This window comes from Camellia sinensis, chromosome 5 (assembly GCF_055761805.1).
Source record: "Camellia sinensis isolate YWXY chromosome 5, ASM5576180v1, whole genome shotgun sequence".
Classification (NCBI taxonomy): Eukaryota; Viridiplantae; Streptophyta; class Magnoliopsida; order Ericales; family Theaceae; genus Camellia; species Camellia sinensis.
The window spans coordinates 54,016,368-54,088,456 of record NC_138965.1 but is presented as its reverse complement, the minus strand read 5'-3'; the positions used below and the strand labels follow the sequence as shown (position 1 = coordinate 54,088,456).

General features: G+C 34.9%; 1 protein-coding gene and 2 long non-coding RNA genes across 3 annotated transcripts; 1 reads left to right on the top strand and 2 right to left on the bottom strand.

Moving 5' to 3' along the window:
* The first annotated feature begins 21,169 nt into the window (after positions 1–21,169).
* LOC145790637 (uncharacterized) lies at positions 21,170–24,079 on the top strand. The gene is made up of 2 exons (XR_014329502.1): positions 21,170–21,365; positions 23,748–24,079. It is a non-coding gene; the product is annotated as an uncharacterized LOC145790637 (long non-coding RNA).
* A 2,065-nt stretch (positions 24,080–26,144) lies between these two features.
* Positions 26,145–30,045, bottom strand: LOC145790636 (uncharacterized). The gene is made up of 2 exons (XR_014329501.1): positions 29,924–30,045; positions 26,145–26,446 (listed from the first exon to the last, which is right to left on the bottom strand). It is a non-coding gene; the product is annotated as an uncharacterized LOC145790636 (long non-coding RNA).
* A 1,904-nt stretch (positions 30,046–31,949) lies between these two features.
* Positions 31,950–50,192, bottom strand: LOC114278738 (vacuolar protein sorting-associated protein 9A). Its single transcript, XM_028220849.2, has 6 exons — positions 49,817–50,192; positions 47,486–47,633; positions 43,883–44,050; positions 39,803–39,979; positions 33,394–33,793; positions 31,950–32,360 (listed from the first exon to the last, which is right to left on the bottom strand). Exons 1-6 carry the CDS (start codon positions 49,921–49,923, stop codon positions 32,137–32,139), a joined length of 1,224 nt encoding a protein of 407 aa, XP_028076650.2. The 5' UTR covers positions 49,924–50,192; the 3' UTR covers positions 31,950–32,136.
* Between the last annotated feature and the right edge of the window lie 21,897 nt (positions 50,193–72,089).

Here is a 72,089-nt window from a genome sequence, read left to right as displayed (position 1 = left end):
AATTTTCAATTTAAAGTTTCAATTGCAACAGATTTTTCTATAATCAACAGATATAACTTCAAATCCTAATAATTCACATCCTTAGACATGCAATTCCACAATAACCACATAATTAGCCTAATCATGATTAATCACAAGTCCCACATAATTTAATTAACCTAATTTAACTTCCATTAGAGCCCAATTAATTATATTTAAATTTATCAATCTGAATCAAATTTTTTAATCAAAATCCCAAAAGGCTCCAAATATCAAATTAAGCTTCCATCATCAATTTTGATTTCCTACATCAGTAAGGCCTTCAATTTCAGGTCAAACTTAGGGTCTCCGTCAATAAAGTACATACTCCAATTGAATAGCTCATAAATAAATTTAATTCGCAATAATCCTAATTCCCACTTCTCATAACATAATTAACTCCAATTCAGACCCAATTAATCAAATCTCAATTTCACAATTCTAAATCGAATATTTAATTAAACTCCCATATGGTCTGACACTCGAAATTAAAATAATTCGACCTACTACTTATTTTTGATTGAGCCAATAGGCTTTCAATTTCTAATTCCAAATAAATCTTCAACAGAATCGTATACAAATCACTCACCATAATTTTCATAATTCCCAAATTAAATCAAAATAGTAGGCAATTAAAATTCAAATCTCCGTCATTAATTAAATATAAAGTATTACACGATAGGGTTATTACAGCTCTCTCGGGTGGTTATGGAGCTGCGGGTCAATTTCCTTTATCTATTTTATATGATTTGTTAGATTCCACAGTAACTTGGCTAAATTAATTCATTGGTGTAATAATTTCTTCAATCCCCCTTCTTTTCTTCTATTATTTATTCAAAGTGCTATAATAATCTCTCTCTCTCCCCCTCTTTTCTTATTCGAATTGTTGTAATAATCTTAAAACCCTACATCTTTCTAACATTTTTATTTATGTGCTTTCTATATATATATAGCATCATGTCTTATTTATCATATCCAGGACTTGCATCTATTTTTTTCATGCATTAGGACTCGGTCAATTTGTATCTGTGGGGTTTTATCAATTCTTATGTGCCTTTGTACACTAACCCATGCCTTGAGATGATTTATGTATCAAACGTTAGTAGCCAGATCTTTAGTTGTAATTTGTGTATGTATTGCATTAGGTATTTGCATATAAGATCATGCATATGTATATAGCATATTATTTTTCAGCTTGCCATAGAGGAGTACTAGGTGAGCATTTATAATTTTAGCATCCTGACTATTTTACCATATTTAGCATCTTACCATGCAGCTAAGTGCTTAAATGATATACCTCCTTGAATGCCAATGAATGAAGGTTGTGTTGCTTAGAATGATATTGATTGATATGCATATGAGCTCAGTTTTCAATTTGAGTTGTACATTTATTCAAAATCCTTTCCAAATATGCATGAAATCAAAGCATAACCAAAATGAGCAACATGATCTATAATTTCATGCCTCACATAGTAATGTTAGCATTATAAATAACTAGAATATGAGCATATAATGTTTATAAAACTCATATCATGGCTTAGTAGAGGTCGATCGTTTGATCGGGTGAGTGGCGTGCTTAATTCACGACCTTCCTCTCTCATACCTAAGGTTTTGAATCGAGGCATCTTTGGTTATGACGAACAGTGGCCTTTGGCACGAGTCATGGGTTTTCTAAATTTCTCACAAGATTAGGTAGCGACTCTGAGATCTGATGATGTAGTCAATTTCTAGCATATTTTGCAATAAATGGATTTTCCCTAAAAATTGTCAGATTTGGACTCTAATTTTCTGTTTCACATGACACTAGTGAGACTAGATCAAGAGATCAGGAGTTTGAACTGTTAGGTGCACTTGGTAACTCCAAAAGCATCCCACAGGTATGACTATTTTTTTTTTTAATGCTAAATTGCCTTCTTTTTTTTCCTTCTTATTTTCTCGTGCATTATTCTATACCCAATTCCAATTCTATACTATGGATTTCTTGTTTAAATTTTATAATGATTCTATATATGAAATTATATTTCATTTTTTATAGTATTTTATATAATCACAACTCACATAAGAAGAAACCTGCACAACAATGATACTCTCGAGGGACTTCTAAAGTTTGAATTTATTGCTTCAGTTACTTTTTCCATTGTTGAACATTAAGTTCTTTTATATTTTGACACTATCTTTCAAATGATTAATCACTTCACACACTGAAATGTATCTATCATTTTGATGTTTTTATTATTTTTTCTTTTTGAGTTTAGATTTTATTGTGTGATTCTTTCTTAGTTAGTCGTTGTTGAATTTTTTTTATTTTTTATTTTTATAAAGTTGATATTTTAATATAATTAAGGGTGTTTATTTTAGGGAAAATTAGTGAAACATCCCTCTGCAATTTTGTGTAGTAGGAGAGGTCCAAGATGCTTCTTTTATTTCTTTATTAGCTAAGGTCCCTCAACATTTTCACAGAGAAAATTTGACTCAGAAAAATTTTTCTGAGTCAGGGCCAAATTTCTCTAAATCGAATTTTCTCTTTGAAAATGTTGAGGGACCTTACCTACTATGAAAATATTGTATATCCTTTATCTTATAAAATCTTAATATTATGGACCTTTAAAAAAATTCCCCTTTATTTTACAATCTTAAAATTTAATATATATATATATATATATATTTAAAATCATTATATAATAATCTAACTATAACATTTTTATATTTAATTTTTTTAATAAATTTTATATAATTTCTATTTCTACATATTTTTATTTTTCAAATTTTGATAAAATAAAATTAAATAGCTAGAATTACTTTTAATTTTATGTTACTAATTCTTCTTCTATTTAAATATTATTTTTAATATCAAGAGTATTTATTTTATTATTTATAATTTAATATATATCATACAAAATTATTATATAATAATTACACTTTTATAATACGATAGAACTAAAATTATCAAAATACACAAAATAATTTAACTAAAATTAATAAAACGATAGCGCCAAAATTATCAAAATAAATAATTAAAATCATACTTTAATTTTAGGAAAAATTATTTATGAGTCTTAGTAGGGAGACTTATGCTACATATGGTCCTACGAAAAAACTTATGTTCCCATAAGTCCTGTGTGAAGTTTGTTGACACATTTACCCTCAATATCATAAATAATGGTAAAACCATATATAGGAAATTGAATGTTACCATAGACTAAGTTTGCGAAATGTAAGGTGACACCTACATAAACGTAACGTAACGTAACGTGGTCATATCAGATGGGACATTACATAAACGTAACGTGACACCTACATAAACGTAACATAACGTGTACATAAACGTAACGTAACGTGTCACGTTACGTTTCGCAAACTTACTAGGTTTTTGATTTTTTAAATTGAATGTAAAAATGTTACTTGTTCGTGTTTTTTGAAATTCACATTCATATAGATATGATTTATGGTAACATTCAATTTCAGGAAATTGAATGTTACCATTGATTAAGTTTGCGAAACGTAACGTGACACCTACATAAACGTAACGTAACGTGACGTGATACCTACATAAACGTAACGTAATGTGACACCTACATAAACGTAACGTGACGTGTCACGTTACGTTTCGCAAATAGGATCTTGTGGAATACATTCCTATCTAAATAGGACTTGAAACTCTATAAGAAATTACACAGGGCTTAACATAGTATAAGTGCCCGAAAATAGGACTTATAAATAAGTCTCCCTTAATTTTAATTTTAATTTTGAATTAAAATTAAAATTATTCTTTTATAACACACATTGTACTATTAAATATTAGAAAGAAAAAAAAATAGCACGTGCATTGCATGGATTGCTAGTTAAAGTATTAATTGATAAATTTATCATCAAATTTTAAGTTTGAAAAGCTACTTTTTAAATATTTCATGAAATTTTAGGTTTAGTAATGATGTTTTGATAAATTTTTTTTATTTTTATAAAAGAAAATGTTGAAATAGTGCTTAATTATAATTTTCATAGTTAAAAATAGTTTAGATATTTCTAAATATTTTTTCGTACAAACAAATAAATAAAGTAACTTCCCATGACCGTTTTAATTATTCATAATATATGTTAATCCGAAAAAATAAATTTCAAGGTGAATTTATACTATGCAATTTTTTTAATAATTCTTTTTTTCTTTTTTAAACTTCTCATGCATAGCACGTGTTTATTGGTTGTGAATATAAATACCAAAAAAAACAAAAAAACAAAAAAAACAAAAAAACATCTATCCATATGTCTTTGTCTAACTTGATTTGATTTCTTTTATTTCTCTACTTAATACTTGTTTATTGATTCTCTCTTAAATTATATATATATATATATATTGGTTCAACGATAAGGGATGTTCGGATCAGTTTATGCACAACTCAACTAATTCTCTTTCTAGTCTACTCAAAGATAGGCCATCCATATTAGGGCTAAGGAATTCACAAGAAATTTCTTTCTTATAACCTGACCCCAAGAGTTGAATCCAAAACAATTGTGTGGGGAGTATACTCACCAACCATTGAGGACAACTTAAGATTCTCTTAAACTATATTCTAAATTTTAAAAATTGTAACACCAAGACAAGTTAATTAGACCATTGTTGAAGGAAAGAAAGAGGTCGACAAGAGGCTAAATGTAAGGGCAGAAGGGATGGCCAACGAAGAAAAAAGCTAGAGAGAGGGAGTCAGTGGGAGAAGATAGAGTGAATGGTTGGGTCTATAAAGTAAGTGAGAGTTACATAGAAGAAAAGGCCAAAATAATATAAAAAGTTATTGTTGTTGGTTTTTTTTTCTTTTTTTTCTTTTTTTTTTTCTAGGTTTGGAATCAAGCCCTCAAACAATTAGACACCCCACAAAATGACCTCATATTACATGTAAAACTCCAACATCAATCCAACACCCACTAACCCAAACCCCCTTGTATCCACCCCTTTATGCCCACAAACCCAAACCCCTCTCTCTCTTATTTTTTCCTTTCCTGTTCTCTTTTTCACTCTCCTCGTTGAGTGGCACCTCTGAGAAATTATTGGTTGTCCAAGGGACAAATTTAGGTGGTGTCCCAACTTAAGTGTTATTGGTTGAAACAATAGATCCCACTACTTATTTCTCTCTTTTGAGGAAACAGCTGAACACTTCTCTAAACATAAATGGTGTGAAATAATGTTCCTTGAACAATGAATAATCTCTCGACACCTCTACCTTATATTCTGGTGCAACCTTCATTCACTTCCTTCAGCATCACAAAGTTATCTTGAACCATAGTAGCAAATATGTCCACATAAGCTAGTTCATGTATGTAATGTATTTATGTACATTATATATACAGACAGACAGATAGATAGATATGTATATTCATCAATTTTTTCACAACAATGATTTGGTTATATGTCATATGGATGCAAATTAGCCTATAGGGATGGCTGTATTTCAGTGGTGAGACTTGAAGATCTTGGTTGATTACTAGGTTATTGGTCATGCCCTGATTTCTTGAGGGTCTGATCTAACATAAATAAATTGATTTTTATTTGAAATATGAAAATATAATTCATTTTAAGAAACTTGTTAGATATAATTATATTTATGAAAGGTATAATTGGAACAACAAAAGATAACAAGTCACTCTCTGACAATGTATTCATTCATTTCATGAGGTTACATGAATGACATGCGTTCTACATTCAATCCCAGCATAGCATGATTGTAAAGCATGTAAAACATTACCGAAAAGAATCGGGTAATTCTCTTTACACACGATCAATTCTCTCAGCACACACCATTTAACCATTAAATTTATATAACAATATTATTCTCAAGTAAAATGACTATTAAGGACAATATAAATGTATATATACTAATTTCAACAATTCACATATGAAAACACAAATGCCTTTGTACACACCATCACTTTGAACAAATCTCTGTTCTATTATTTTTCAAACAAAATATTATTGTTTTGGAATATTTAGGGTTTAAAACATTGAAATCAATTGATTTGAAACAAAACAACAATGAAAATGTCAGTTTACTTTGCTATTTATTCGTATTGATTTGGAACAAAAGACCGCCATTCATTTTTACAACAATGGTTTATTCATTCCGTACGCACGCAGAGTTGAACATTTACAAAATGTTTAGTTGTTAATATTTGAACAGAATCATTTTTGTTCATATTATTAAAATTGAACAAGTATTAAACGTTCATACATAAAAAATTTGAACATTTTGATTTAGTTCGAATATATATTTGTGAACATATTAAATTTTTTTAACACTGTATTTATGAACAATACTAAAATTGTTTTCTTGTTTAAATTTTTATAGAATACCACACCGATTGCTTCGTCGCCGTAAAATTTCAGATTGTCGTTTGATTCTCGCCATTTGCTTTCACGTTATTTCCATAGATTTAACACAAATCGAAGAGAGAGAGAGAGAGAGAGAGATAAATATAAAATTACCATAAATTGTATTTTGGACCTTATTATCTTTTCAACTTTGATGGTTATGTACATCACCTTGTGTTAGGGTGTATATTGTGTTGTGTGGGTTAGGCTAAAAGAGTAATATTATGGTGTGTGTTGAATAAAAAATCAGAAGTTTAAAATATTATTGGTGTGAATTTAGTAATGGTGTGTACTAAAATGATTAATAGTGTGTAAATAAAATCACCCAAAAGAATCTTAACCTCTATCTTCAAATAAAATGCCCCACAAGCTTACATACAAAAAGGGCATGGCCTTATTTACGACAAGTTAATTGCTCACAAGTCTTATTATAAGGATCTATACATCATTAAGTCCCACAAGGGCTTGTATAGATCAAAAAGTCTCATAAGTGTTTGTATAAATAAAAAAATCACACAAATGTTAGTGACGTTTTCTAAATATGTCGTTAAAAACTGATAATTAGTGACTTTTTTATGACAATTTTCAATTGTCACTAAAAACCAACAATTAGTGACACCTTTTTTTTATTTATGAAAACACCGTTAAAAAAATAAAAAATAATATGATTTTGTGGTAACAATTAAAAGTTAGCATGACGTTTTGGTACACTTATTGGTGCACCCATCTTCCTAATAGGACTTTTCAGTCAGTTTCCCATTTACAACAAAGGGGCCTCGGCTCAATACAAATAAGGCACTAGGCAATAAAAAACAACAAAAAAAAAAGGAGCTTATTGCTCTCACATCTCCAAATCCATTATCTTGGTGGTGGCATACCATGGACACTAGAAAAATTTTATACAACGAGGGATGAACACTAAATCCAGTAGAGAAATTCTTAACTCTAGAAATATACACTAATGACAGATGTGATCATGAATGCAATTGGTATGCTATTCCATGATAAAGTTGTTTCATTCAATTGAAAATCCGATGTGAGGTTTATAAATGATCCAAACCAATAATTCCATAACTCATTTCATCCAATCCAAAAACATGGTGAATACCTAAGTAACTATTTGTTATTAGTCTATCAAAGAATTACCAAAAATCATCCCAACTTTATCGATTATTAGCCAGAAGGAAATTGATACCTACTCTACGCGGGTTTCCGGTCTTTCACTAAGGACCTCAAATCAACTTAATCACCTTTCAAACATTTTATACACTACCTGGATTCGCCAATAGTTAACCCCCACCATTTTAAACAATCTCAACATTTCACAATGATTGATAAAATCACAATTTATCCGAAATGTGCAATTTTCATAATGAAATGTAGATACACAATGCATGATTTCTAAATAGTTTTAATTTTTCCTTAGTTGTTAACAAAATTCTACAATATTGCAATCCTCCACCAATTGCCACCAACAAATATCTCTACTTATATTCAAATCACAATATAAGTACAAACAATCTTTCCAATTCGCAAGATACAATCATATACTCAACAATTTTATCAATTTCTTATCCTAGGGTTTTGAAATTTTAGTGCTTTCTTGAAAAATTTAGGATTTTCTTTATTTTTGCATAACATTATGAAATTGGCTCACAAATCCTTATCTTTTGGGAAAAAAATTATTAAGGTAGTAAAATTCCTTCAAGCCCTAACTTTTGTATAATATTAATACAAACTCTTCACATTTCTCACAAAATACAAAATTAAAGAAAATACCACACATACATTTCTACCCATATTTAGAAAATGACGAAAATTTCTACCTCAAACAAAAAGAGAAAGAAAAACTCTGAAATCCAAAAATGCTCAAAATGAAAATCGGCTCCGATAAAGTCAAAACTCTCGGCATGTTCTATAAATTTACTACTCAAGTTTTTGTCAAACTCTAACTCTAAATGTCTTCAATCTAAGCTGTTGTGTGTTTGATGTATAATATATATATAGAAAGCGAGAGAGAGAGAGAGAGAGAAGAAAAATGGACTTAAGTGTTTCTCGACCAAACGATCGATCGCGCTTAAAGAGAGATTGATCGCAACACATAAGGGGTTGATTGCACATCAATCACTATGTTCTAACCAAAATTTAAAATGTAACCCAATAAAGTGATCGATTGCTAGCTTTTGCTAAAATGTTCAACCAAAATTTAGAATGAAGCAATCACTACATTCTGCTAAAAACTCAAGTGAAAATTTAGATAAAGAGATTAATCGCTATGAGCTGTGATCATTTGCTAGCCAGAAATTTTCCAAAATTTCACAAGTTCTACCAACCCAACTCCAAAAACCTAAAGTGTTGGAAATGAAAATATAAATAATAAGAAGAACAAAATTAAGTTGCAGTAATATAGTTCGCATGAACATGAGTTGAAAGGACAATTGGATTGGGTTTAGATCCGGACCGTTACATTGCTAGAGGCATCTATGTTCATCTCCTTATTTGATTTGTTATTTGGTGGTCTAGTGTGGATTGTTTCTAGTTGAGAGTTAGACCTTGTATAATGGTTTGTTAAGGCTTGTAGATGACTCTAGGTGCGGAAACCTTGTTTCAAGTCTATTGTGAGTGTATAGCTTCTTATTTATAGAATTGTTAGGTGAGTTTGAATGGAAATGTTACTATAGTAATTAGGCTGGTTGATTTAGGCCATTTATAATTTTTGTTGGATTCATGTTAGGGAAGGTAATACTTCCATCGTTTGAGAAGTTCTTGTTATGTTCGCATCGCTATGTTCAAAAGGTGTAGTTAGTAGACCTTCGATGTTAGTTGCAACATAGTTATAGCGATCCCGGTTATCCCTTTACTATTCTGTTGTTTTTCGGACGCGGTTCCGTGGAGTTGGTAGTTGTACCTATCGTGTTGTCAACCATTAAACTCTTTAGATTGAGTTTTAGAATGTGTTGGGCTCGGTTGTTTCAGGTTGGTAGAGCCTTAGCTCCCATTGTTGTTGTCCAATTTTTGAACAGTCCGCTTGAGCGGGTCTTCTTGCGCTCGAGCGGGGTTTTCACAGTTTCAGTATTTCGTGCCTCTGTAAAACTTCTGCAGATGTGTTTTCTACGCTCGAGCTGGTTTCTTGTGCTCGAGCGGGTCGCGCTCGATCGTACTTGTTAGCGTTCGAGCGGGTGGTACTTTTTGGTGTAAGTTCTGGGAGGGAGAAATCTACGCTCGAGCGGACTAGTTTTCGCGCTCGAGCGGATGTGCTTTATTCTTGTGTCTTGGCGCTCGAGCGGGTCCCTTTGCGCTTGAGCGGACTTAGTTTTTGTTCTTGACGCTCGAGCGTTGTGTTTTCCGCTCGAGCGGGAGAGTCGTATATCAGTTAACAGCTAGGCTATTTTAAATCATTTTTTACATCCACACTCTCTCTCTTACTTTTCTAAAACTCCATTGGAGAGCTTCTCTCACTAGAAGCCTAACTTCTCTCTAGGGTTTGATCTAACTAGGGTGTTCCCCTTACCTTTGGCCTTTGTAAAAGTTGTGTTGATCGTCGAGGGCTTCGTTTTGATCCGTGAATCTTGGAGTTTGGAGCATTTTGGTTTTCTTCATCCTCTTCTCTTGGGCTCCGAATTTGAGGTAGGGATATCCTACTCCTCTTTATGAATTTTGTCTTTAAATTTTAGCATTTTGGTATGTTGGGTGTTGTTGGGTAGATTCAAGAAAGTTTGGGCCTTTGTGTAATTTTACAACAGTTGGGGTTTCGTTTGAAATAAACCTATATGTAAGTTTGGTGAGAAAAAAAATGAGTTGGATGATGGGTTGTGGATGAAAATGGGACCTTAGAGTTGTTTTGTTAATTAAGGTAATTTGCCCTAATTGTTTTAATTAATTAATGCATATAATTAATTAAAGGAAATGAGGAATTGAATTAGAAATGTTGAAATTGGGAATGTATGAGACTAAAGGGTGTAGTTAGATCACTTATTGCTCACCTAATTGAAATGTTGATATATTATCCATTTGTGCATTTATTTCCTGTTTAGAAATAATTGCTTTGGGCTACCGGTGGAGGGTAACATTGATTGTTGTAGACAATGCATGATGATTAGACAAACTAAAACTAATCAATTGGATGTGTCATAGAGTATGACGGTTGGTAGAATACATTAACTTTATGTGTTGGTTAATTGTGCATATGGCCAATGTGTTTATATGCATTATGTGTAGACGGTTGATAGAATATATTAACTTTATGTATTGATTGATTGCGTATGTGATTCTGTGTTTATATGCATTACTTGTGTATGGGAGGAGATGGGGGATGTACTCCACGGTTTAGGGGAAGATGAGGGATGTACCTTTAAACCGGTTAATGGTTAATGGTTAAGGGAAGATGGGGGATGGACCCAGGGTTGTAGCTCATATGCTCTCCCATTGTAGTGTTGATACAGCTCATATGCTTATCTGTTGAAGTGTTGATACAGCTCATATGCTTATCTGTTGTAATATTGATATAGCTCATATGCTTATCTGTTGTAGTAATGATACAGCTCATATGCTTATCTATTGAAAGGTTTGTTTGATTTGATATAGCACTAAAATGTATATCATCATCGTTTGTGAAGTATGGAAGTAGTTTATGTGTTATTGATACAACACCAACATGTGTATCCATCTTGAATTTCGAAGGTGTCCTAGTGATGAACTATAATCTCATCAAATGTTTTCGCCAGAGCACTGAGCCTTGTTTTCAAACTCAAGGTCGTATAAGAAATGGAAATTGAATTGTAACGTAGAGTTGACTGTCATGGAAGTGTAAGTTTTGACCATTTATCAGTTGCTAATCTTTTAGGCGTTGTTCATAGTCGGTTTAGTATATTTCTACTGGGCTGTGGCTCACCCTATATGGGAACATCATTTTCAGGTACAGGTAGCATGCCACCCCTAAGGACATAGCTTGGGAGACTAGAGGCAGACATACTTTTGTTATCTTATTTTCCTTGATTGTATTACATATAGATTCAAGCCAAGGACTTAATGTGTAAATTAAGTTAGCACTCTCTTTTGTAACCAAGTGTTAACTTGGAAAGCAGTAAGCCCGTAGGGCATTTGCTTTTGTCGTAAACATGTAATACTTTTGTAATGAAATACTCTGATGAATAGATGAATGTGGACCTTTTATGTATCAATGCATGTCTCTATATGGATGGGTTTAATGTTATTATTTTGAGGGTGTGACAACTTGGTATCAGAGCATACCGGGTTCGAATACTTTGGGTACGTGGGAAGTGATTAGTATCACAATGGGTTTGTCTCGCTTGTTAGAGACTTAGACGTAATGTTATGTACTTATGTGATAACATGTTTATGTGATTATTTGGGTATGGAATGTAGTTTCTAGGATGTTGATTGGATCCTTGGGTTTCTGTGAGTCTTGTTGGAAAAGCACTTGATCAATGCTGTTTCTGACCGGAACTCTAGTAACGCCTCGGGACTATCATTATCCGGAAATGAAATTCGTAAGTGCTTAGGTGTTTATGTGCTTACGTGGAGTGAATTACAGTTGTCCATGTATTAGGACGTGAGTGTTTAGCTTCGGCACATGTATGAATGTGCTAACGTATCTCTGTTACTTTTACTAGGATGCCTAGGCGAGGAAGTTGTGATTTCCCTGCTTCCGCTCGGGAAGAGTTGCGGAAACAGTTTGTGGAGTTACGCCAAGGTACTACACCTTTGGTGCGGTTTGAAAGATGGTTTGCTAACCTGTCAAGGTTTGCTCTAGAATTGGTGGAGACGGAGGAATTGCGTTGTTTCGAGTTTGAGAGTAAGCTGCGTGATGACATCCGTAAGAGGACTGCGGGGTCTTGGCATAGAAGTTATAGGGTGCTTGTTGAGGCGGCCGCCCATGTAGAGGCTGCGGTGCTAGCAATGGGACAGGGTGGGGAGGAAGCCATCTCGGCGACTCCTGTGACTCAGGGTGTTGGTAGGCCTTTTAAGAGGCAAAGGGGTTTGAACTCGCAGCAAGGAGGTCGGGCTAGAACTACCCTTCCAGTGTTGGATTTGGGTTCGGGAGAAAGTAAACAGAGGGGCGTCATTTGTTTCAGATGTGGTCTGCTGGGCCACAAGGTTTCGGTTTGCCCACAGAGGAAGGGGGCTGGTTTGACAGTTCGACCAGTAGTAGCACCACCAGAATCTTTTGGTCAGCCAAATTTTGGGCCGACCAAACGCACTGTGGGGAGGTAGTTATTGGGATCCCCACCAGCCCAGACTTTGCACCAGTCGCTTATTCGGGATCCACTTGCTTGCTGGGTGTGTAAGCAGCAGGGTCATTTTAAACATTCCTGTACCCAGCCGGGGACTTCTTTGGGAGTTTTGCAACCGAGTCGGGTCCAGCCTTATTCGATTGGGCAGGAACAGTATCGTTTTGGGGGACTAGCAGGCCAGATTGCGAGGGCCTTAGTAGAGTCAAGTTCCCAAGCCCCAGTTGGGAAAGTTTGTAGTTGTTCCAGGTGTGGACAGAGGGGGCACGTTAGTAGTTCTTGTCTGTGGCTTGTAAGCGCGTAGGTTATCTTATGTTCAGGGGTGACCAATTTTTGGCGGTCCAGCGAGGGACGGCAGTGGTGGTAAAACCGAGGGATTGGTTTTGTTTTGACTAATCCATTTTGTAACTGGTGAATTATCGTTTTGTGGCCATTGGGTTCTAGCGTGTAACCAATGTGTCTTGGAAATGTTGAAACATCTAAACTATTTGTTTATCTATATATATATGTTCGGTTTGTTAATTTCCTTGGATTGGGTGGATTGGAGCATTGTGTAGCTTTAAAGCTTTATTGATGTGATAAGTTGCTGTAAGACCATAAAATTTTTGGTAATAATGCATTCTTATGCGTGTGTTTTGGTTTGGGAAAAGTGAGGGCCGTTGAGCCGTGTTTTCAAATTTAGAAGGGTCACTGAGGGATGCGTATCTTAATCAGAAGTACAAAGGGACGAGAACAATTATACTTACCGGTATTCGAAATTTCACTAGTGTTATCTAATTGATTTTACACGTGCGAAAGTGATGTTAGTCTACTGTCGCGGGAACTCCTCGAGAGGATGTGAAGTGTGAGATTAATACTAGATATAGTATGTAATTAACATGGTGTTTTGCAAGGGCATAGCGCATAATCTTGTTAGGATTAGACTTGTATCTTCGTGGTAGGTAACGTTGCCGAATTGGCATATGTTATGATTGGTCGTGCGAGAGAGGGAGTGTTAGTCCCTATATAAGGGTGTGACTGTTAACATCGGGAGTGGTGCGTTATGAGCAGCTGGTGCTATATCTCGGGCAGTAGTATAATGGGTGCTTCCTAAGTTTTTGGACTTCCTTACTTTGATCGAAAGTGATAGGTTTGTACCTTAACACTGGTTAGGTCGGGAGGTGCTGTAGTAAGGATTGATTGGGTGTATAACCCGTAGTTTGGGTGTGACCCGTGAGTCGAGTCACCGTAGTAGGGTCCTTGCGAAGAAAGGTTTGGGGATATTACTGAGAGGGCTGAGGGCTTTTGCTCCTCTAGGAATTTAGAGTAGTGCATCTTTGAAAGCCTTGTCGGCAACATGCGACAGTGTCGGGATTGGTTCATAGTGGTTGTCTAGCGGTAACATTGGCTAGTGATGTGGCACGTAGACTGGGTGTCTTGATGGTACCCTCTAGATGAGTGACAAGTAAGATGTAGAGTAACGAGTGAACCCTATGAGTTATTGGGGGATTCGGTGTGGGAGTGAGAGGGCTTGAAAATTAAGGAGGTTTTGCCTAATACAGTTGAATGTGTTAGATGTGATGGTTTCGAGAGTTGCGCGGTGTTGGCAAGACTATGTGAGATTTGTATCTCAAGTTAGTGAGAATGGTACCTGTATGTTGATTCGTGTTTGGGTCTTGCTAGTTAGTGAGTCCGTGGTGACCCCATCGGTTATATAGGGGTAGTGTTCGTATTGTGATTGGTCATCACTTGTTGGGTTTGGGCTGTGAGTGGATGCTGGCAGCATTCTTTGAAGGAAGAGCAGTTCGTGTTCTAAAGTAATGAGTATACCGTTGGTCAAAGTGGCCTTTCGTGTTTGGGTTGTTGTGATTGAGGTTGACCACGTCAATCTTCGGTCAAGGAAGTGAGCAGGCTTGCTAGATAGCCATGGCGGGAGATGGTGATTCCCTTAGACGCAGTGTTGATGCGGTTCAATTTTAGGAGATCCGGTGAGATTCCAAAGTTTGTGGTTTGTGTAGAGAACTCCGTGGTTGGGGTTAGTGGTTTGAGTGGCACATCAATGTGTGGATTACTGAGTGTGGAGTTTATTGAGTTGATTAGTCAGCTTGTCGGTATCGGGTTTTGGGTTGGCATTGGTCACCTTGAGTTTAGTCTCGTTTGTTGTAGACTTTGTATGTCGATTTGGGAAAACTGAAACTAATCGAACATGTTTTGTCGTTGAATCTGACGGTTGGAATAATACATCTAATATATGTATAGATTGATCATTGTGAATGATTGGCTTTTTATATATTATGTATGTATGATGATTGGTCTGATATTGATACAGCACTAAAATGTGTATCATTTGTGTATTAAGGGGGTATTGCTGAGGCGAGATGTAGTCTCTTAAATGTTGGCCAGGTTCTGAGCCATGTTTATGATTTTAAATTGGTTAAGTTAATGGAGGCGGAATGAAATCGCAAAACCATGAATTTCTTATGCCTTATGTGTTGATAGTGTTGTTGTTATTTCTATTAATTATCATTATAGAAATGTTGTGTTTCATGGTGGTTATGGCATCACTGTGTGAGTGATGGTTGTTGATAGCATTTTTCTTTGGAAGGAAATGGAAAACAAAATTTTTCTAGTGGTTGGGCCATCTAAAGGCGTTGTTGAGAAATTGATCTAATTCAAGGGTTATGAGGAATTTCAAATGAATCTTCTTGGCAAATAAACTGGGGATGGCTATGTGTTTTGGATAACGCCGTATTTGTGAAAAAAAAATGTTTACAAAACTTTGGAGTTTTGCATCGAAAATGCAAGGTTCATTTTGAAATGTCTCATGAGCAAGAAAATGTTTTCCTTTTATTAATGTAGAAGATTTGCCTTGATTATCCTTTAATTGGAAATTATGGTTGTGGAGTAGTGACTTAGCTTGGGGCACTAATCGATTGTTAGTGAATTGTTTCGGGAAGGTTTGGTCTTGTTAAGGCTTTCGTACCTATAGTGTTGTCGTTTAGAACGTGTTCCCTTGGTTAGTCTCTTCCTTGGTAAGAGTGAATCAAAGGTTGTAGGGAGAATAGTTCCTCTCCTAGTACTCGGGTGTTGATGTTGTGCGATCATTTGACCTTGTGTTTTGGCATATCCTTAATTTCGGGGATGAAATTCTTTAAGGGGGAGAGGTTATAGCGATCCCAGTTATCCCTTTACTATTCTGTTGTTTTCCGGACGCGGTTCCGTGGAGTTGGTAGTTGTACCTATCGTGTTGTCAACCATTAAACTCTTTAGATTGAGTTTTAGAATGTGTTGGGCTCGGTTGTTTCAGGTTGGTAAAGCCTTAGCTCCCATTGTTGTTGTCCAGTTTTTAAACGGTCCGCTCGAGCAGGTTTTCTTGCGCTCGAGCGGGGTTTTCACAGTTTCAGTATTTCGTGCCTCTGCAAAACTTCTGCAGATGTGTTTTCTACGCTCGAGCTGGTTTCTTGTGCTCGAGCGGGTCACGCTCGAGCGTACTTGTTAGCGCTCGAGCGGGTGGTACTTTTTGGTGTAAGTTCTGGGAGGGAGAAATCTACGCTCGAGCGGACTGGTTTTCGCGCTCGAGCGAATGTGCTTTATTCTTGTGTCTTGGCGCTCGAGCGGGTTCTTTTGCGCTCAAGCGGACCTAGTTTTTGTTCTTGACGCTCGAGCGTTGTGTTTTCCGCTCGAGCGGGAGAGTCGTATATCAGTTGACAGCTAGGCTATTTTAAATCACTTTTTACATCCACACTCTCTCTCTTACTTTTCTAAAACTCCATTGGAGAGCTTCTCTCACTAGAAACCTAACTTCTCTCTAGGGTTTGATCTAGCTAGGGTGTTCCCCTTACGTTTGGCCTTTGTAAAAGTTGTGTTGATCGTCGAGGGCTTCGTTTTGATCCGTGAATCTTGGAGTTTAGAGCATTTTGGTTTTCTTCATCCTCTTCTCTTGGGCTCCGAATTTGAGGTAGGGATATCCTACTCCTCTTTATAAATTTTGTCTTTAAATTTTAACATTTTGATATGTTAGGTGTTGTTGGGTAGATTCAAGAAAGTTTGGGCCTTTGTGTAATTTTACAACAGTTGGGGTTTCGTTTGAAATAAACCTATATGCAAGTTTGGTGAGAAAAAAAATGAGTTGGATGATGGGTTGTGGATGAAAATGGGACCTTAGAGTTGTTTTGTTAATTAAGGTAATTTGCCCTAATTGTTTTAATTAATTAATGCATATAATTAATTAAAAGAAATGAGGAATTGAATTGGAAATGTTGAAATTGGGAATGTATGAGACTAAATGGTGTAGTTAGATCACTTATTGCTCACCTAATTGAAATGTTGATATATTATCCATTTGTGCATTTATTTCCTGTTTAGAAATAATTGCTTTGGGCTACCGGTGGAGGGTAGCATTGATTGTTGTAGACAATGCATGATGATTAGACAAACTAAAACTAATCAATTGGATGTGTCATAGAGTATGACGGTTGGTAGAATACATTAACTTTATGTGTTGGTTAATTGTGCATATGACCAATGTGTTTATATGCATTATGTGTAGACGGTTGATAGAATACATTAATTTTATGTATTGATTGATTGCGTATGTGATTCTGTGTTTATATGCATTACTTGTATATGGGAGGAGATGGGGGATGTACTCCACGGTTTAGGGGAAGATGGGGGATGTACCTCTAAACCGGTTAATGGTTAATGGTTAAGGGAAGATGGGAGATGGACCCAGGGTTGCAGCTCATATGCTCTCCCATTGTAGTGTTGATACAGCTCATATGCTTATCTGTTGAAGTGTTGATACAGCTCATATGCTTATCTGTTGTAATATTGATATAGCTCATATGCTTATCTGTTGTAGTAATGATACAGCTCATATGCTTATCTATTGAAAGGTTTGTTTGATTTGATATAGCACTAAAATGTATATCATCATCGTTTGTGAAGTATGGAAGTAGTTTATGTGTTATTGATACAACACCAACATGTGTATCCATCTTGAATTTCAAAGGTGTCCTAGTGATGAACTATAATCTCATCAAATGTTTTCGCCAGAGCACTGAGCCTTGTTTTCAAACTCAAGGTTGAATAAGAAATGGAAATTGAATTGTAACGTAGACTTGACTGTCATGGAAGTGTAAGTTTTGACCATCTATCAGTTGCTAATCTTTTAGGCGTTGTTCATAGTCGGTTTAGTATATTTCTACTGGGCTGTGGCTCACCCTATATGGGAACATCATTTTCAGGTACAGGTAGCATGCCACCCCTGAGGACATAGCTTGGGAGACTAGAGGCAGACATACTTTTGTTATCTTATTTTCCTTGATTCTATTACATATAGATTCAAGCCAAGGACTTAATGTGTAAATTAAGTTAGCACTCTCTTTTGTAACCAAGTGTTAACTTGGAAAGATGTAAGCCCGTAGGGCATTTGCTTTTGTCGTAAACATGTAATACTTTTATAATGAAATACTCTGATGAATAGATGAATGTAGACCTTTTATATATCAATGCATGTCTCTATATGGATGGGTTTAATGTTATTATTTTGAGGGTGTGACAATATCTTGTGAGGAATGGTTGGTGAGAGTGTTGGACTCTTAAGAGTGAGTTTTAAAGGATAATTCCTTCTATATATGTGTGGATACCACGCCTTTTTAACAGGTGCACTACACATTATGCCTAACTCAAAACTTTTCATCTTCATCCCACATCGAATGTGAATCATAATAATCTATAATTGTGAGATTATTTATCCCACAAGTTACCAAAATAGATCGATTCACGAAAAAGAGTTACCAGTTAGTGTTTTTTGGAAACTGAGAAATCGATTTGACTCTTAAACCAACATTTAGGCACAATTCCGTCATAACTAAAGATCTTGGCTTGGGAGTTTAGGTACAAAAAAAGGTCATCAATTGAGCATCCCTCTCACCCAATCAAGTGATTGGCCTTTACTAATCCTTTACTTTATGAGATTATATAATTCAATTGACTCTCATAAACTCAATTATTAACACTAAAGTTTACTAAACTATCAACTACGTGATTGAACAAACAACATATCGCCTAATTTGGACTCATGAATAAAACCATATTAGCCTATGATTTTCACACAAAAAAAATATGATTTTCTTGCACAAAAACATAGCTATAAACATGCTTCCAACTCAAACAATATCACAAAACCATCCAAAACACACAATTAATCCCAAATAAAGCATCTAACTTGCATTATTGAAAAACAATACATCAAACAAGCAAATATGCTATGAAGAGAGAGAAGTCACCTAGTACTCCTCACCACCTTGCCAACAAAACATGCCATATTATACAATGATCCTAAACATGATGCAATATGAACCTATAACCCGGTTAGGCGACTAACATGATGAATATGCATCAAAGCAACACTTAACACATAATGAATAAAAAATAAGCTAAACTAAACATAATATGCATGAACTAACCGAGTTAATATGCACGAATTGCAACAACTCTATCAACCTAAAATACAACAATCATGCAATTAAGCTAACCATATCTAAACTACATGATGTTATGCTAACATGTGATCAACTAATCATTACTAAACATGGAAAACATGATTAAAACATATTGAAATTGTCAAAGACTAAGAACAATACCTAGGGTTTGAATATCAAACCGAAAACCACAAGAAAGGCGAGAAAACGCGTTTCGGTGCTTCCCTTAAGCTTCAACCGTGCTTTTATCAACTTGGGGCCTGGGGTGGTGCTTCCTCTAGGCCTCATGTTCAACTCCCAGTAGGTGCTATCAACTCCTTAAGACCACATCCGCGGGCTCTGCCCTAGATTTGCCTGTTCCACGTGGAGAGGGCACTTTGCGTGGGTCCTGGGATTAGTCAAGGTGCGCATAAGATGGCCTAGACACCGGGTCATCCAAAAATTAAAAAAAAAAATTAGTTGCTATAATTAGGGTTCAATTTCAGATTGGTAGGCTAAGGGTTGAATTCTCACTCTTCTAGTTCAACTCACACTCTTCTTAACTCAACTCTTGGAATCCTCGAAAGAAAGGCTAATGGGGGTTGGGGTGGGGGTTGTTCTTTTTAGGCTTGGAGAGACTTGGGGGCTAAATATAGACATTCTAGGATTCTCATGTCTCTTTCTCATGGCGCCTCTCCCCATTATCAAACAACAATCCAAACAAAACATAACGTTGTCCTAGCCGACACACGTGCGGCCATGATAGCAATGTGCGGCTAAACAATGCATGGTGTGGGTTGACTTTCAAAATGCGGTTGTGTGTTGGTCAACCCATAGGCCCACAAGTTCCAAAACCCACCCTTCAATTCCTAGGATAACTTGTTGTCTGAGAAAGCCCAATTAACTCCCAATTGACATTTTGATTGAAAACTAGCTAATACTTCTGGAAAATTGTCAACTTGGACTTAATTGGACCTCTCCCTCTCTCTTCTCTTCGAAAAAGGCCAAAAAGGTTAGGTTTGGATAACAACGATTTTCAAGGGTAAAATGATAATTTTAGAAAAAATGTGGTATTTGGTGTACAAAGGTGATATAGCAACTCACAGCAACCCAAAGCATTTCTAAAGTCAAAGATGAACACTTTTCATCATCGGAAAGTATCCAAATGCTTAAATCTTTATGATTGGACAAAATGGGGTGTCTACAATATGTTTGGTATGCTTGGGGAGTGTGTCGGTGAGGAAGTGATTATTAGGAGCTGAGACTTAGGTTGTAGTTATTGTGGTTGAACTAGTTCTATAACTTAGTCAAATTTTGGAGGCGGTTGGAACGACTCGAGTCTTAAACCAGATATATTTATGTTATTTGGTACCTATTATCGTATACTTATATTTTTTTTTCGAACTCTTGTTAATGATAAGTTTGCATTTGAAATTTTAATTATAATCCAACCCTTATGGCTTGTTGATTAATTACATTTTCTATACATTACTTGGTAATTGAGAACCTTGTCTCAAATTGTTTCAGTTTAAAATTACCAATGAAGTTGTCGATTGCACATGTGTTTAACTTGGGAAATTCTACACATTCCTAGAAATGCGATTGATCGCATTTCCTTGGGGAATCGATTGCTTCGTGAATAATAAATTAGCGATTTGAGCAGTGGCATGCAATCACTGGGTGATCTTGATAACATGTCGATTGCTTTAAATTTTTGAAATTTCAGCAGTACCTTACAATTACTAGGGGATTGATCGCATTGTGGAGCGATCAATCGCCAAACAAGTGCGATCGACTACCTTGTCAAACAAAACTACGGAGCATGTTTTCTCCTTTTTATCTCATCTTTCCCTCTTTTCTCCCACCCAAAATTCTTGACGTAGGACATCAGAGGTGTTTGGTAAAACTTTTTTTCAACTTAAATTAGTTTTAAACTTAAATTAAGTTAAATTGGTGTGTTTGGTAAAACTTATGAGGCACAGATTATGGCTTAATTTAAGCCATTTTCGGCTTAAATGTAAAAGTTGCTCCAAGGGTACTTAAATTTTGAGCTTAAGCACGCAGCTGTTTTTGGAGGGCCAAAATGACTTAAATGCCCCTCCAAAACTTAAGGAGTAACGAAAATGCCACTATATAAACATACTTCTTCGTCTCATACCTCACTCTTCTCTTCTTCTCTCCTCTCAAACGGCGCTCTCCTCTTCTTCTCTCCTCTCGCTGCCGAACGACGAAACTGCTCTACACATCGAAGATCGCCGACGATCGTCCCTGTTTTCTGTTGATCTCCACCAAAAAGTAAGATTTGAAACCCTAAACCATGTTTTGTTATATATAGATATACATATATTAGATATACACCTCGATTTGGGGTTTTTTTGGGTTTTCGTTGCTCTGTGTTCAAATCCATTAAGATTTGTGCTTGTTTTTGGTTTCTGGTTGCTCTCTCGCTCTCTCTGTCTCGTCGATTTTGGTTTCTGGTTCATGTTGGCTTAGGATTTATGGGTTGATGAAGAGAAGTGGATGGGGGGCCTTAACAGATTTAAAACGATTTTTTTCTTTTAAACTGTTTTTAGGTTCATGTTTTTAAAACTGTTTTTGGTTGTATACATTAATCAAAGAAAAATGAAAAAAAAAAACTTACCACTCACCCAACTCCAGATCACATCTAGTGTAACAAAACACATATCACATGTTCCAATTTTATAGCATTGTTCTGTATACCCACTTGGGTTTTTCAACATTTCATTGAAAGCTAATTGGGTAATAATTAACATCTAACATTCAATTTAGAATTTATTTGTAGTGGTTGTGATGTTGCTGCTAGAATGAAAGCTATCAACGAGGAAAAAAATTTTGGTTCAGACTCATTTTATTTTGCACCAAATGAGAATCATGAGCCAGTTGTAAGCTACATCAAGTATTAATTTGGTCTATAAATTTTATTTTTAGATAGTTTTTTGGACTTTTTCTTGAACTAATAGTTCTGCTACAAATGTAAGAATCGATCTAGAAATGAATACAAGATACACATGAATTGATAAAATTTTATCCAATTGAAAAAAATCTTATATGTCTAAATAGAGTATATCTGATCTTGTGACGGATTCATGTTTACTGAACAACTCTCCAAGTCAAGACATGAATAAAAATGATAGATCATGAGAGTTGTGTGTTCAATTTGATTTGATATGGTTGGATGTTTAATTGTAAGTGTTGTTTTCGTGAGAGTGGGTGTTCTATTTCAATTTATGTCCTTTATAGTAATTTTAATTGAGGTTATAATTATCTTTAAAAAAAATATCAATAGGAGGGGATCCTTAGAAAAAAATGTGGGAATTATTAGCGTCACCCAAAATTATATATATATAAGGTAAATTATACTTTTTCCCTTAAAACTTTCATCTAAATTTTCCTTTGGCTTCTCACATTTTAATTGCAACAATAAAATCCTCAAAATTTAATGTAATTCTTCCGTCGCATATAATTGGGGAGAGACAAACCTCTGTCCTCCTTAATTTGGTACAAGGATTTTTGGCCAACAAATTAACAAAGTAACCCCCTGTGAAACCATGTTAGTCAACTAGTAATAAATTATATAGGAGGCTAATCAGATTGTTGAGATTTGTTTTTGGTCCTCTAAATGTACCAAATTACTAGCAATTAAAGCCTTTAATAAGCCCTCATAAGAGTCTGAGGGTCTGTGATGCTAAACAGATATATAAATATAATTAATTAAGCGTTTTGACTTTTTATGCTCAACAAAATTTGGATATGAGTTTATTACCAAGCATGTGAATTATCAGAGACTAGTATTAGGTGTTGGGAGGTTGTCAAGGGGTGTATACGTTAATGGAGGAGATGTTTTGGAGTTGCAACCTTGCTGCTTGTGGGTGAATATCTGGAGAGGGGGAGAGAGCGAGTTTTTGGCAGTCATCATTTTTATTTCTTAGTCATTTTCCTCTTCTTGGAAGGATAATTTCTTGTATGTATGCTTGTTTCCTACTTAGATGCTATGAAATTTTCATTGCCAGAAAGTCTTTATGACAATTATGAATTGCTGATCCAAATTTTAAAATTTCCTCTTCAATGTTGTAGACGCTGCTCATGATTTAATCCTTGGAAAACCAGGTAGGCAGGTGTATGAAGGACAATTATGAATTGCTGATCCAAATTTTAAAATTTCCTCTTCAATGTTGTAGACGCTGCTCATGATTTAATCCTTGGAAAACCAGGTAGGCAGGTGTATGAAGGGTCCTACACATATTGAGGATATGCTTGAGAGGATATAACTAGAATGGCCAGTTGAAATAGTTTTTCACTCTGTTTGCCAAGTTAAACCAGAGTTCCTCCCACTTGTCCTATAATAGGAGTGGGCTGCAGGCTTCACAATGTGCCTGAAAACCTTAGTCAAAAAGGGTTAGGTTTGATTTGGCTTCCAATACTTCTTGAACATTTGTGCTCGTCACCAAAATGTGAATACCTGAATATTTTCGTAGAGCAGAAACATAATTATTAATTAAAAAATGAGGAAACACGGCGTTGCGTCCTTCGCCCATCATGTTTTGGCTACGTGCAGTAATATGTCAATAGGGATTCAGTTCTTAACATATTACTAACTTCTTACGAGTGTTGTATCTGCTTGTTTTTCTTTTGATGTTTATTATGATACTTTTGCAGGATGAGAAAGATCTTAAGATCCGGGAACTATCCACAGAGCTACATCGCGAGAGGAAAAGATCTGCTGCATATCAAGAACAACTACAGATGGTTTTGAAATATGTAGAGGAACACACTCGGTGACTATCATTGAATGTGCAAGTAGTTTCTGATAAAGTGAGAGAACTTGAATCTGAAGGAGAACAAGATGATTTAGACTTAGAATAATATAAGTGTGTCATTTTGAACCACTTGTTTTGCCTTCCTATCAATGAACCAGCTGCAGATCTTGTGCCTTAATGTTGTATAATTGATTGCACTTCTAATGTTTACTTTGGGCTGTTTGTTTGCAACTCCGTTGACAACTACTTGTGAACCAGTCAATTTTTGAGTTTGGAAATAATTCTTCTACACGGCCAAGCGGTTAGCCTGGTGGTCGGGCACCAATTTTCCAGGTGTTCGGTCCTGGTTTAAGCCACACCAGCTGTTTAGAGACCTTTCTCCTCTGGTTCTAGTTATTTAACCAGTGTTCTTGAATGTGTTTTAAAAAAAAAAGAAAAAAGGTTCCATTTAACAATGAACTTCAATGCACAAAGCTCCAGGAGTTGAGTTCCTTTGTCTTTTTTTTTTTTCATTAGTTTGGGTGTTTGGGATTTACCCTTTTTTTTTTAAAAAAAAAATTTGTTGGTTAATTTTCATTTTTAGCAAATTTTTTTTTTAAATTTTGTAAAAAAAAAATGGACTTTTAAATTCTACTTGATATGATGAATCAAATAAATGATTTATTTTTAATTTTGTAAAAAAAAAATTAAACTTTTAAATTTTACTCAATCAAACGAAGAAAAAAAATCTAAAAACGAAGAAAAAATTATGTGCCTAATGAAGAGGAAAGATCTTCGTCTCAATAAGCACGCCATGGAAATAATGTCGCATGTGATGACAACGAGATGAAAGTGAGGAGACATAATAATTGTATGTCAATTTACAGACAAAATTAGAAGTTCTTTAAATATTTAGGAAGTTTTATTTTTATTGCCTTAATAATAATTTATTATATTTTTATTGCATTGACATTTTTTTTGTTTCCTTGTGAACTCAATATTAGTAAAAAAATTTAAAAAAAAAAAAAATTAATTTTGAGGTAATGTAAAAATATACCTAATTAAGTACTAATTAACCAACCTTCATTAATGAAATAACTTTTTCAAAATTTAAAGCAAAGAAAATGACAAAATTACAATTTTTATGTTCATAAGGGCAAAAATGACAATTACACAACAAAAAGCTATTTTATAGCTTATTTACCAAACACTACTCTACTGCTTAAATCTATAATCCCACAGCTACACCAAATAGATTACCAGCTTATGCTCACAGCTGTAAGCTATAATCTGTTAAACTATAATCTATAATCACTTTCTCACAGCTCTACCAAACGGGGCCATCATGTGCTTGGCATGTGATTAGTTAGTGGTGGTTCATATATCAAAGTTGGTCTCCCAAAGCCTCAAAGGTCATGCCTTCAATTGTTGGAAACAACTACAAGTTGGTAGACAAAGAAAAGGCCAAAAAAAGGTTAGAGAGTGAAGGAAGATGAGGAAGAAGCTCAAGGAGCACTTCTTGCCTTCCAATCACGTGCCACATTTGTTGGTTGCGAAGCAACAAAAGAAGGGCATTTCAAGTTCCAAACAATGATACCAAAGGGTTTTGCAATCGGATAACCATCCTATGATTATGTGCAAGTCGGTTACTCAACTAGTGTCGGAGTGCAAGAGACTTTTGATGATCATAAGATGCTCTTTAGTGACGAGGTGGTTAAACCAAGATATGATAAGGAAGACTATGTTCAAAATGTTGCCATCTTTGACTACGATTGTGAGACGCTGGCTTATGAAGAAGTTGATGTTTGTTAATATGAAGAAGAAGTTGATGTTTGTGAATATGAAGGAATTCCAATTTTTGACAACTATGATAATGAAGACGGCCTTCTTGTAGAGAGTAAAGGTGTACATGAGGATACATTGCTTCCCATAAAGGAAGCGGTTTCAATCCCACCTTCAATCCCTTTTTCTATATTCCATGAAAATTATGATGAAGAGTCGTGACAATGAAGTTACATGGTTGTTGAATGAACTTTGCTTCCGAGAAATGCCTCTTAGGTTATCTTCAAAACCATTTGTTTCACTTTGTGTTGATGTAGATAAGTTTATTCTTAGGCCATGCGAGAAGTGTTATTTTGATGACATCTTACTTCCAAAACAACATGCTATATGGATGACCTATTCACATCTCAACATGGCTTCAATTGATGTGCATCAACGAAAACTCGTTTTGATGGAAGGATATTTGCTAGGTTGATGTCACGCCCTGGATTTACACAGTACAGCTCATGTGAATAAACCACCCAACGATAAACAATAAATTACAACTTTCGTGCAAATGAATATAATATAGTCACACAATACATGTGTTTATCTGATTTTATACATTCCTAGATACAACATCTAAGTCGAATGGATATTCCGTAACTAAAACATGCACAAATGTTCTAAATCAAATTAAACGCCCTGAGGCTTACATCATACACAAGGGTGTAACCCTTACAAGAATGGCATGTAGCCAATAAATAACATAAATGGCCTTGGCCTACAAATAACAGAACCATCCTACATGATTCCGAACACAGCTTCACGTCTCAGTCCACATCCATACATGTACACCTGGGAAAAAAAAATCAGCCACGTAGGGTGAGCATAAAGTCCAATAAAGAATATTTCAAAGACTAAACATGCTCCACCAACATAAATGATCATGATGCAATACATATATACAATATGCCTAAATGCATTTTCAAATCCATTGATTTCTCAACAAAACCCTTTCTTTCCAATTACCAAAACATTACGTTTAATCAAAACGTTTTTCCTAAGTTCAAAACATCTGTTTGATATGAAACCCCTTTCCAAAAACCAATCCAGGTATCTCAATACCAACCAACAAAAACATTGCTAAATCAAATGCGACCACATCACTGAACAAAAGCAAATACATTGCTCAAAACATTTCCAAACATCATGTTCCAAACCAACACAATAGTAGATAAACTGGGTGAATCTCCAAAACAAATACAACCTTTCACGAAAATTCCGTCCGCAGGAAACTGTAAACCGTCACCCATGTAAACGTAGGTCATACAAGCACTACTATTGCCATTTTACGGATATTTCGTCCGCGGGATCAACACCCATGTATGCACACGATTTTTAGGACTTTTACCACGAACACTCAGGCCAACTTATTTCAACGAGACAATACTTATTTCCTAGATTCACCGTTGTATTTACCCTTTTCAATAGTATAATACATGTAACTCAATATATTATTTTTCTAAAACAATGAAAATGTTTCAAAATATAATGTGAGAATTTCCAAAACCCCTTTCCAAAACATATAGTTTCAATTTCCAAAATCCATTACATGCTCCATGATATGAATAATTTCAAATTGCCTAATCCACTTGCAATTTCTAACACGCGGCAATGTTATCCTCCACCGATAGCCAAAACAGTTATCTCTAATGCAATAATTAAAAGATAACAATATAAATGTATTTTTCAAAAGAGTAACAACACCCATTTTCAAAATCCCACGACCATTTTCTTCCCATCTCTTACAAAACCAACATCATTTTTTCATTGTTTTCCAACACAAGCCAAAACCCATGGTTTTAGAACAAAACCTCATTTTTCTTTCAACATCACTTTTGTGTAAAGAAAAGCCACCATATCAACATATTTCAACTACTAATACAAAATCATAATCTTGTTCAAGAACTCATTTGAAAAAGAAAAGAAAAAAAAAAAAATCTATCTTTCACATTTCAAATCCAAACCCTAAGTTTAACCCAAAACATCCAAATCCATAGATCTTTTGAAATAACAAATAATTAGGGTAAAAATCATATCAAATGACTACCAAAAATAAATAACAAAATACGCCGCAAATATGCTACTGAACTCATATTTGAGTTTATGGAATAGACACTACCTCTTGAAGCAAAGAGGAGTACTCAGAAAAACTCAAAGTCGATGAAACCACGAAACACTTAGATCAAAAGAAAGTCTTTGACGAGATCTACAATCTTTCTCAATGGACCAAGGTGAAAAGATGTCTCTAACCAAGTAGATCTAGAGATCTATGTAAAAAAAGTTGAGTTTCTAAGAGAGAGAGAGAGAAGTGAATAAGAAAAGTGTGTTTGGGATCTATTTATAGTGGTAGAATAATAACCCTAAATTCAATGAAAAGAATAAGTCAAAACGCCCAAAAGTTGGGCCCAAAACTGAACCAAATTTCTGAAAATAACTCACAGGGGTCGACCCTCAAGACAGTGGTGTTGACTCTCAAGAAGAAAATGCTGAGACAATAAAGTGTGCAGTAGACAAGAGTCGACCCTAGGAACCAGTGGTGTCGACCCTATATTTAAGTAGTAACACCCAGAACACAGCAGCAGAGAAGGGTTGACCTTGGGAACCAGTGGTGTCGATCCTATATTTCAGTAGACAACCAAAACAAAACAGTAAGGAAATTGTCGACCCTAGGAACTCAGGTGCCAACCCCAGGAACTCAGGTGTCGACCCCAAAAACCAACAGAGGCACTAAGAGTATGGCAACAAGGTAGTGTCGACCCCCAGAAAGACTAGTATCAACACTAGAACAAATTTTCTAAGTTTTCAAAAAACTTTTCAACGAAAACAAGTGTGAACAAACAATCCCAACAAGTTTAAATCGAATTGTACTCCTCCAAAACCAAAAATAACAACTGCACAGACTACCAAAGTGAAAATGAAAGAATTAAATACACTCTCCAATAGTTTAAAGGACACAAGTGCTACAGTTGATCTTGAATAAAGGATTTGCAACTATTTAGCCACTTCTTTTGTTGGGTTCTTCTTGCGCCAACGCCACTTCCTTTGTTTTAGATATTGTATTTGTCTAGTATTGTGTTTCATTTCTTATGCATTGGTTGTACTTTGTTTTTGGTCCTTACTTGAGGACAAGTTCGTTTGAGTGGGAGAGTATAATGTGGGACATCATGTGCTTGGCATGTGACTAGTTAATGGTGGTTAATTGTTAGCCTAGAACTAGAGAAGCAGTCACCATTTTGTAACTTAACTTTGATATATGAACATTAATTGATTGAGATATTCTCTATCTAGAACCTTAGGGTTCCTCTCTCTCTAATTTCTCTCGTATTCTTGATTGGACCCATCAATTCTCTCCTTTCTCTCTACTTTCTCTCTCTAAAAATATTGTCTTTACACTATTTCAACCCTTGATTTGGAGCATTAAGAGCAAGATTCATCCAAAATCTCAAGGTATAAAGTTGTTTACCTCTCCATTCTCTTCATTCTAATCCGTTTAAAACGCTGATTTGATCAAGTTTTGGACATTTGAACTGTAGGGTTTCATTCTTCAATGGAAGTGGATTTTTTTTATAAATTGTAAATAAAAGTTGCACCAAAAGTTGACACAAATTTTTAAAATTAAAATAAGTTAAAAATTACTCTACAAGTTACATTAAATAGCCCCATAGTAATTCATCTGTAAGGGACTAATAAGATAAAAACTGGACAATGGCCTGACAAAATCATTTAGAACCAAGGAAGAAACGGAGAGAAAAATAAACAATGAGTGAGAATAAATATAAAAAAAATAGATAGGCTGCCCTACAATTTGTTTAAATGTTTGTTTGCCCTACTTATGTTTACAAAGAGACTTCGATCCATCCAATATGATTCTCATTCCCTGCCATTTTGTTTTTAAACAGGAAGGTTAGTGTGATGGATATATCAAAAAAAATACAGGATGGAATACCGACTTTTGGATGCAATTACCAACAGCCATCCTTGGTAGGATGCGAGTTTGGCGCTGGGAGCTACGCTCTCACACTAGATGCCTACTGAAAAGCAGTTCGAACTCTGGCAAACACACCCTTATCCTAGTTCTACTTCGAAGGCCGTCACTGTACACCCCCAACTCAATTGCAAGCACTAATTACATTCTACCAGTCCATATTAGAAGAAGATTCTCCAGTTGTATCGCCAAGGGACCTCTTCTTATTCGTCTTAAAGCTGATACATGAAAATCATAGGTCAACAAAAGCAACAAAGAATGAAACATGTAAGAAGCCGACGTACACTACAATTACAAACTTTTCGGGTGCTTGGACAAGGAATGATGTGGAATCTGTAGAACAAGCCATGATCAAAGCGCTGCTAGCAGCTGCAGCTGCAGCTGCAGGTGACACCCCCAGCTGGGTCTCACAGCGTGCTCTGTGCAAGGTGACCTCATCAGAGCTCCTTGATTACTGCCTTAAACACTTGGCCGGAAAGATGGCACCCAATGGCAAAATGGTTAACTCCCGATGCAATCCAACTTCTTCGGCTGTTGAGTTTAGGAAAGGCAAGGCATGGCAAGGCACACGTCATTCTTTTTCCTGTACCATTTAATTGTTGCATGTATCTGTCTGTGATGTCGCTAACTCTCCCCCTTTTTTTTTTCTTTTTTTTCTTCTTATACTAAAGCAGACTTGAGCCCTTTGGATTTGTGCTGAATCAAGACGGCACAAACTCAAACTGCCCATCAAAAGAACATCTCATTCATGACTTGAAATTTTTGTATGATTTTCTGTTACCAGAAAACATTAATACCCTAGCGAATTACGTATTGGTACACATGTTTCAAAATATGATACACTTGCGTTTCAAAATGGTAAATTTAACGATCTAAAATGATCCTAGAAGCTTTTTTTTAATAAATTTCCTTAAATGTTTCGTTAGGAGAAAAAAATCAAATATAATGAATTAAAATCTAAGATAAGTTAAGTTTTGACAAGATAAAACATAAAAAATGGGTCATAGTACTCATAGAAATGTTTTGTTACATGAAAAAAGAAAACTAAATTTTATTAGATGCCTAATAGTTAAAAGAAAATTACTCTAAAAGTACCTCGAATTTGCAAGTATAATATATACAAGTTTACACCTATCGTATCACATTTTAGAGTATGTAGTGTATCACGTTCCCGTTCCCGTTCCCGTTCTCTATCCTGGAACAATCCACATTCCAGGTAACATATGATTATATTCCACATCCCTCTATGCTGCTGAGAACTCATAAGTGATTATGCAACCCAAATCCTTGACTGCAAGCAATTTGTTAAAGGACTAAAAGCCTGACAAAATGGCAGCAGCTACAAGATTTGCAATCTACCTATGGTGTCATGTAGAGGTTGCAGACCACCCAAAAGATGACCCAGCCCCAAGCCCCAGCCCCAGAACTTTTAATCTTGCCACAGAATGCTTCTGTGGCTGACTTAAAACTTGAAGCTACAAAAGCTTTTCAAGAAGTGTATGCATTGTTTGACAGACTTAAAATTGATGATGTGCATTACGAGCCTTTGGAAGATTCCATGACACTGAAACTTCTGGTGGGATCAACGGGGTTAATATGAGTTAGAGGCAAATGCGTTGGAACACATGTCCGAATGGAGAAGCAAACGGAGAACTGGACGGTAGATTGCACATGCGGGCCTAAGGATGACAATGGAGAGCAGATGTTGGCTTGTGACACATGTGGCATCTGCCAGCACACTCGGTGTGCTGGAATTGACTACTATGACGCAATCCCAGCAAAGTTCATTCGCATGAGATGTTTAAACTCTGTATAGAGAGGCATCTAAGGAAGCTCAGTTCAATGAGGCGGCTAAAATGGGCAGGTTGTCCAGCAGGACATGCAGAAATGAAGCAGCTACAACTAATACCTCCAAGCTTGGGTCTAGCTCGACTATAACTTTTGGGATTCTTTTACGTTGTGTTTGGTTAGAATATTTAAAAAAGAAATTGGAAAAAAAAAAGAAAAAAATAGTTGAAATGTGAATAAAATATACCTACATTTTATCTAATTTTACGCACCTTTTTCCTTTCTCTTTTCAAATTTCTTCCCAAATCCCTTAACCAAACAGTGTTAATGCAGTATTTCTTGTAAATGTAAAGCTTGTTTATGTCTATCCATTCCGAGGGTGGGTGTAGATGTCAAGATAATTTCTATTGTATCAACAAATCTCCCTTCTCTGTCGCCACCAAAATTAATGTGATCCAGCACATATTTTGTATTGTATATAAGCTCATACAAATTATAAAAAGAAAAAGAAAAAAATCTGAATTGTATCACGAGTATGCCCTTAATTTATTATTGATCAACAAAATTTCAGAAACATAATTAGCACGAAGTGCAAATGGCAACATTTCCTTTCATACCCAATTAAGTAGTTAAATATAATAGAAATTAATGTAAACTACAATTCTATAGGGTACTTACAAATTTGTTGTTGCTCATTTTTCGTATTTTATTATCTTTCTTTATTTGTTTCTTGGTTTGGTGGAGTTGGTTGGGCATTGGTTCCTTTTAGATGAGGAACAGAGGGCTCTATCTTGGAAACAGTCAAGTGTCTGACAGCACTGCAAAGGCTTGTGTACTTTTTCACCACATCCTTGTACAAGTTCAGCAATTTCTCCACATCCCCTATGGTCAATTCACCAGCCTCGGCTTCCATAAAAGGATAACATGATCCGCCTGATGTCATCAAGGCAGTTCAGATAGTAATGTTAGTATCATATGACAACCATATAGTTATTCCAAAACAATAACACAACTGACATCGAAATATTGGGAAATATAGCTGCACATTCCAGCAGACGTTGGAAAAAGTGGAACCTAAGGAGTTTAATTGAACAAATATATTTAGAGCATGTTTGGTACAATATAATGGGTTGGAATGAAATGCCTATTCCAACTTTGCATCCTCTTTCCCTTGTTTGGTATGCCTGATGTAAGTGGAAATATCTATTCCTTTCTCCAAGCTAAGGAATAAGTATTTCATTCCATCATGGAATCAATCACCTTAGAACAGTGTATGTTGGTCTGACCTTACCACCATTCCCTTCTGCCACCACTGCCACAACTGACCCCATCCCCTTCTGCCACTGCTGCCATCACCATTACCACCACCATCCTACTACCACTACTAACACCACCTTCGCCGCCACCATCTGCCACTACAATCACAACCACTACCTTACTACCGTTACCAACGCCACAATTACCACCCTACTACCACCACTAAAACTACCACCTACACCCACCACCACCCACCACCCACCACCATGGCACTGCCCTACTACCTCCACTACCATCCTAGTGCCACTTCCACAACTATTGACACTATCATAATCTATATATATTTAGATTGGTTGTCACTAATTTGATTATAAAAATAAATAAATAAATAAATAAAGAACTCAAAGAATTCCATTAGTTTAATAGACAGAAATATGAGAATGTGAATTGTCATTCCATTCTTACGTGATTCCATGTTGGCAACCTAACAGTGGAATGAGAACGGACATTCCATTCCATTCAACCTTATATTTCATTTTCACTCTCATTCCATTCCCACGTCATTCCATTCTTGCGTACCAAACATGCTCTTAGTGGTCTTATCCAATGCATGTAAAAACATGATGGTTATACAGAAAAAAAAATCAAACAACCAACACAATACTTCAATTTTAATGAGAAACAGGAGTCATTGGCAGTTTAAACTCACCATTAATATTTGCTTCTCTACCCTGCATTCCTTTAGAAGGCCCCAGATCTGACTGACCAACCAAGTCCACTACCTCATCCAATGTGCACAAGGGAGAGGGTTCATTTTGTGTCACTTCATTATGCCCTCTTCCTCTTGTTGAAGGAACTGGCAGAGCTTCTGTTTTGTGTAATGCAAGTGGGAATTTTATCTGTGCCCCTGTAATGGCCAATCTGGCAGTTTGCATGCTCTCCTGGAATTCAGTTTCATTGATGGAAAGTGACTTGGCATCTAGGTCAACAATAAATGACTTGGCAGAGACAAGGTTTGTGAAATAATAAGCTGCTTCCGAGACAAGTTTTGCCTGCCTCCGGTACAATTGGATGAACTTGAGGTTTGAATGCAACTGAGGAGGATTAGCCTGTAAACAATAAGGTCAATAAGTTATTTATTTGCATTTCTGAAAAGATCAGCCACTATCTTTAACAAGTAACTTGGAAACAACTAAGTTTTATCCCAACATATAGCAAACTTAAATGAATTGAACACACTGCACTTTATAAAACATTTTCTACTTTCCCAAGGAGGACACAAAGTTGGTTATTGCTAACAATAAGTATGCAATAATAATGTGACTGATGCCTCTCCAGCTTGTTTTGATTAATGGCTCTCTAGCTGGTTTCTTTCAGAGGGTTGTGGTAGGATGATCTATTAATTTTAGGCGTAGTTGTCAAATCAGAATTCGAATCGTGAATGAAAATGGCTTTATATTGAATCATGAATCGAATCGAATCATGAATCGTAAAGATTCGATCACTTTTTCTAAATTACTTAGAAATATATTACAAACATATGAAATATTTAAACTTAAATCAATAAAAATATTGTTTTGAATGACGATCACATGGTCTAATTGGTAAGAAGTCAGCATGGGTCCCATGTAAGATCACCATATTACTTTTTTCCTTTTTTAGATATTTCTTATCAACCATTCTTAATAAAGAAAATAAATAACGACAAACTCTCAATTTCTAACAATAACTTAACAACAATGTTGATATTTGGAGAATAAGCATGCATACCTTTCTAAGTAACAATGACCCAAAAATAAGAAAGAATTAAATTGAATTCTTTATTTTAAAACCTAAAACATTTTTAAAGGTATATATGCATATTGTTCCAAAAAGTTTTTTTCTTTAAAAAAAATAAAAAAAATAAAAAAAGTAAAGTAAAGAAAAGAACTTGTGGAACCATTAGGTTTAAGTAGAGATGTTCATGGGTCGTTTGATTCAGTTTGGCACTAAATTTGGAACCAACCCAATCACGATCAATTCCAAGTTTTCAGACCTAGAACCAAATCAATCATGCACTAAAACCAATCCAACCGAACCCAATATAGCTCAGGTTAGAACCACAATTCCACTATAGTAAAAATAAGCAAATCAGTTAATAATAAATAATTAAAATAAACAAGCCCTTAACATTTAAACATAACACAAACAAAGAGCAAAATATTGTTTAATGCAAGCCAATACAAATTAAATCTCACTCAAGCTTAAATGTCATCAATACAAATTAAGTCCATTCATACAACCAATACAAATTAAATCAATTACAAAATTAGACTCAAGTTTCTAATACTTCCTTCCTTTACCTAATAATTTTTGTATATGGAAAATTATAATGTGTAATCAAAACCATTGTAATATAGCAATAAGATGAAGACATGTTAATAAAAATAAAATTTTAAATATATATACATATATACAAATAGGTTTGGTTCTTAGGTTGGTTATCAGTTTGATGATTTGAAGACCTGGAACCAAACCAATGCACTCAAAAACCAATTTGATCATTTAAAGACCCGGAACCAAACCAACGCAAAGAGGTCTGTTTGGTTCGGTTCTTGAGTTCACTTAGTAATTTGAACACCCCTAGATTTAATTGTCACCTCACCCATGCAATATTGAACTATATGTACTTCAATAAAATAATAGTAGATAATTCATGGTGCAAGTTCTTTTAACCTTAAACATCTTTAGAAGAAATATTATGATTTTTTTAAGAAAACACATGAAAAGAAAAAGTTAAAAATATGTTAGGTCTGACTGAATTTGATTGAATCCTATTAAAAACTCATTGATCACCAAAATAACAAAATATCATGTATATATATATATATATATTTTGGTTATTTTCATACTAAACACTATTAGAAATTGTATTATGTCATTTCCACTAAAAAGGGGCAGAAAATAGAATCAAAATATGTCGAACATGATAATTTCAACAATTACATGAATCATAAAAAGTGAATCGAATTGTGAATCAATAGTCAGTCATGTGATCCACTATAGATTTGTATCGATTTTGCATAAATCACGAATCGTAAAATTTTGATAACAAAGATTTTAGGTATAGAGGTTGTTGGCCTGGTATGCCAGCATCCTGCCGCATGTATCGCAGTCAGAATGTGGCACCGGCAGCTGTCCTTTTCAAGGACATAAATACTAGCTGTTGTACTCTTTTGGTATAGCTATAGTTGACTTGTTTTGTTTAGTATTCTTGCCTTGTATAAGGGTGGCATCCCCTTGAAACCATTTTTTAATAAAATTTAATTATTTTAATAAAATAAAAAAAAAGCAATGTGACTTAACACGGCGACTATGGCTACATTTGCCACCCAACAAATAATTTAGTAACTACATATTTTAATTATATTTTAAATAATTTGTAATTTTTCTCTTTTCATTCATCTTATTTTATTAAGTCTGCAATAGTTACAACAATTCAACTTCAAGACCAAAAGGCCGCACAAACAGAATCCACAAATGTGTTTCCGTGGGTGCGTGAGGGATGTTTACAGAGTAGTACATTCCCAAAAATTGCAACAGAGGGATGCAACTAGTGTTTGTGGGTGTCTTTGATGGTCAACGAAAATAACTCCACTATCAATCAAACAATTAACTACCGGTGTCTTTGATGGTCAAGGCAAATAACTCGATCACACAAACAATTACCTGTCTTTTGGACCAATAAATTATAAACAGCCAAAGAACGAATAACGCAATAACAAGTTTTACGGACTTATGCAACTGGAACAAGGCTGCTGTTGTTAAACATCTTTGATTCCTAATTTGTGATGAGGGAAACTCTCTTTGGAGGAACTCTCTTGGGGTAAAATGGCTTCCTTGCAATCTGTTGAAAAGGTGCACTATGTGGGAAGTAAACGTTCCTACGGATTGTTCATGGGCATGGAGAAAGCTCTTAAAGCTGCGAGAACTTGTTAGACCCTACATCAAGCACTTTGTTGAGGATGGGAAGAGTACCTCCCTATGGTTTGATTACTGGCTTCCTAATGGCCCTAAGCAAAGTGGAGAGAGCTATCTATGACTCAGGTCTTGGGAGGAACACGACAGTGGTTGTGGTCATTGGTGAGGTCTGCAGGAAGTGGCCTTGTACAAATTCTACAGAGCTCATTGTGTTGAAGGTTTTTTCCTCTCAGGCTGATAGAAGAGATGCTATCTTATGGACTAAGGACAGCAAGCGTCTCATTAACAGTGTATGGCGGCTGCTACAATGTGAGAAGCAGGTGGTCTTATGACATACGCAAGTTTGGCTCCCTTAACATGTACCATGCCATGCTTTTATCCCATGGCTTGCTATCCAAATGAGGCTTTATACTCGGGACAAAATGTTAGCTTATCAGAAGATTCTTCCATAAGCTGTGTGTTCTGTAGGGGTAATGTGGAAGACCGTGACCATCTCTTTTTTGAATGCTCCTTTGTTGGGGGCATGTGGAACCAGTTATGCCATAAGTGTAATGTCCAATGGCCTAGCAGGCGATGAACTGAACTGATTGAAAAAGTCCAGTCAGTTTTAGAGGTAAGACTTTGGGTAAGATGCTGTGCCATTGCCTTCTAGCAGTCGCATAGTATGTAGTTTGGAAGGAGAGGAATTCCAAACCCTATCATAATAGTTTAGAAATGTGCGAAGTCAGTTACAGAAGAAATCATGATTAGCATTTGTTCTCGCTTGTGCCTTCCTAAAGGAATCCAAGATCCCAGCCAAATGGGTGGATTCAGCATTAATGAAAACTCCCAGCTTCTATTTTTTGTAACAAATCAACATTAGTAGATAATCTTTGCTCTAACTTCATCTTTGTTTTTTGTTCAGACAGATTGTGTTGTAGTCTTTGACTTGTGTTTCTTGTCCTTGGATGGCCTCCATCCTTGGCTTTGACCTGGTGAATGCCCCCTTATATTTTGTACTTTTTCCTCTTCATTTATAAAATTTCTTACTTACCGAAAATAAAAACCCCACAAGTGCCAACAACATCCGTGAATTACAGTGTCTCACTTTAAGCACCAAAGCTCCTTAGTAGCTTGATGAGGCTAGAAAAATTAGTTTTGGACTAATTTCATCATTTGGATAACAATAGGGTGAAGGAAATTAAGAAGCAAAAGGTTGAAGAAGAGTGAGAAAAATCGAAGAGAAGCATCTATGTTCTTAGGCACTTGCACCAAAGTAAAAAAAAAAATGCATCACATGCTACTAATAGTTTACTTTAAAGCATCTCTTCATTCAGTAAGCAAACAATGTCACTACATCATCACTTACATATAAAATTCAAATTAACAAGCCCACGAATTAAGCCAACTCTAACCCCAAAGTAACATTACCAAACACTCCTACCATGGATACTAAAGGAATATATATATATATATACACACATATACACTAAGAAACACTGACACTTCTAGGAAGGTAGTGTGCCACGTCGGACACTGACACAACACTCTCAGACACTTCTCGACACATGTCTAGACATGTCTACTATAGTTTGAAATTTACTAAACTTGAATACTCTTCACAAACTTGGGGAACACACATGTCTATTACTTAGACACACCTGAAATACATTACAAGTTTGAATAAAACAACTTGAAATTCAATTATAAAACAAAAATAATATAAATTTATACCTATTATCCTCTTTTAGACATTAGAAATTAGTGTTACATTGCACTTTATTATTATCTTTGAATCAAATATTCATATACATGACATCTAATTATTGTTTATCCTTACCTATAACATACAATAAATATATATAATTATACATTTTGTGAGTATTCTCCCATGTATCGTATCCTGCATTTTTTGAAAATTTCAATGTCGGCGTGTCCGTGTCGTGTCACGTATCCGTGTTCATGCTTCTTAACATATACATATATAGAATAAATAAAAGGAAAACAAAATGACAGGCAAACCAAACTACCTGTCAAGTTCTACACTAGAATCTTGCCACATAACCATGTTAACATTGCATCTAGTTTCCCCACAATTTTTAAAATTTTCCCTGCGATGTTGTTTGTATGATGTAGTCAATAATTATAGGCACTGAGGGCTCCTCTACGTGTAAATACATTACTATTACGATAACTGCCCGTTGAAATCTTCCACCACTACAAGAAAATTTTTCCTCAGTTAGTGAGAGTGAAGTATGATGATTGTGTGTGCTTGAGTTTTGAGTTTTAATTCTTACCCACTGCAAATAAAGGGGAAAAAACCTAAACACATGTCAAACCAGTACTCTTTTGCAAGTAATTTCAGGGTTCTGCCCAAGCACCTTGGAATAACAAACCAAACTTGGCACAGTTATTTTGATTTTATTGCAGCCCAAACTTTGGCATACCAAACCAAATTTCATGTTTCTTGATAAAAATTAAAATATATGCAACAATGCTCAAATGAGGGTTTTGGAAAAGTTCAAGATAACTTAACAAACATTGGCCAAGACAAGACTGGAGAAGAAAGTGACGATTTTTTAGGAGACGGAAGACTTTGTCAGTGTATAGGATAAAGTATATTTGGCTTCCTTTAGGGCTTCTGAGTCACTGGCTTTTAAAGGAATTCCTTTGTTTTTTTATTAGTGTTGATTGAGAATGGTGTATGATATTTCCCTTCTTTTACTTTATTTTCATTTCTGGGTGGACTGCTTGTCCTCTTCTGTACACTTCTTGTACTTCTTTTTCATTATTAAAAAATTTCTTAGTTGCTGACCCAAAACAACACAAAAAGACATTGACCACGACAAGGCACCAGGCAGAGACAGCTATTTCACGAAAGCGGAAGTTTGCATGAAATAAAAAGAACGTGTGTAGTCAACAAGATTAAGAAGCTCATAATCAATCTTAGCAGTTGACTAAATTCATATCATAAATGCATTTTGTTCTGTCAAATATGCGTACGGAACAATCATTATTAAATATCATGATCAAGAACACTCCCAAGCTTAATTGCTTATTATAGTGAAAACAGTAAGAAATCCCCTCATCCACCTCACGACCCATTTGCTCAAAAGAAAACATGATCAGATCAATAATATGATGATTGGAAGAGTGGCTTATTACCAATGAGGGCTTGCCTTGATCGTAATATATATAAGTACAGGAAGAAAATCATCAGCCCCAGGTACACGATTTTCTGACACTGATGCATTGAGCAGCAAATTATTGATGACTCTGCAACAATTCAGAATACACAGAAGTTTCTCACGAGGAGCTTTGAAAGCATTGATTTTCTGCAATTCTTTCTCTGCAAGCTGTTTAGGGGGAGAAAACGAAGGAAGGGTTAGGGTAGGAATAGCAAAAATAACGGAATTACTTCCCAAAGCATATAAAACTCATAATTTAACAAACAAAAATAAGAACTTTGCACTGAAAATTACAAAAAAGATGTAACCCTGTTTGGAGAAAATTTTTTACTACTTCTTTAGCTTAAAATTTGAAATCCCATGCTTAAGTGCTTTGAAAAACTTGGGTGTTTGGTAAAACTTCAAATTTTTAGGTTATTTTCATTTCAGTTCAAAAAGTTGAAAATATGCTCTTAAGGCCAACTTTAGTTAAGTTGGGTTTGGTATACTTTTTCGGTAAATTATACCATTAGTCTTTGTAATTTAAGCAAAATTTACTTTAGTCCCTATAGTTTCAATTTGAATGATTTGAACTCCATAACTGCCAATTTAGTTGCAATATTGTCTCTCAATCATGCACTGTTAACATTTTGAACGGAAAAACTAAAAAGACCAAAGTGCAATTCAAATGAAACTATAGAGAAGAGCGGTGTAATTTATTTATTATACTGGTGGTCCTATTGTTTCTTTTGAATTCTACTTTGATCCCTCTACAAACAAATCAAACCCACAAAAAATCAAGAAATGAAACCCAAATTGATACATGTTCTCTTCTATTTCCCGAAAGTATTTGTGCCCATCAGGCATGATAAGGATTAGGGTGTGGAATATGTGTCCAACAATTGTACCCCCAATTGAGACACGTGGATCCTCTTTTAACTTTTTACGATGTTTGAAGAATAAGGAACTCACAATTTGCTAAAAAAATAAACATTTATAACCTCCAACATAGATGAGAGAAAAAAAAAATGTGAATCTTTTCTAAAGTCTAATTCAATTTCAAGTACATTTCTACATAATTTATAACATCTTATCTAAGAATATTATATAATATATAATATGTTTGTCCATAACGAGTCCCCGTACCCATATTAATGCATCTAGGCCTTTTATTTTGAATTCTATAAAATTATACACATATAATAGGATTATATAGGTCAAAGCATTCTTAGCACACTTATTAGAGTGGTTATTGCCCAAATGGTAATTGTGTAAATTGGTAGGTGATTGTGTAAGTAAAGTGCATGGCCCATTTTGGGCAAAAGATGACCAAAGGGAGTAGGACAAGGGGGTTCAGCCCTCTAGGCCTCTTGGATCCCCAGTTCTATAAACTTCGCTTTAGTTGAGGGTTTTGGGCTTCTCCCAAAACCCTAGGTCAAATTTGAATAGATTCAAACACAAAAAATGCGCACCTTCTGTACATGAATTCCATGAAATTTACAGGGATAATTAAAATAAATAATACACATAAATAACAAAATTAATAATTATTGGGCACAAAGTTTCCATCTCCTTAATCTCAAACCAAACCAGACCCGCATGCACACGTTACGTGACAAACTGTGCACCAGAATTCCCAATTCACTAGAATCTCTTCAAATTATTAAATAACTCTGTGTTAACATATTAACATCTAAATCTTGTGCTTGCTGGGCCTCTGGTGCACGCAAAGCGAGGTGGTCATTGCACTACTTTCTCTCAACAAGCCTTTAGATTATAATCTAAGAGGATTGACCCTATGATGACATTAACATCGTACAATAGGCCCAGAGGGTTTGTTCCTCGGGTCCCATGTCAGCTTGAGAACCAATGCACACAAACTGAGACAAATGGTGGAGCCGAAAATTAACCGATGGAGGTCTAAATTGAAATGAATAGAGAAATTTGTGAACTTAATTATAAATAATTAAACTTAAATAGGGCTCAACTATATTAATTAAAAGTCCATTTTTTTTTCCAGTCCTTATAGGTAGCCTAAACTATTGTGATACATTTCCGCCCTGCTCCCTTCTCTCTCCAACTTGATATCAACCCACGCCACCCTACTTGTCTTGCCCCAAGCTGCCCTACATATTGAGGGTTGTTTTGGGAACTAGCTATTTTAGTTGGCTTTTTATGAAAAGACATGCAAAAAAGTAGAGAAGAGTTGACTTTTTGATAGTTACTTTTTGGCCTTTTGGCTATATTAGCTAATTGCCAAACCAATCCTTACGTTCATGTTAATTAGGAATTTTCATGTCCCAACTTCCCAAGACATGGTAACCCCAGACCTGCCTCATTCTGATTTCCAACAATTAGATAAATATATGAAGGTTGCAAGACTTAACCTAGGTTTAATGTAGCCCCTCCACATCTCAGTCAGAGAATTCCATTAGGTACGTCATTAACAAAGAACCATCTGTCAAACATCGTGAACAGGAATCCTTTAAGTTGCTAAAAGAGGTAAAAGGTTTGCATAGCCAACCATCATAGTTGAGAAACACGTGAGTTGCTTTGAGTTCACTTGTTAATTTAATTATTTTTTTAAAAAAAATAATAAAAATAATCCAAGCCCAGATAACAACTTGCTTCATTAGGTATTCCAAAGATTACCAACAAATAAAATTATCCATACTTAAAATCCTTTGTCAAGAAGGCCTTCCAGGCATAGCAGAGGCCTATTGAAAGAAATACTACTTAGATATTATAGATAGCTTTCAAAAAAAACTTTATTCCCCAAATTTGATCATCATCCAGAAGAATTTATGAGAAAAATAATCACAGACCAACAGTAGATGCTGAAAGAAGCAAGACATAAAAATATTGAACATTTGTCTTCAAGATTTTATAAATTCATTACGTCATGATAAGTCTCATGTCCTAGCACATGCAGTTAATCCAGCAACAACATTCTGACTTATCTTTTCCATTGATTATAGAAGCATCTAACAAAATGATTGAAGGAACACAAGTGTGATTAGTAATCAAAGCCAACTGCTTGTTTATGTTGACTGAAAGTTCATCCAAATAAAATCTGAGCAGACCAGACTTAAAAAGTAACAAAAAAATAATTTAATTGCACATTAAGGGTTGTTTGGGGTGTCCTAAATAAGTGCACTCTTTGACTTTTTGAACTAAAAAATAGAGGAAAAAAAAGATGATTGTTTGAGATAACTTTTTGTCTTTTTACAAAAAAATATGTATTAAAATATTGTATAAAATAGAAAAATTACATTTTTACCCCTACATTCTACACTCATCAATGACAGTGCTGCTAAAGGACCGTATGGAATGGATGAAATGGTGAGAAGAATCTGAACCATATGCTTATATAGCATGAGGCTTCACGGGTACTGTTAGGCCCGTGGGGCCCACCACAGGTCCCGTTTCGATAATCCAAACCGTTTAATGTGTAGAACTCGTTGAGTACTATATGCCTGTAAAAAATCAATTCGATCGGATATCGATAGCTACGTGATCAAAACAATTTTGTATGAGAAAAATGGACGGTGAAAAATAAACGGCTGGAAAAAATCTGATTTGATCACATAGCTATTCATATCCGATCAATGTGATTTTTTTTTAGGCATATAATACTCAACAAGTTCTATACATTGAATGATTCGGATTATCGAAACGGGATCTGTGGTGGGCCCCCGCTAGCCCAACAATACCCTCCAACTTAATGAATATATATATCTAATTTTTTTTTGGTACCATCACTGCTTAAATTTCCCATCACTTTAGTACCATCACTGTGTAGTTTTTTGGATTGTACTAATATTGTGGAAATTAATTTTTTATATTTTTAATTTGTGAATAGTGATAACTTTTTTACTTTTTGAGTAACTTTTTGACTTTTTCTCAACATGCCAAAAAAGCACTAAAAATAAAATTTCTAAGGTCTAAAGCTATAAAATAAAGAGTGCTCGTATAAATACCAAGTATAGTGGCATTATGGTTAAAGCAGAACTAAATTTACAAATTTCAAGAACATAGCATTACTATCAGTACAGCAAACTGAACGCAATAAAAAAAAGGCAGCGAAAGTACCAGCCATGAAGCTGCATTATGAAAAACTTCTGGAATATCCAAATGCTCAGGCCTCAAAAAGTATTGCAACAAGCATATTTTCTCTGAAATTTCCTGGTCAATCTTGGCATCCTCGGGGGATGTAAATGTCCGAGAGAACAACTTTGTCATGACATATTTCTCCAAACCCTGCAAAACACAAAGGACATGTTGGTGCACAGCCATAGATTGGCTAGAGGCCAATTATCGAGCTTGGAAGCCTAAGGTGAACCTGAAGGCTTTTTGGTCCCCATACATATAATTGGTAGCTATTATTATTATTATTTAGTTGGGTCTAATTACATAATATTTAGCATGCAATTTGATTTTGTTTCCCAAAATAATATTAGGAAAAGTTTCCTAATTAGATTAGGGTTTTGATCTAGGGTTTTGACGTTGTAATGATAAGTTTATGAATCAAAATTATTGAGAGAAATTTTGGGCGTGAAGAGAACTTTTGGGTGTATTTATAAGCACCCTGACTTGGGTCAGCATGGACCAGCCTCAATTGAAGAAATTTTGGATGTCCATTATTGAACAGCAGCAGCCTGCAATAAATTTTCTTTCAGGCTAGGTTTTGGAAACATTATATGAGCCTATTTTACAAGATAAGTTTCTTATTTACTTTCCTCTTTTTCTAGGTCTAATGCTGATGGGTAACAGAACACGAGGTAACCTACCCTACACATTGACCACACCAACATAGTGAAGGCAGGATTCAATCATGTCTATGTCATGGATCTATGATTATCAAGAAACTTTACTAGCTAGGCTGGCAGGCACATTCATTTTATGAACCAAGCTAACCATAAACAACATAATTAATGTTCATTTACGTACAGTATAATTAAAACAAAAATTAAATAAAAACATGGAGACCCAGGAAGGGGGTGAGAATTTTGGCTAAGATATTCAAAGATTTTAGCCAGCTCAAAGGAGCAAAAATATAGAGGCGACGTGTAAGACCTACTCGCATGAAGCCCAAACACAAAATTAGCCAGAAACGTCTCACGGCCAATTATCATGTCAAAATCAACATTGATGGGCTATGTGACTCAAGAAGTTTTGGCTCGTGATGCCTTTATTTTTGCAAATGTAGATGGGTGTGGCGTGGAATTGTACCTACCCTTGTGGGGTTTCCACCCTATGTACTACTATGGGATTTGGAGCCGTTAATGAGTGGTCCCTAAATATTATTTCATAAAGTGATTTAAGTGTACATTCTTTTGTGAAGAATTAGTTTGTAAGCCTTAGAAGATTAGCCAGATAATGTATAAACTTTCTGAACATTTTTTTTATGGTGGACTTGAGAAGTATGCATGGTTATGCAGGATGGGTATCAAAAATTCAAGCCTAGTTTACCCATCAAACTTATCATAAAAAATTCTCGCATTTCAACCTTAGTTTGCCCATCCTTCTAAGGGCAATACGTGCTATTGAAGTCCAACTTGGTGCTAGCCAACTACCACAAGCATCAGTAAAAATGGCTGAGGAACCGTTTTTCTCTGTTAGACACAAGGGAGATTAGCAAACTATGTAGGTGGTAGACCTCTCAAAAATGTAATGGTGCTCTATATTCACGGCATCCTTAGTCTTCTTCAAAGTGATAAAATAAGTCATTTTTCATATGCAATCTACTAACAAAAAAAAAATGACCTAGATGTGTATGAGGTAGCCCTAAGTTCCTAACACAAAATATATGCTTAAATCAAGCCATGGTTAAATAGGTACAGGTGAGGATGGCATATTAAACCCTGTATTCGTTGTCACGCCCTTCGAAACTTGACAAATACGGAACCCTTTCATAAACTTACTTGTAGGTACTTCTCGACACAAAGAAGGCCAAAAGTAAGAAGCATCACTAGCATAAAGGTCTTTTCCTTTCCCACATGAGCTAATTATGCAACTCCTTAATAATTTTTAAGTGAATATTGGATTTTGGAATGCACAATTGATTCCTTTTAACCAAAAATATCTTACGCATGCAAATCAAAGTGTTCCCCTTGTCACGCTATCAGTCACACTAGAAAAATAGGAATCAGTCAATCAAAATTTGTTAGATCAAAACTAACAATGTTACGCCTAATCCCAATTTACTGTCTTGCCACTCATCGATCCAAGTACCTTGCATCTACATGTTTCGCATCAAAACCCCTTTGTTTGTTGTAGTGATGGAAGCCTTGAGTTAAATAATCAGCCAATCAACGGAAAGAGGTATGATATGGGGCTTTGAGCTAGGTCGAGAATGTTCGCTTTGTGAATCCAAAAAAATCTAGGTTTTGCTATTATGGCCAAATTCTTAAAACTCAATTTCTAATATTTGAACACAAGAGGAAGGTTGAACCCAATCCAAATACACTAATCACATCAGTCTCCACTATAAAGCCAAAGCTATAAGATAATGCAAAAATGAATGACCACAACTCTCCTTATACATCCTATACATAACACACCGATTAGGTCTCCCTATCTGAAACAGATAATTAGTATTGAGTTTTTTATGAACCAAGTTCCTCAGAAAAACCTTCTTTAAGTGGCACAACTACATTTCCAAATCAACTTATGAGCCTTCCAAATCATCTTATGAGAGTCAAAAGATTAAACATTTGAATCATCAATTAACTTTTGAAAAAAAAAAGACTTACAAGAGAATCAATAACAACAAACTATTTTGAATTGAAGCCAGTTATACCCAGACGAGAAGTTTTTCTTTTTTGGGCGTGAGTTCTTACAATCCCAAGCCCAACTACCTAGACTTTTCCAATTTTTCTATCTTTCTTTCTCTTCTTCAACCATCAAATTCATAATCCTCCTATAATATTCATTATCTCAACCATTAAGATTATTTTAATAACCTTTTCAGGCCATATCAAATTGTTAAAACACTTGATGCTGAAATAAAGGATCAAACATAAGCATTTTGAAGAAACATAAACCCTTAAGAACTTGCCCAAATAAAGTAGTGCTCAAGAAAAGAATCAAAAGCACTTCGAGAATGGTGTTTAGTGCATAGGTAAATAGGAATATTGTATTTCACAAAAATAATGTCCATTAAACTAATCAACAACCTCAATTGTGCTTACTGCTTAGGAATAGGTTCAAGTTTGGCTACACTACACTAGCTAAAGCTTCAAGACCACTACCAACCTTGTATTTTGTTTTTCGTTGTGGTTAGAGTGAGGGTGACAGGTTTCCAGAATGATAAATGCTTTAGAAATAATTTTTCCCTTAAGTACTAAAAAACCTTATCATTTGCATCCCAAGTAGCTTAGGTAATAGAAAACTTGAGCTCTATCAACTCCTTATCTTAGTCATGACATTCTTGAGTCTTGACCTGGAAAATTCTCCTTGGAAATTTTCAAAACAATACCAAGAGTCCGAGATAAAATGAAAACTTTCCTTTAGTTTACATTGGCTTGAACCTTTAACAATAAAAGTTGGATTAACCTTGTGATAACTCATGTATTTTGTGAAGACAAGGGGCACAAAAAACCAGAACACCCAAGCCATATCGACCAAATCAGGAAATTATTCAAATCTTAATTGGAAGAAAGTAAGTGAAAGTGTGTACTGAACAACAGTTACCTCAATAGCGCAATCAATTTCTTCCTCTGAAGCACCAGCCCACAATGGATGATCCCTAATAGCAGCTTCCATTGTCAAGAGAAAATCTTGTAACCTTTTGCCATCATTTTCAGTATTTGCCGCGTAAAAAGAAAACGATACGATAAAACTGCGAGGAATTACTTACAGCATTTAGAATTAGAAGTTCAAATGGTGAAAGAATTAGCAAGCTACCCACAAGAAAAGAAACCCAGGTTCATGAAATGGAATAATCATCCAAATAGAAAGAGAGTGCATGTCTTATGATTGTGTTGAGAAAGAAATGATATAAATAAAGGTGGCTTCAAATAACAAATGATAATAACCATTTTCGCATAGAGCCATACATGCTGGAAAGTGACATCGGCCCTGTTTGGTAGGGCTTATTTCCAGCTTATTTCAATTTTTAGCTTAATTTAAGCTATTTTGATGTGTTTGGTTCAGCTTAATAATACAGCTTATAACTTTTTGTAAGTTAAAAATCAACTTATTCTTTGAGTGGAGGAGGAGAAGCTTAATTTATAAGTAAAAAATTAGCTTATGTTCACAGCTATAAGCTATAAGCTGTTAGGCTATAAGTTATAATCACTTTCCCACAACTCTACCAAACGGGTCTATCATTATTCCTCATGTCGTGCGGTTGAAAGAAATGGAAGACATTTAATTTTAAAACCAGATGGAGTAATAATTACTAAACCAGGTTCTCTAGTTTTTCAAACAGCCTCATAGGAATTTTGTTGGAATGATTTATTCTTTCAAAAACAGAGTCACTGTTCTGAGTGTTCTTTCCCCCTCGCCCCTCCCCCTCTTTGGTTTTTTCACTGACTTGAGAGCTAACATTTTATTCACTACTCTCCCACAGATTCTTCCAATTTTGAAGAATATTTCAAACCACACTTTTCCTCCATCAATTAATTTAAATTAAGGGTTTCGTTGGTAGCATTTTCAAAAGATCTTTTCAACTGTCTACAGTTGATGAAACATTTGCAACCATTCTAGGTTACTCACAACTTTAATCAACTCGAGTACCCATTTTTTTTAAAAAAAAAAACACAAAACTATCATACATGGTTTCCTTGAAAGTTGAAATGCATGTTCCCAAGATGGTGTATGAGTTGCATTTTCCATGGAATTTTCATCTTCTCCGCTTTCAAGAGCAAAGAACTGTATTCAAGCAAACCTAAACTTCTTAGAAAAGTAAGGTCATGGATAATTGACAATAACTATGCAATACCAATACCAGAGACAAAGAAAACTCAACTCTTTCGCAAATGAAAAAGCTAGTCCTTCATGAATATATGTCACCATTACAAGAATTAATGCTATAGATATCACCATCATAATCTCAGCATTTATTTATATGTGGTTTGAGAATAAATGGAGATAGTGCCAATCAAATTCCATGAGCAAACTATTGGGATTCATACCATATCCCACCAATGCAAACAGAAGCACACCATGCACACTAAAGAGAAACAATAATCGCACAGATTCACATGGTTTGGCGCAAATTACCTACATCCACAGCAGAGAGAGTTTCTACTATGACAAAAATAGAGAATACATGTGAGATGGCCAAAACACTCAAAACTTACACCACGACCCGAACGCCATGCTCAAGTGTAATTGAACCCTTGCTTACACGGTGCCCTCACGGTATTTTTCCTCTCACCCCTTACATCTCTATTTTTTCCCTCACCTCAATCTCTCAAATTTCTCTCAGAAAATCCTATAGTCCACGTGCCTATTTATAATAATCTACCCATGAGAATCCTAGTTTCATACAATTAGGTCACAAAATTCTACATATTAGGTTGCCTAGTAGCCTAGTAGATTCCAGAATCTAGTATCCTAACCTAAATACACATATAAACCAACCTTGGGACCCAACTTTATCACATGGGTGGACTAATCCAAACACAAACTAGTAATAAGCAAAACATAGGCCCAATACTTTCGTCCTGGCGTGTGTGTGTGCGTGCATTGCTCAGAGACAAGGAATCTGTTGATTTAACTACTGCCGAGTTGGTGGAAATGGCGCCTAAATAATGATAATCCTTTTAAGTTGACAATATAAGCAGAGTTCTGAAAGCTCAACAAAAATTATGGAACATTGCACAACAAGCTCAAATGAAACAAACAGAAGTAAATTGATCCTAATTTGATTCATTGAGATTACTTTTGGTGGGTTGATCATCTATGCCAACTATACAAAGATAATTTCTCTTTTCTGGGTCATCTTAAAAAAGAAATAAACAGGATTTCTAGGGTAGAGAAAGCATAATCAACGAAATCACAAAGTAAAAAAGAGACCTTTTGATGGATCGAACAAGATCGAGAGAAGCCGGGTTCCTCATTCGATCAAGGAAATCGTAGAATGTGAGCGACTGAGTAGAAGAAGAAGTAGAAGAAGTATCCATTGGTCCACCACAAGTCTTTGTTTTGCCCTATATATATGCATATATATTATAATGTATGAGCATATGTGAGTAGAGAGGCAATTGATCCTCCAATATATGTTTTCTCTGACTAGAATTAGAATTGTGAGGTTTGAATTGGAGGAAGAAGACGAGGATGCATAAGCATTATTACCCATCTGGAAGCTAAGAGAACCAGATGTTTTAGGGCTTGAGATAGAGGGATATGAAAACAGAAGAATGTTAGGTGGTGCACGTGTGAGCGCATTGACTCTCTCGCCAAAACGGTCATAAACAAACGCCACGTAGGGATGGGTCATGTACAACGCGACTGTTTGTTGTAGCTCTTTGATTACATGGTGTTTTGTAATTTTTTTTTGATTTATTTAAATTTTTTTTATTATTTCATGTGAAAGATAATGTGATTTAATATAAATTAAAAATTGACTTTTATCTTTTTTTAGTATGTTACCAAAAGACCTATAGTTTACTAGCATATCAATCCGGGCAATGCACGGTCTAAATAAATAATTAAAAATAATTTTAAAATTAAATAATAATATAAAATTTATTTTAAAAGTATAAAAAAAATTATATTGAATTAAATTTTAACCATTTTATTAGAATATATATATATATATATATATATTGTAGTTATTATGTCATTAATTGTATATTTTAAGTTCATAATAAGAAATATATGTCATAATTTAATTGGTAAAGACAAAAAAAAATAGAATAAAATAAAAATAAACTTCATTTTATAAATTTTTTAATTTTAGTTTATTTTATGTTAAAGTTTGTCACAAAATTTAAACATACTTTTTAAAAATAAAATAATATATATTAATAAAAATCGTTAAAATCAATCAAAAGATTAACCAACTTATACAAAAATTAATTACTTACAAATTTTATATTTTATTTTATTTTATTTTAAAATTTAAATTGTTTTCAACTGAAACATGCACAACACTACAATATTAAATGGAAGCATATGTTTACTTTATAGAAATAAAACAACTCACTTTTTTCTTTTTTTCGATATGTGGGATTGTGTAAAATAAAAATGGGAATTTTTTTTTAAGATCCCTAATAATAACAATTTAGAGGATAAAGGACATTAAAAAATAGTATGACGCCTCAAGTCCCTCAAACAAAAAACGCGCACTTTTTATTCAGTTTTTGGACGAAAATACCCTCCACATTCATCAGAGAAAAATGAACTGGTATTCTGATGCCTGATATCCCCGACTAACATCCACAAGCTACACACGAGCGAACTAAGGTCTCATCATCTTTACGATCGACATTACGGTTTCATCATATTCATCGAAGCTAGGATTTCATTTTCCTCGAAAATCTTTGAAATTTCTTCCTCACAAATTTCTTTGACACATTTTACTATTTATTTTTTAGTCTATTCATCTTCATTTCAGTTCATCTACATTCGTAATTAGGGTTTCATCCTCATCACCTCACTCTAATAAGCGTTTTTATTCCTGAATTAGTTTTTCTCTATATCTACAGTTCATTGCATTTTATAATACCGTTCCATTAATTAGGGTTTTGATTTCGTAATAATATTAAGATATCCCCTTGAGATGAATTTTCCCTGGCATTACAATTTTCTATGAACACACTAGATTCCTTTTACTCTCTATTCCTTGCTTGAATTTCTTTGGCTAGTTGTCTCTTTGATTTTCTTTGTAATTTTCTCTACCATTTCAATTTTATATTGTTTGTTTGATTTTCACTTATTAGTTTTCTCCTTGTGATGAATTTTCTCTCGAGTCTGAATTTTCTCTTACCATATTTAAACAACCATCAAATTTGTCTGAACACATGTGACTCCATTTACTTTATGTGCCTTGCTTGATTTCCTTTGGCTAGGTGTCTTTTTGATTTTCTCTCCAATTTTCTCTGGCATTTTAATATTCTGTGGCTTGCTAGATTTATGTTTCTTTTTTGAAAACTTCTCTGGCATGTTTATTTTGTTCAATTCTTGTTTTCCTCTAAATTTCTCTGTTGTGTAATTTTCTGTGGCATGTTTATGTTGCTTTGTTTATTTTCTCTTGCTAATTGTGTATTCGTTTGTTAATTTTCTAAGTTATAGAAAATTTCTTTGGGAATGGAAATTTTCTCTGGCTTGATGTATTCCACAGAAAAACACTTAGTACTCTCGTGTGTGTCTAATTTCTCCAACATTTATAATTTTCTCTGGCCACATTACTTTTCTCTCTTGTGTGTGTATAATTTTCAATGTCATGTTTGATTTATTTTGCTAAAACCCACTTAATAAATCCTATGGGCCCATTGTGCAGTCCATTCCAACAAATATCCATGTTACCCAAAACACAACAAGATGTTAAAAACATAAGTTGATTGTTCCTCCTTTGTCATGGCTTAATTTTCTCTGTCATGTTTAATTTTCTCTAGCATTTTAATTTTCTGTGGCTTGCTAGATTTATGTTTCTTTTTTGAATTTTCTCTGACTATATTTTACATCTATATGTAATTTTAGCAATTATTGAAAATTTCTCTGCTATGGCTTAATTTTCTCTGCCATTTTAATTATTATTTTTTTTTTTTGGAAATTTTCTGTGGCTAGATATATTCCACGGGAAAACACTTAGTAGTCTCTTGTCCGTGTCTAATTTTCTTTGGCCACCTTACTTTTCTCCCTTGTGTTTAATTTTCTCTAGCATGTTTAATTTTCTCTGGGATTTAATGCTAACATCTTTATGTTTTCATTGTCTAGAAATAGTGGAACGCAAAAGCAACAAAACACCAGAAACAGCCAAAAAAAAAAAGTCTCTGAGTTTTCTAGTTACGATCTTAGATTAAAACGCAGCAGCAGCAAAACACAACAAACTCGACACCTAAAAAAAGAAGTCCAAGTCAAAGAAGCAACATGCATCAAGAGGAATACACCAATTTCAAAAGACTCAAGCTCAAAGGGAAAGGAGATCTGTGAAACTTCAAATGAAGAGAGCTAATTACAACATTCAATACTGATCAAACCTCACATCTGTTGTGTCCTTTTTTCAAACACTTAAATTCAATTCAAACCAAGTTGTAGAACTTCAAAAGACTCCATTCTGGTATTTGATCCAAGCTCTAACAACGGAAATGATGGATCCAAGGAAGTGTAGGAAATCAAATGATGATGTAGTTGCAATCATTCAACGATACAATGAAAAAACCAAAGCATTCACAATTGGTAAGAAGAACTTGACCTTTACAACCAATGACATGACCTTGATTTTTGGTTTGGAATGTGGTAAAGGCGCCATGTCATTAAGATACTCAAAGAAGCCAAACACGTCATTCTTAAGGCGAAGATTCCCAAATGAAATGAGACTCATTGGTCTTGTTCTAAAGAAAGCATTGGTCAAAGCAATGAAAGGGAAGCAACCAAATGACTTCAAAGATGTAGCGATCATTGTTACCTTGTACTTGTGTCTAACCCTATTTTTTGCAACAAACTTTATTTTTTTGTAATAAGTAAAAATTCAATAAGGTGAGATTTTATCAAGTACGTGGAACCGCTTGAATCAATGAAGAAGTATGATTAGCCAGAAGCAATAACAGCAACATTGATCGATTCTATAACAACATTGCACAAAACTCCAGAGAAAGTTATGGGGTGTGTCATTGTATTGCTAGTAAGTAGAATTTCCATCTATATTTACAATTATGACACTTACAAATTTCTATGTTTAGTAAAATTTAAATACTTCAATTTCCATCACAATATTGGTTATACGAACATGCAACTATCATCGACTGGGAAAATAGTAACACAATCAAATTCCCAAGATGTGTCAAGTGGAACCTGCAAAGCTTGACCAAACAATTGTAGAAAACACCAATCCAATCTCTTGCACCTCGACAGGTTAGATTTCTATTGCCACTCAAGTCTCAGTGAAATTCCAAAATTTCTCTAACCACTGGTTTGTTTCCCGCTTTGTCATTAATTTATATGGAATAACTTATAAACCAATGTTAATCAAAATTTATCTGCAATTTTCTCTGCGATGCAATAACTTATATGGAATAACTTATGTGCCTTGACTGATTGAGATCAATTTTTTGTGAAATTTCAAATTATGTTGCTTGTTTCATAATTTTCTCTGACCCATAAAATTATGTATTTTTGTGTGTAATTTTCTCTGACCCATAAAATTTTCTCTGAAATTTAAGTGAAATTTTAATATTTCTCTAATAAAAGACCCTTCTGTTACAGGTAGATAACAAGAAGCTAGTTAAAAACCTATCAAAAGAGTTTTGTCTTGGTAAAAACAAAAAGAAAGAAGCAAAAAAGACATTGGCCAAATTCAAGTAGACATTAGAAGATTCATTTGAAGAAGAATGAGGAAATAAAGAAGGAGAATGCAACAAAGAAGAACAAGAAACAAGCAATGGAGAAGAAGATCGAGGAAGTAGTGCAGAAGAGGAAGCCAGAGAAGAAAATGAAGAAGTAGAACACAAAGAAGAATATAAAAGAAAAGAAGAAGAAAACAAGGAAGAAGAAGATGAAGGCACTGAATTTCAAGAGGAAGAAGAGAACAATAAGGAAAGTGATGAAAAAGAAAATAATGAGCGGATGAACCAACATCATGATAGCATTTGTAACTCAACAATGCAACAGTCTCAAGAATCTGAGGAATCAAAGGATGCTCAAATTGCTAATCTACATGAAAAACTAAAGGCACTTTTTAAATCCAAAATAGAGGAAAAGAAAAATTGTAATCAATTCCTTGAAGAAAAGGACATTGCAATAATAACCTTGATATCGAATAATTCAAAGCTTCAAGAAAGAAATAGTACAAACCAACTGAAACTAAGGATGTTGCAGGTTGAAAAAGAAGATGATGAAAAAACAATGCAACAGTTGAGGCATTCAATTTTAGAGCTTGAAACTAAAAATGCTAGATTGCATGAACAATTCAAGAACTATCTGTCCAACTACCAACACAACCTTACCAAATACCAAAACAAGTTCATCCGCAAGGTCAATGAAAATCTTGAACCACAAAACGTTATGTTCTTGTGTCAACATAACTCAAAGAAATTTCAGTACCTAAAAACAGTGGCCAGCCGGCCACCCTTCCATCCGGCCGACCACTTTTTAAGGCCAGTCGGCCACCATATTTTGGACAAATAGTGTCATTTTCATGACAGAATAGAGCAGAAACTGAGGCAAAAATAGAATTATTTTCTAATTACAAACAGAACAGAATCTTGCAGCAAAACGGAGGAGTTTCCAAGAGGATGTTCTTAGTTGTATGTGTGGTTCTTCGACTCCCATTCAAATTCATTAGCATGTAGCTCTTAGATTAATAAGTGTATTGTAAATAGTTAATTAAATTCCTTCGAATTTGTAATAAGTAGTTAAAATTAGCTTCTTCATTCATTTGGTGTTTGTAATATTTAGCTAATTGGGACATTTATTCGGACCCTCTTGCATGAGGGCAAAATTATAATATTGTGTATGTCTTCCAATCCCCATTTATTTCTCACTTTTATTTACTCGCTTATTATGGTTGCATGTGGTACCATGTTTTGATTTCATATCATTACCATGTGTAAATACCCATTTTTGCATGCATTAAGCTCGGTTTATCATTCTAACCATATTGTTATTTCTTATTTAACTGAATACGTGCGCTATTGCATGCTTTGAGTTGAGTCACGTGCCATGTTAATAAACCGAACCTATTAGTTGCATTTTATATGTGTTACATTAGTCACTTACATATTAGAGCATGTATATTTCTAACTATTTTCTTCTTTTTTTGGCTTGCCTCGGTTGAGTACTAGGTGAGTATTTCTTGCTTTAGCATATTGCATGTGTGTTGGCTTATCATATCAAGCATGTTTACTATGAGGCTAAGTGCTTAGTTAATATACCTCTTGAATGCCAGTGGACGAAGGCATTTCCGCTTAAGTTGGGATCATTTGACTAATGTACATATGAGCTTATTATTTTAAGTAGCACATATTCACAACTCTTTTCAAAATAAACATGAAATCAAAATGTTCCAAAGTGGGCGAATTGGTCTATACTTGTGTGCATCACATAGTAAAGATAGTATAATAATCAGAACAAGAGCATATATTGTATATAAGAATCACATCATGATTAGTAGAGGCCAATCTTTGATCGGGTGAGTGGGGTGCTCAATTCATGACCTTCCCCTCTCATACCTAAGTTTCCGAGCCAAGACACTTTGATGATGACGAACAAGTGGCCTTTGGCATGAATCATGGGTTTCCTAAATTTTCCAAAAATATTTAAGTGGCGACTCTGAAATTTAGGAATGCAGTCCATTTTTGGCATTTAAGATTGTACATTGATTTTTTAAAAGATTTGCCAGATTTGGACGCTCATTTATGTTTTTTTTGTTTCACATTGCACTTGTGAAACCAGATTCAGAACCACGGGAGTCCGAACTATAGGGCTATCGTATCCGAAGAGACTAAACCCATCCGAGGAGCACGAGAAACCATCTACACTAGGGTTTTATTAAAACCCTAAAACTGGAAGACTAGCCGCCCATGGAGGAGTGAGAAGAGATAGAAGAGGAAGAAACCCCCATGAAAGTTGCCCTTGAAGTTTGAGAAAGATCCCTCTTTTCAAACCCTAGCCTCCATTTTCCTTAGAATATTTTCGAACCCCAGAACAATCCTTTTTCTTCTTTTTATTCCCAGCAGAACAGACTTAAATTTTCACGCACGCAACCCTAACTGGGCCGCTCGAACGGTGGTGGGCCGCACGTGCGGTGGAGCTCGGCCGCACATGCGATGAGGTGGTAGGCCGGGAATTTTCACTACTCGCACGGAGAATCTATTTTTGTGCCACTTTTTGCTTGAATTTGCATGTTGCCTACCAAATCTGTACAAGTGCACAAAACACATCATCTCCATCAAATAAACAAAATTCAAAGACTATAAATGTAACTTAAGCGGCCTCAATGTAGTACTTTTCGGCCTACATCAATTCTATTTCAAAATTTCCATTTGATTTGGCCCATTTTGATATTTGGAGTCTTTCTTCCAATACCACTATGAGGGGCTCCAAATACTTTGTCATTTTTGTGGATGATTATTCTTGCTTTACTTGGATTTATATTTTAAAACAACGTTCTGAGCTACCCCAAACATATGGTGACTTTACTAAAATGATTAAAACCAAATTTGGTTATTCTATCAAAGTTTTCTGGTCTAACAATGTCTTACAAAGAAACTAGTTTTTAAAAATTTCTTTGTGAGTATGGTATACTTCCATCGCTCTTGTCTTCACACTTCCCACCAAAACGGTTATGCTAAATGCAATCATAGACACATTCTAGGTATAGTCAGAGCTCTTCTCATCTCTTTTTCTTGTCCTAAGCATTTTTGGAGTGAAGCTGCCCTTATGGCTATTTACACTATTAACCGTTTCCCATCTCATGTCATTGAGAATAAAACCCCATATGAACGTCTTCATGGTACATCTATTTTCTATACAGAACTCCAAGTCTTCGGTTGTGCTTGTCTTGTTCTCCTTCCTCCTTATGAACTCAACAAGTTATTACAACCCTGATCACACTAGTGTTGCTTCTTAGTCTATGGCATAGAACATAAAGGGTTTCAATGTTGGGATCCTGTCTCTCACCGTCTTCGTTTATCTCGCTATGTCATTTTCTAGGAACACCAAATGTTCTCCTCCATCTTCAAATTCTCTCTCTTCCTTCCACTTCCATCATCTCATATTTCATTGATCCTTCCATTGATTTTTTCCTTGATGATGCTCCTACAGATGCCTCTCTATGCAATGGTTCTTTGTCTATTCCTAATGCTCTTATCTTGCATGCTAATCATGTTCTCTTACCATCCCCTGAGAGTACTGCTATTTCCAGTTCTTCAGAGTCTCTTCCTTCCTCTAGCAGCGACTCTCTTGATAATCCCTCTGATGTCTCTCTTCTGAAACAGCTATATAAACAACCGGGCCATTTACAAGATTATTATTGTTTTTCTACCATTGAGGCTTGTACTAATCCTCTTTGGCAGCAAGCAATGACAGACGAATTACTGGCTTTACACAAGACACATACTTGTGATATGGTTGCTTTTTCTCTTGACAAAACTCTTGTTGGATGTAAATAGGTCTATAAAATCAAGACTTATTATGATAGTACAATTGAACGTTACAAAGCCAGGCTTGTTACAAAAGGCTTGACTCAGGAATATGGTATTGATTATGAGGAGACCTTTGCTCTTGTTGTCCATCTTACATCTGTTCCTAGTTTACTTGTTGTCGCTACCTCGCGTCAATAGGATTTGTCTCAAATGGATGTCAATAATGCATTTCTTAATGGTGATCGTAATGAGGAAGTTTACATGCATCATCCTCTTGTCTCAGATACTGTTTTTCGCCTCCATCGTGCTCTCTATGGCCTTAAGTAGGCTCCTCATGCTTGGTTTTCCAAGTTCAATATCACCATTACTCAATTTGGGTTCTTTTCCAGCTTTTATGATTTTTCTTTTTTTATTTGGAAGACCGCACAAGGTATTACTCTCCTATTGCTTTATGTTAATGATATATTATTACTGGTGATGATCTTGTTGGCATTCATTGTGACGCCCCCAAATAACAACAACAGATAATCCCATAAAGTAAGCTAATTATGCAGAAGCTAATAAGATTTAATTCTTTCATTAATTCATGTGATAATCATTACAAAAGGTACCACATGCATCATACATTCACAAACCGTAGATTCTGAATGTATAGCATGTGACACAAGGCGATATACAAGAAGTGAAAGGAAATTCGAAGCAGTCCATGACGTAGTGGCTACATATTTCCAAGACAATGCTTGGTTACAACAAAAGTGGGTCTACCTTAAAATAAGTAAAACGCCCAAGCATTGTACAAAAGATACTTACAATAAAAGAAAAATAAAATGAGCCTTCAGATCTATGATTCTCCCAAGCTAAGTCCTTAGTGAAGGCATACCATCAGCACCTGAAAGTTGGTTTCCACATAAGGTGAGCTAACCCAGTAGAGAATACTTGAACACAATGTATGATGCTTAACAAAGTCATATGGTGGATGAATATGCATGCTATTTACCAAAGCGTTACACTTTCTCTTTCAAAATAATGCAATGCCATGATTATAAATCAATTCATAAAAAAAATACTTTTTAAATCAGAAAATAGGACAGTTGATACACAACACCTAGAATCTCTAGGTACGTGTCTGCAAGTAGGCTATAAAAATACTATCAAAGCTATTTCACCGGTACTAACCGGAAGGATCGGCATCTAACCGCGTAGGTTTCTGGACTTTCACCAAGGACATACAGACCAATATAGATAATACCATAACCACACCCCCTAACAAGATTCACCAAGGTATTCATCCCTTTTTTTTCTCAAAATAATACTTTTTCAATGTATAAATATGAAACAATGTTCAATGCAAGATGTACAAGCGGTTGGTTTCAATTAACCTAATCCTTATGCAATTTCTACAACAATCAAATCTATCATCCGCCAATAGCCTAAAATAGATATCTCTATACAAAAGATAAATCTCCAACAACAATTATAATTTCATAATCTCAATATAGGAGTGGTAACACATATCCAACTTCACTCTCATCATCAATAGATACATCCATTTTATTTTTTCAAAAACTCAACATCTTTCCCTTTATTCTTAGTTTAAAACCAATGATTTCCAATAAAACATCTATTCCTTTCAAAAACACATTTAAATGAGAAATTCCCAATGTTTCAACACAACTTAACAATATACTCATTTCCACAATATTTCCCATGAATCCATTTGAAAACCCCTTTTTTATATTCCCAAAACCAAACCCTAAATCAAACCCACTACTCCCAAATCACTACACTTTTTAAGGAACACATAGCGAGGCTAAGAATCATACAAAGAGGTTGAAGAAATCCCTACCTCAAGAGTAGAAGAAGAGAAGAACAAGAACCAACTTTTGACGGAGTCGAAAATGAAAACATTCCCGATTAGAATGTTCACCTTTACGAGCTCTACACTTTTCTCCAAAGCACTATGGCAGCGAGACCAACGAATTTGAGTGTATGAGGGTGTTTAAACAAGAACTAGAGATAGAGGGTGAAGAAATTTGGCAAAGTAACCTTTTAGAGAAAGGGAGAGAGAGATCAAAACACCGCTTAAACGTCAGACACAAGGGACCGCTTAAGCGACCAACTTAAGGCTTGAGCACAAAATGACCCTTTTCTAGTAGTTCAGATTTGCAAAGATACCGCTCAAGCAAAATAAAGACTGCTTGAGCCTCAAACACAAAATATCACTCAAGCAACTAACCCATAGCTCGAGCGAAGAACACCCCACTTCCAGAAGTTCAGACTGCAAACACAGATATTGGAAGAAACCAAAGGCCACTTGAGCGAAGGAAAGACAGCTTGAGCAAACTTGAAAAGAAACAGGCAGAAACTCTTTTGAAAAACTAACTCACAACATGTTCAAAACACAACCAACAACTCCAAACAACCAATCCCACATTAAAACAAGACAACAAGGAGTATAAACAACAACTATGAATACCGGATCTCGGATTGAAGAATACAAAAGGGTCAGGTTTCAACCTGAGTCGCCATATTCATGAGCTAAAATATTTTCTCAGCTCTCATTTTGAGATGAAGGATCTGAGTTCTCTTTGTTACTTTCTTAGCCTTGAGATTTCTTCTGCTCTGAGTGCATTATGTCTCACTCAAGCCAAATATGCGTTTAATCTCTTAGCTTGTACTAGTCTCACTGATAGCAAGACTGCTCCTACACTGCTTGATTACAATACTCGCCTTACTTCTCTAGAGGGTACTCTCTTTTCTGATGCGACACTTTATCAACAATTGGTTGGTAATCTGGTCTATCTCATTGTTATTTGGCCTGATATTGCTCATGTAGTTTATATTGTCAGTCAGTTTTGTCTGCTCTGTGCTCTCCTCATTATGTTGTCATTCTTCGCATTCTCTGATACGTTAAGGGTACTTTATTTCATGGACTTTATTACTTTGAATTCTTCGATATGTTAAGGGTACTTTATTTCATGGACTTCATTACTCTGCTCACACTTTTTTTGAGTTATGTTGCCTATTCTGATGTTGATTGGGCCAGTGATCCCACTGATCATCGCTCTACTACTGGTTATTATGTCTTTCTCGGTGGTTCACTGATTTCTTGGCGTAATAAGAAGCAAACTGTTGTTTTTAGGTCCAGTACTAAGGTAGAATATCGCGATTTTGCTAACACCACTCATGAACTATTATAGCTTTGTTGGTTACTTGAGGACATAGGTGTACTTCCTTCCATTGCTGTTACTCTTCGTTGTGACAGTCATAGTGCCATTCAGATTGCTCATAATGATATCTTCCATGATCGCACCAAACACATAGAGATTGACTATTATTTCATTCATCAGCATGTCACTAGTGGCACTATTCAACTCCAGTCTATTTTTTCCACTGCTCAAATTGTTGAACTGTTCACTAAAACCCATCTTTCTAGCCGTTTTCATGAGTTACTTTCCAAACTCTAGTCGATCTCTTTGCAATCACCTTGAGTTTGAGGGGGTCTGTTAGTGAATATTGTATATATTATATATTAGTATATATATATATATATTTAGCTAATGTAATTAGCTTTTACCATATTAGGTTATTTCTATTGTTAGCTTTCTTGGTGACCACTCTTACATTGCCTATATATAGACCTCTCATTGTATTGTAAAATTACACAGTATTTGAATATACAGTTTTCTATTCCCTTAATACTGTTAACAATGTAAATCTTTTCTTTTGTTATTATTCAGTGCAAACAAAAAGTCTTTGAATTTTATTTACATTCTAATCCTAGTCCAGGATTGTAAAATGGGTTTTCAATTATAGAGTAGAGGTTTCTACCATATTTTCTTTTTTTGATTCCTCAAGTTCAAAGGTTAACTTGTCCCTTTGCTCCTTGCATGATTCTCTTGTTAAGAGTTCTTTTGAATTCTTTGTTTTAAAATTCAAAATTTTTTTCTTTGTTGTCACGATTTCAGTCGTACGCACTTTGCTAGCTAAAAACTTCTAAATTTCATGTGTTGTAATTTTCTACTTTGTGACTTGATTTGTTGCAAGTACAACAAATTAGCATTGCAGGTTTTCTTTTTCTTTTTTTCAATTGAAATTTTAGATCCTAAACCATAAAACTTAGAGAATCTGCAAAGATTTTTTTTTTTTTTTTTTCTGGAAGAAATATATTCAACATCAATACTAATATAACAAAACCATTGCTACTACATGTTTTGTAATGCCCCCAAAAGACATAATATAAATACATCAATCAAAACATAGTTAACTCTAAAAGATCCTCTTCCTCATTGAACTACGATTTTTCCTTTACATCTCAATTTTCAACATATTAATTACACTTCCATTTATAACAAAGTTCAATAAGCTAGAGGACAAAATAAATTGCCTTAGTGGTTTACAACAATTCAAGGCATTGCCTTGTTACAAAGCAAATAAGCTCGGAGCTTCACATTTAAACATCCATGAGCTTCGGCGTTCCAATCCAAAACAAAAAGTATGCTTCATCTTACTGATATGGTGGAACATTACCAATTCCTGAAAATGTTAGATAGGGATAAGCAGTATGGACATTGGAGATACATTTAACAGAATATCTAGTCATTTGAGCATCCAAGTGGCATCATCATAACTCAAATAAAATTTTAAAGTTCATGTTTGTTGGTATTTTTCCATAGTAATACAAGAAATATATATATAATAAATTAAATAGAAATGACAAAATAATTTTTTTTACTAAAGGATGAAATACAGAATAAACAACACAACTAAATACAGAAATAAATTAGATTACATTACTAAAAGAACAAATTATTAACATGGATAACTAGAGATTAAAATTCGTCAAGGTAAACTAAATTATGAAAAATGAAAGAAGAAATAATAAGAAAAGAAGCAAACTAAAGCATGTGTGATACCACAGTTTCCATAAAACAGATTCACCGCATTTCGATGGATGCTGGAGGTATGCCGGCGTCTACCTCTCAAGATACGACGATCAAAACCAGCTAATGTAGAAGCACCTTCTGAATAGTTTCGGCGAACTTGACAATGGCTGTACTCTCTCTAACAAGAACCAAAGAAGAGGCTAACAAAAGAAGATAGGAAAAATTTTATTTGGTGTAAAAAATTATCTTCAACTTTTTCTTTCAAAACACCATCTCATTTTCCATCACGAAACCTCTCTAAAAAACAAACTACTAAGTTGGAGGAGAAATGCCTCTATTTATACTAGTAGGGGAGAGCCTTAGCTATTAAGGCTAACATCAATGGGGTCATCAAATGTCTTCAACTCTAGCCATTAGGGCTAGAGTTACAAAGGTTCGAAACTCCAAAACCATTATATAAATCATAATGTGTATATAATGTATAAGTTTTGAGAATTAAACTAGATGGGTTGCAAAATGGATACGGGTGTTGAGTCACAACCCGATCCAAGCCCAATCTCAAACACATGCACAAAATAAGCCCAGCACAGCTCAGCCCAAAGCTCAAGACTAGGTCCAAGTCCAAGTCTAAGACCAAACCCAACACATACACAAGTACAAGTCCAGGTCAAGTCCAAACCAAGATTAAGTCCAAATCTAAACCCAACTTTATTGATGCCCACTTTATGAGACAATTCACATTAATAATTTAATGGTTTCGACTCATTATTTTTGTTTTGCAATCTTCTCACTTAAGAGAATACAAAACCACTCAGACTCACTTCAACTGGCGATTGGGTTCCACATTAATTTCGAATTAAAGTTGTCGAAAATCCATTATTTTCCAATAATCCCCCACATGAATAAAATTGGCCGAATAAAGAAAAACGGACAACGCTTAACAATAAAGACTCAGAGAGAGTAAACAAAATAACCCTGCATCAAAAAAGGTAAATGTTGGCCTTGAACCTTTTGTAGTGAAAGCCTATCAGATTTACTGGCTGACCAATGAACGTAATGTCTTGAACTGTTTTGCCGTTTGTGTGAACCGAGACAATAGACCTCACATAGGAGTTACTCTAACCATTGTTTTTGTTCTCACTGGTGTATCCGATTTGGCCCTAGAACACTAGCCTAGTTTAGAGAGTGTTTTTAAAGAATTCGGCCTCATCAATTCTTAAAGAAACGGCCACACTTCGCACTCACATAGGTGACCTACATAAGGTATCTTGTTATAACACGGTTCACTATTCACAGTACTTAGGTCATTAAAAGCATCAACTTAACCTTCCACCCCACAAGGTATCACTGTATAAAGGAATGGGTAGGAGGATTTCCTTCCATAGTGACTCACCCGTTACACGCAATTAGGTTGTCTCTTTGAACCTAGATCTTGGGATATCCAATCAACTAGGTGGGTTTTCCAGTAACATTCACTATAGGTCTTAACCCCATTCCTTTTGACGACTTTCCTACTAACTCTCGACTTAACCCTTTGGTTAATGGATCCGTAATATTGTCCTTAGACTGTATATAGTCTATAATGACAACACACGAGAGTAGTCGTCGTATGGAACTATGTCTTTGACAAAAATGTCCATACCTTCCATCTGTGCCCTACCAATACTTGATTAGCTGTCGCAAAGTATACAAAATTACTAATACAAGTTTTGATCAACATGGAATATTCTTAATAAAATAGCAAAGTCATTCAGTTACTTTTGTAGCTTTATCTAAAGCACTGAATTCCGATTCCATCATTGATCTCGTGATACACATTTGCTTGGAAGATCTCCAAGACATGGTTGCGGCTCCAATTAGAGAAAATATATCCACTAATAGATTCGTAGTCTTTGTATCAGATATCCAGTAGGCGCCTTTGTACCCTTCTAGTACAACTAGATATCAAGTGTTATGCAATCCATAATCCCGAGTGTAGTGTAAATAATCCAACACCTGCATAATGCCCTTCCAATGTGTAGCATTAAGATTACACGTGTATCTACTAAGCCTGCTACCTGAGTAGGCTATACTTAGCCTTGTACAACTCATCAGATACTTTAAACTTCTAATAACCCGAGAATATACTAGTTGAAATACACTTTCACTATTATTCTCGGCCAAATGTAGACATAAGTCTACCAGTGTCCTCGACACACTTGTAGCTGATTTATTAATTTTTTTAAAGTATTTTATCAACATAATGAGACTGAGAAAATTCAATACTACCAGATGTTCTAGTAACCTTAATACCCAGAATCACAGAATCATATCTGTAAGGCCCATATCTTTCATATCAAACTTAGAATACAACATCCACTTGGCAGTATTGAATATCTTTTCAAGTATTCAAACCTTAAAGATTTATTCAACTAAATCTAGGAAAGCTATCTAAACATCCATCTTAATGTATTTCCAAATGTCGCACAATTGCGATCACACTCACTATAACTGGTGAACACGTATCAAAGTAATCCATGCTTTCTCTTTGCTGGTATCCTTTGATAGCAAGCCTATTTCATCGGATTTCATTCGCTTGCATTCTAAGGCTTACTACCTATGCAAGATAAAACTAAATTTGTTAGAGAAATCACAGTTTCAAATAAGCTTTTAGCCTCACTGGCCACCATATAGGTTTAAGAATATTTAGATAGAAGAACTTTAAAGTCCTAACATATTAACATCTTCTAGGCTCATCTCTTTTCTCATGAAAATCGCTTCCTCAATTTCATGATAATATTATTGTATAAATCTGAATATTAGATTTGTCCACACAAAAAGCCGATATGCACTACTATATTGTGCATAACCGTTGAATATAAAGTCAAAGGATTTTAAGGCTTATCCTAACCATCTTGGGTTTAGATATTGCCACCTTTTGCATGACACCCCCACATTTGTAGAATTTATATGAAGGCTCCCGGCTTCTCCAAGAATTCATGCAGGGTCTTTAAACAATCCAATGTATTACAATGAAAATGAAACTCCCAAAATCATATCACAAAAAATGTATTCCCAGACCGTCATTAGGTCTTTCTCGAATTCAAGGTACCAAAACAATTTTGGTTCAACATGTCACTCTGAAGCCAATAGTCTACTATTAGGAAACACAAATACAGTGTTCAATAGTCAGTGTTCAATAGTCTACTATTCGGAACTTTATAACATGGCCAGTAGTCTTATCACTAGGAATCACTAATTTCTCAGCATGTGGTTAGTAGACTTTCTACTACTAGAAATCACAATGTTTAGACCTATGATCAGTAGTCACTTTACTACTAGGAATTACAACGTCCTGACATAAGATCAATAGACTCTTACATTACTAGGAATCATCATGTCTTGACATATGATCAGTAGCCTCTCCACTACTAGGAACCATCATGTCTTGACCTGTGATCAGTAATCTGTTCACTACTAGGAACCACAATATCATAACTGTGTAGCCAGTGGTCTAACACCTCCTAGGAACCAACAGTTTTCTATCTCTGTGATCAGTGATCTTGTACTCACTAGGAGCCACCAATATAAGAATATATTTGGAATTTAAAAAATTCAAAAATATATTCACCCACCCTAACAGGTTGTCTCATCTTTGCTTTCAAGCAAAGTCACATAGCAATCATATATGCTATAATTGACACAAGGATAACATACTAATTGCCTCTGATTAATTCAAAGATATTATCATACAATCTTATGATTTTCTTTAATCACACTTGATCTCTCTAAATCTTCCTTTAAGAACCTCACAAGGCTTAAGTTGTCAGGTGGAATTTCTGTTGTCATCTCTTGAATCCATTTCTGAAAAATCACAACATAATTTCACTATTCTGTTTTTCCATAAACTAAACCTAACACTAGAAAATTCCAAAGTCTGAAATTTAATAAAAAAAATTATTTTGTCATTTTTATTTAATTTATTTTATATATTTTTCTTGTATTATTATGGAAAAATACCAACAATGTTTACACTTAAAACGGTTAAAAAAGACAATTACATTTCTGTTCCATGGAAAAGAAAACATTTCTCGACACAGGAGGTAAAGATTCCATGAATCCCTAGTAAGAGCCCTGTACTACATATATATATATATATATTTATAATCAAAACGATTTCTCATATTTGCCGACTATTAATACGACAGGTAATTGACACCCCAAAACCATTCTTTTTTTCCACTTTTGCCGACTATTAGATGGCAAGACCAGTGGACACCTAAAAACCTTTTTCACACATTCATCTGACGATAAGCTCAAGACAGGACAATTAGGCACCTTAATTCCCCGCGCGGGTACCAACACAACACATTGTTCACAAAATCGATTCTCTACCCGGACTTACACCGTATTTACCTTTCTTTTTTTACTATTTAATAAGACATGAGATAAATAGTGAAAATAGAATACATGGGTTATCAATTTTCAAGTCTACAATCTCAACTTAAAATACATTAATTATGTATTCCAAACTCTAATTATACACACAATTCAAGATTTGACATCCAATTCCATCCAAGCATCATATTTTCCCCAAATCCAAAACTAGGGTTTTAACAAATTTGGGGTTTTTACCCCCTCTTCATATATGTGATACTTCCCAACACCAATGCTCGTAATCTATAAGAATTTATTTGAAATTTTAACAAATGTTGGTTAAAATCCCTTTGTTTTAAATATAAACTTAACATTTGCTCAATCATTAAATTAAAATATCATAGTCACCACAATACCACATAACCATCCTCAAAATAAAGAGATAAGTTAAAAATAACCCTACCTCAAGGAAGAGCAAGAAAACTAGAAGAATCCTTCGTAGAATCAAAATCCAATCGGTAGAAAGCAAGATCTTTACGTAAACTCCACCTCTTGCAAGTGATTTGGCTTGAAACTTAGTGAAATGAGAGATATGTAGAGAGAGAAATATAGGGTTTCAGGACTTAGAGAGAGTGGAAGGAAGAGAGAAAAAGAAAAGTGAAAGAAATAATCTAAAAAGTGATTTTTAAAATGCTGAATTCGAGCAGACTGCTCGAGTAATCTTTTCACGGCTCGAGCAGTGAACGATACCTCTCAGTATCTCTGTCTGCAAAACGAGATACTAGGAGCCCTTGATTTTCGCTCGAGCGACCACTTGTTCGCTTGAGCAGTCACGTGTTTAGTCTGCTTTAACTCATATCTCTTAAATCTCTTTTCAAATTTTTTTAAAACATTTATTATTTGTTTTGATAATGAAATATTTAGAAACTAAGAAAATATATAATGATTTTATACCATTTTTATGATAAGAAATTATTTTTCATTTATATGGTATCTTATTTCAGCATTCTTTAAACTATTACTCCAATGTTCACATATTTTTTCTTCAGTTTGATTAGAATGTACGGATTTTAAGGGAAATTTTTTTTTTCCAGAAGATACTTCTTGATTTGACCCTTGTACAAAACAAATCCTATTTTGTCAATTTAAACCTTAATTTTTTAAAAAAAAAATCTAAACCATTCACATTTTTTTGTCAAGTAAAACCAATGAAAAAAAAATATCATTTTTCGTTGAGTTTAATTATTAAAATACAATTTTTTGGGTCAAGTTTACTTAATGGAACAGGTAGATGGTTTAAATTGAAATCAAATAAAAAAAATTAAGATTTAAATTAATAAAATTAAAAACCTTGGAATTTTTTTTTATTGTAATTTTTCCTTAATTTTAATACTGCTACCCAACTAGTTTTAGAAGCATATGTTTCTACGATTAATGTATACCTCAGTTAGGTAGTTTAGGAAGAGTTTTTACTATTTATTTGTATCAGATACTCTTTTTTGTATCTTTTGAATTTCAACTTCAATTTCATTTGCTAAGTTTTTACTCAATGATTCTAGTAATTCAGATAAGTTAAGAATAAACTGTGGTTAATTATTTTCAAAAATCATTAAAGTTGTTTTACATCTCTCAACTGGTTAGGAAAATGTGGGACCTTTTCAGAGATATGATTTTAAAGTACAATTTTTTGGGGGCAATGGTAGAAAGCCATAATTTTTGTGGCTCAAATGGCTTAAAACTGTCAAAACGACGTCATTTTGAGCACAAAACATGCCAAAACGACGTCGTTTTGGCAGTTTTGAGCCATTTGAGCCACACAAATTGTGGCTCTCAAACATTATTCATTTTTTTATTGTCATCAATTATTAATCTTAAAATATTTATAAAATTCTTTTTTCTTTCAATTTTCTTTTCAGATAGTACTAACACATGATCTATGAATTTTGGAGTTATTATTTTGAGATGATTTGGATGCTCATCTATAGTTTTAGACAAAACTAAAATATCATCTATATATATGTTATATAATATTCTCCATGTTTCTAGAAAATATTATCCATTCTTTTCTAGAATAAAAGTGGAGCTTGTTTTAAGTCTAATGGTAAAATCATCCATTTGTAATGCCCTTGTCGAGCATTGATAGTTAAACGAATAGAGTTTTCTTCCATTCTGATTTGTCAATAACCACTATTTAAATCAAATTTAGAAAAGAAATTAGTTAACTGAATTATGTTAATCAAAATATATTAGTTAGGCAATTTATAATAATCTTTTATGGTTTTCTTATTTAAAACTTTGTAATTTATTAGCTTACATGGTTTATTACCATAAATGCAACACAAGAATGGGAACTTTTGCTAGGTCATATTAATTCTTGTTTTAATAAATTAGAAATTTATTTTTCGAATTCCATAATCATTTCAATACTATGTCTAATAGTTTTCCATTGACTACATAGTTTCAATCCTTAAGTATTATCTTTATCCAAGACCTGTCTTTTTTCTCATTGTTTTAGTGGATTATCTCTGAATTTTTTTTATTGCATTTTCTTAATACTATCTAAACTAGGAATATCTTTTTCTTGTTTATTTTGTTTACTTTGATAGTGATTTGTGATATCAATAATTCATAGTCTATCTTCTTTTTCACTATTACTTTTATATTCACTCTGAGTTAGAGTTTTATTTCACTGCCAATTTCATCATCTTCACATAATTGTTGCTAAGTTTTTTCTTGGTCATCAATTGTTTTGAGCTTACCATGTTCGACTGCGTAAATAGGTTCAATAGATATTGTGAAATTCAATTTGTAACTTTAACAAACTAAATATATATTTTTGAGATACATATCTAAGCAATGGAATTTTATGTACTTTTAAAGTTTGTTTCAAAAATGCATTTCACACCAAAAAGTTTTCATCTAAAAATGAGAATTAAATTATCCCTTCAATGACAATTTATTTATTTATTTATTTGATTAAGAATAATAGCAACATGATAGCTTTCAAATACTGTGGTTACGGGTTTGACCATTTGTCAATTTTAATACAATGAAATTTTCAGATAGAACCCATTTATTTGGAGGTAAACTTCGTATTTTGTCAAACTATATAAATCACCAGTATCAACTAATGTTTTAATAATGTAAGAATGATGACCTGGAAAGTTTAATAATTTCACATATGAAGTTGTAAAGCTAATTTTTACTGTAGCGATCCCGGTTTCGATTCTTCTTTCATGTTTTGCCACTTTGACTAAGCAGGTCGGGGATCGAGCTGTCCAGTCAGCTCGCGGGGGTCGAGGGGGTAACGCCCCTTGGCGGGTCCGAGGGCAGCGCCCCCGAAGTAAAAATACAAAATGCATTTGAAGTTGCTTGAGCCGCACATGTGGAAAACAGGAGAGGACTTGTTTGGCTATTGCAATAAATGCAGGTGTGGGAGTGCAAGTGCGGGAGAAGCGCCGCACGTGCGGTGGTAGGTGAGTCCGAAATTTTAGTATTTTCTTCTCTTTAGGCTGAGTGTATCTCACTCTTGTTAGGTCTCTCTCTCTCTAAAAACCCTTTCCTCTCCCTTCTCTCTACATTTCCCTATGCCAAATTGGATCAAAACCTTGATTTCTCAAGATCCATTAGAGTTATGCCATAATTTCTTTATCAAAGTTGGTTAACTTCTCGAGGGTTTCGTTGTGTGCGGTGAAGATCGAGTTTCGACACCGTTGATTTTGAGGGTTTCATCTTATTTCTTCTTCAAAACTTGATAGGAAAAATTTGTGGCCTACGGATCATGACAATTGAAAACTCACGAGAAGAATTACCCCACCCATGATTTAGAATTAGCGGCGATGATTTTTGCCTTGAAAATTTGGAGGCATTACTTGTATGGTGAGAAGTTTTGAGGTTTTCTCTGATCATTAAAGTCTAAAGTATTTGTTTTCTCAAAAAGACTTGAATTTACGACAACGGAGGTGGATGAAATTTATGGAGGATTATGACTTTGAGTTACACTATCATTCGGGGAAAGCCAATGTGGTGGCCGATGCTTTGAGTCGAAAATTTGTGAGTAGTTTGGCAAGTGTGGCCATTTGGGAATGGGATATGCTAGATGTTATTGGCAAATTTGATTTGCACTTGGGTGAGTCCGGAGAGAGTGATACCGTGTTTACTTTGAATGCTCAACCTACCTTGGTTAGTAAGGTCATAGAGGCACAACGAGGAGACCGTGATGTGGAATCAATCCGTGTTAAGATTTCCAATGGGAAAGAAGAGAAAGGTTTGAACGTTCACTCGAATCTGAGTGTACATTACCTAGATCGTTTGTTTGTATCAGAATCTTATAGAGAGGAAGTACTTCGGGAGTTCCATCACTCACGCCTTGCGGTACACCCGGGAGGTACTAAAATGTATCATGATCTTAGTTGTCAGTTTTGGTGGAGGGATATGAAACGGGATGTCGCTTTATTTGTATTGAAATGCCTTACTTGTCAACAAGTGAAGGCCAAACACCAAAGACCAGCGGGTTTGTTACAAGCCTTACCGATAGCCGAGTGGAAATGGGAGCGTGTTATCATGGATTTTGTAGTTGGGCTTCCTAGAACACAACAAAGCAATGATGTTGTTTGGGTGATTGTTGATAGGTTGACTAAGTCTACACATTTCATTCCGATGTACACCAGCGACTCAGTTGAACGCTTGGCAGGGTTGTACATTAGAGAGATAGTTCGACTTCATGGAGTCCCTGTGACTATTGTCTCGGATAGGGATCCTCGTTTTACTGCCCGTTTATGGCAAAGCCTTAAAGGGGCG

Coding starts and splice junctions, on each gene's coding strand:
- LOC114278738 (XM_028220849.2), bottom strand. CDS start 49,923: ATGGATACTTCTTCTACTTCTTCTTCTACTCAGTCGCTCACATTCTAC. Junction 47,634..49,816: donor CTTGTTCGATCCATCAAAAG/GTCTCTTTTTTA, acceptor AATTCCTCGCAG/TTTTATCGTATCGTTTTCTT. Junction 44,051..47,485: donor AAATTGATTGCGCTATTGAG/GTAACTGTTGTT, acceptor TGTGTTTTGCAG/GGTTTGGAGAAATATGTCAT.